The 72,089-nt window shown below is 43.5% G+C and overlaps 1 protein-coding gene and 1 long non-coding RNA gene across 4 annotated transcripts; both read right to left on the reverse strand.

Annotated features, from left to right (window-relative positions):
* Window positions 1–23,620: 23,620 nt before the first annotated feature.
* Window positions 23,621–27,872, reverse strand: FOXI2 (forkhead box I2). The gene is made up of 2 exons (XM_006121365.5): window positions 26,957–27,872; window positions 23,621–26,528 (listed from the first exon to the last, which is right to left on the reverse strand). The coding sequence occupies exons 1-2, from the start codon at window positions 27,552–27,554 to the stop codon at window positions 26,014–26,016; spliced, it is 1,113 nt and encodes a 370-aa protein (XP_006121427.3). The 5' UTR covers window positions 27,555–27,872; the 3' UTR covers window positions 23,621–26,013.
* A 32,208-nt stretch (window positions 27,873–60,080) lies between these two features.
* Window positions 60,081–70,397, reverse strand: LOC149524009 (uncharacterized). 3 transcript variants are annotated; one of them, XR_016350179.1, is made up of 4 exons: window positions 64,241–70,397; window positions 63,176–63,202; window positions 61,509–61,652; window positions 60,081–60,325 (listed from the first exon to the last, which is right to left on the reverse strand). It is a non-coding gene; the product is annotated as an uncharacterized LOC149524009 (long non-coding RNA). The 3 variants fall into 3 exon arrangements; XR_016350180.1 differs by lacking the exons at window positions 63,176–63,202; window positions 64,241–70,397 and adding an exon at window positions 62,443–63,052 and having other exon boundaries at window positions 60,085–60,325; XR_016350181.1 differs by lacking the exons at window positions 63,176–63,202; window positions 64,241–70,397 and adding an exon at window positions 62,295–62,435 and having other exon boundaries at window positions 60,085–60,325.
* Window positions 70,398–72,089: the final 1,692 nt, after the last annotated feature.

Raw genomic sequence — 72,089 nt, forward strand, 5'->3', positions numbered from 1 at the left:
GAGACGGTGGTAAGGAAACCGCCTCAGACTCACCCCAGACACTTGCTGAGGCAAGTGCCCTGGCAGGATGCATTGGAGCGCAGAACAGCTAGGGAGCAGGAAAGGGAGAGGAGAGGAGTCCAGAGGACGCTGGCACATGCACCTCAGGAAGAGGGGGATTGCTGCCGGCTTCCATGCAGCTGCACCCAGCAATGGCCCAATGGGAGGAGGGCAGGGCAAAGGCAGCTGGGGAAACGGAAGGGTGTGAAGAGGAAGGGATGGGCTATAAGAAGAGCCTTCCTGGCAAGGTGGGAGGAGGTGGGGGAGGAGTAAGAAGCTGGAGTGAGAAGGTAGCGTGGGAGTGGAATGGGGAGGGTTAGCCAGTGATGGTGTCCCGAAAACCCTTTGACCTTTGGGAGGAAGGGCAGGCAACAGGTGGGGGAGCTGACCCAGAGCGGGCAGTTGGGAATCTGCCTGTGGGATGGCGCATTGCGGCAGATGGCCCCGCCAGTCAGGTGTGAGAGGTGTGCTCACACACCATAGAGCGCTGGGTCAGGACCTGGTGAGAGGGTGGGCCCAGGTCCCCCTCAAACTCCTCATTGCCCGGCGGGGCATGGAATTAAAGGCGTGGAAGGGCAGTTGACCTCAGGCTACTTGGAGGCTGGGGCTGTGGGACCCCGCAGCGGCCCCCGTGAAAGGGTCCATTAGTACTGTTCTACATGTATGGTAGTTTTAACCAAAAATTCAAAATAAGGGATGCAACAGAAATAGTTGTGGCACTTGAAGTAGTGCGAGATTAAGCCCAGCATCATGTATAAAGTGTCCTATAACCTTGGCTGTATTATCCATCACTTCTGACACTGGTACTTACGTTAATGAGATAACAGTTTTGTGAAGAACGGAGATAAAATTTGGCCAATAGAATTATGACTGAGGTCCGGCTGGAGAGAAGCGCTGCCCTGCGTCTGCAGCCACAATAGAATAATTATCTCACTATACATCGAAATGTAGCTTGAAGCGGTCTTCAATAAGCCGGTGTATTTTTGTAAATTTAAGCAAGATTTGGCCCTCAGGCAGTTAGATATTCCTCTAACAATACAGTAGTGAAGCTGTATATAGATTTTGTAGGCCTACTTTTGTTTCAGTTCATTCAATAGAATTGCTCTCAATGATCAGAAGAAAATGAGCTAAATTCAAGGTCAAGTGGGATCCAATGGCTAGAAGAAATATGGTCTTATTTTTTAAACACACAAGTTATTTAATTCCATAAAAGAGTAACTGTTTTGTTGTCACATTGCCTTTGTAAGTGAAAAAAAATGCCATACTGCTGAAAAAGGCATTTTTGCATATAGCACTGATTTTTTTAAATGTCTCTATTCTTCAATTTCTTTTTTAATAGAGTGGCAACATAGGAAATCTTATGCAGCTCCACCACTGGAAGAACAGTTGTGCTGGTGTAAGACCTCAGGGTAGACATAGCCTTAGACTTTGTCCACATTTACAGGTTTAAAGAGTAGTCGCAAGCAGGGCTTTATCATGGCAGTGTGGCCATGGCAGGAGCACTGGGAGAGAGTTCTCTAGCAGTCTGTGTAAACCACCTCCGTGAGGGGAACAGCATACTGTGCTGGAAGCATGGCTCCCAGGACTTCAGCACTGTTCTCATTGGTGCTTTACAGCACTGTAAGGGTGCATCTACACTGCAGCCTTACCATGAAATAAGCTATATAATTTGCATGACACAGCACCAAATTTCAAAAATAAAGCACTATTGCAAAACATCCCTTTACCCTCATGGAACAAGGTTTACAGGGATGTCAGAATTGCGAGCCTGTTATATTTTGACATAACAAGTATGATCAAAAAACGCGGAATAGCTATTTCATGATACTTTTGGTATCCTGAAATAGCTCTTCAGAGTAGACGTAGTCTAACTGGATGTGTTTGGGGGATGTTTTTTATGCCCCTGAGTGACTGACTACAGGGTTTTTTCGAAAAGAGTGATCTTTTTTCGAAAAAACTTCACTTGCATCTAGACTGCTGCCACATTCTTTCGAAAGTAAATCGAAAGAATGCAGCAGTTTTTTTGACCGTGGAAAACCTCATTTTATGAGGAATATTTCCTTTTTTCAAAAGTGCTCTTTTGAAAAAAGGTGTTATTGAATGCAAACAGTGCTTTTTTGAAAGGGAGCATCCAGACTTCCTGGGTGCTGTCTTTCGAAAAAGTGGCTCTCTTTTTTGAAAATACTGGTTGTTGTCTAGATGATCTTTCAAAAGAAGCTTTTTTGAAAGATTCTTTCATAAAAGCCTCTTTCAAAAGAGGCTTGTAGTCTAGATCTAGCTAGTGAGAAAGATATAGGGCAGTAACCTGCTAGTTTAGAGAAGCCCTTAGTCTCTACTTCTCTCCACCCTCCCAGCTGATGTCTGTGGGGAGCATATGGGGTTCAACAACTGTGTTTCACAAATGACACAAACTCATAATCCATGTAGCTCCAATAATATAGCCAACCGAAGATGAGGAAGTCTGGGGCTTATTTCTCGCCCCTCCCCTCCCGCCCCACTTCAGTTACTAGTACTTCAGTTCAGGGCTAGTAATTAAATTATTAAAATACAAACTGTATGACAAAGAGAACTTACATTGATAAGTTCAACACTGTTCCACCTTCCTTGACAATGAAAACAGTGCAAAGTATTCAAGAATGAAAAAAATACTACCAGCTGCTACACTGTATTGTTTGAGCAGTGCTATGTAGTCATGTGTAACTAACAACTGTAACAAAACATGGAGGTAGATTACACATTTAAACTTCACTTTTTCATTTTCTCATGCTTGCATGCTTAACAGGGCACCCGAACAGTCTCTAAATACACATACATACATATTAATTTACTCAATAGCATGCAATATGCCCAAGTCCAATGTCTACAAAGGTGTGAGCAATGAATGACTGTTTCTAAAATGCTGTCAGGTATTTAGGTGGAAAAAAACATAAAAAAGGCTGATATTTAATTACTATAACAACAACAAAAAGTTCATTGTACTTGTAACAGGGTGCAAGCACCCCATGTGGCTGAGTGCACATGCCTGTGTAGCCACCAACCTGGTGGATTTGACCCTGGGACCTCAGTAGAGGAGCCTCAGTCCTTTGAGCAAGAAGCCATCTGACTTTCAGCCTGTGCTATAGACATCTCTTGTTCTTAGCTGTTGCTATGGTCTAGGTGCCACTGCATGGGACAGTTCTCCAGCCAAGTCACATACCCCATGTGCGATCAAGCACAAAACCCCTTCCGGGGCACACTTTAATAGGGGCACCCTTTGTATTGTGTCTGGGTCTGTACCCTCAGGCTACAGCTATACTGCTGGGTTTTTTTCGGAAGAAGCTATGCAAATCACGTTCGCATTTGTATATCTTCTTCCGATTCTTTTTGCAGAAGAGGTTTTTCTGATACTTGGCCCCGTGTAGCTGGGGCCAAATGTCAGAAAAAAACCCCCTCTTTTGCAAGATCCTGTAAACCTCAATTTATGAAGAATAAGAGGTTTTGAGAAAGAGGGTTTTCCCCTGACATTTGGCCCCATCTACACGGGGCCAAATATCAGCAAAATCTCTTCTGCAAAAAGAATCAGAAGAAGATATGCAAATGCAAGCACAATTTGCATATCTTCTTCTGGAAAAAAAAGCAGCAGTGTAGCCATAGCCTCAGTCTGTGAAGATGTATTCAGACAAAAACGTAGAGAAAAAATGTGGCACTTCAAAATGGGGCCATGGCAGCTACCATTCACCTATTTCTCTGTATTCTCTCAGTACACCAGCCACTCTTAAAAACAGAGGCAGCTCCTGAGCTGGTATAGATTGTCACTGACTTCCTTGGAGTGAAACAATTTACACCACTGAAGACTGTTCCATATGCTAGACAGAAATTGATAGTTATTCAGCAAAATGTACATGCTATCCAAATCACTGCCAATATCCCTACAGCTCACAGGCAGGCCAAACTAAGTTCTGACAGGATGAAAAAAGAGAACTGGAGAAGACCCAGACACAAACATGCCAGGCACAACAGGACTTCTATAATTTCTGTCTGAACCATGATCCTGCCAAATCTATGAGGGGGAAGGGCAGTAACAAGGAATTTAACACCTGTCAGTGACACATCAGGACTCATAAGTGACTTTTCTTCTACCATGTGCAGAGGGCAGTTTGGAGATGCTAATCCCAGGAGAGGGAGATATTAAGCGACATTTCCTCTAGAAATGGCTTAAGCCCTAAGAAAGTCAAGGCTTATTGCAGAGTGTTCATTTAGTCCTGGATGCTGTCAAAAGTTGTCCCCGGAGTTAAATAAAATTTTTGTCTCCTTCTTATGATTTTTCAGTATTTTGAGCTTTCACCCAAATGAAAGTAAAATACCCATTTGAGAAGTTGGATATGAAGCAATTACAAAAGGATTAATAGACTACACTGATGTTATTCCATATTAAAACATTTCTGAAAAAGTAACATGTTCAATATGTTCTAATATGAATAATTTAAAAACGTAAGTGGTGTGACAATTTTCTACAATGTTCTCTGTATATTTCAGAAGTATCTTAGTGATGGACTTTCAGTAACAACACTGTTGGGGTCACATCTTGCTTCCCTTACTCTCCTGAGCAGCCCAATCTAAGATAATGGACTTGGGAAACTGAGTCAAGACAGAATTGGCCTTTGGAAATATTTTGTATTCAAATAGCTCTGAAAACAGTTTGGAAATGTAGAGAGCCTCTGGGAATGGTAAAGTTAATTAACCCTGTATTAGCTTCAGAATGTACTTCTAAACCCTTGGAGGTGCTGGTAAAACTCAGAAGTAGAGTTGACTGTCCTTTTGAGACAAAAGGCCCACTCCTCTTCCTATTAACTTCACTGTCAGAGGACTGGATCCTGTCTTACATATTTTTTCTCTGTCTGCTTTTTCCAAATCAGCTGATGTTATTCCATTACATCACTAGTGATTATGGTGATTTTTTTTCTTTTACAGTAAAAGATATTATGGAAAGTTTCTCTGCCTCGTCTCTACTTTATTTTTTCTATTTCAGTTTCAGACAACCATTTTATTTATTCTCTTTGTTCCTGGGTCTCCAACTCTCAGACACATTGAAAAATACCAGAAATTTCCTTTTTGTGAAATACTGACTTAAAGGCTGCTTAATAAAGTTGCTTTGCCATGACAGCTGTGACCCAGAGAACTGACCTTTCTAGTGCAGACAGCATCTGTGTTGTGGACCCAGCAACAAGGGAAATTTATTTAAGCAACCTTAGTGCTATCACTAAAATATAAATGCATTGTCAATGGAATAAGTTATGGATTCCAATTTCTTACATTGTATAATCTCGCTAAGCAAAAGGCAGTAAGAATGAATATAATAATGACTGTTATTTCTTTATAACATGAATTAATGAGCCTCCACTGTCATCTTCAGTGAGAAATATAGTGTGTATGTGTGTATTATTTTCCAGCTCTCAGGAATGTGAGAAAATATCAGAAGCATGAAATATCTCACCCCCTTAGCAAACCCCTTTTTCGGTTATTTTACAGTCAGCAGGAGAAAAGGCTTGAAACTTATTCTGAAAATTGATGACTCCTGGTAAAAGATATAGTAATGATTTGGGTCACTGTGAATTATAAAAGACTTCAGAGCAAAGAGTACAATGATGAATCTCAGAACATAGTGCCATAAGTGTCAAACTGAATGATATGTAGTATATTTAGGTAACCTCTGACTCAGAGCATATATGTCTCTAAGGTTATACACTGATGATGAGAAGTGCAGATACTCAGTGGGGCATTCCTGATAGTACAGACACAGCACCAGATATTGGGGCAGTAATTTCTGAAGTCTCTAAACATACAAAGGTTTTGTGAAAGCCTACAGCAAAGGTTTTGTGAAAGCCTACAGTTCTACTCTTCACTTCATATTTCTAATGCCCAGTAAATTAAAGACCTCCCAAAATACTGGGTGGGCTAAATAATGTTTTTAAAAGTGCCATGAAAACTATGGAATTACACCTAACTTTTCCTCTGGTAACATTTTAATCTTAGTTGCACATCATACACTCATGATAATCCCAAAATGGAGGACTTCCTACTCCTCTTTTTATGCCATCATCAATACCTCCTATGCTGGAGCTCTGAGTGGGTGGGGATACATATAGGGACAGCTATGCTGGCTCTGTGCCTTTGTAGGATTTTCTCTCTCACAGGGAATCCTCAAATCGACACTTACACCAACTTTAAGTCTGATATATTCAAGTTTATCTTTAAAATGGCTGAAGAACCAAGAGAAGGACAAGTATTGTACAAATGAACAGGATGCAAGCATTGTACATACCATGGGTAAGGAGATCATGTTCCTCCCAGTGAGTTATTACAAAAAGGTTGTCCTCACCTTAGAGAAAATGTTAAAGTATTTATGACCAGATCCTCCCTCCTTTCTCACTGGCTACGTCTAGACTGTAGCCCTCTATCGATAGAGGGATGCAAATCAAGCACTTCGGAAGTGCAAATGAGCCCGGGATTTAAATATCCTGGGCTTCATTTGCATACTCACGTTCTCACGCTGTGCCGATCAGGCTGTGTCAAATGTGAAAGTAAAGTATAGCCACAGCTCTGCTGACAATGGAGAGCTTTTTCGACAGATCCTGTACTCCTCATTTTTTGAGAGTACAGGATCTGCTGAAAAAGCTCTCCGCTGTCGGCAGAACCACGGCTACACTTCACTTTCACGTTTGACACAGCCTGATCGGCACAGCATCGGAACGTGAGTATGCAAATGAAGCTCAGGATATTTAAATCCCAGGCTCATTTGCACGTCCGAAGTACTTGACATGCATCCCTCTGTCGGCAGAGGGATGCAGTCTAGACATAGCCACTGTGACATAAGGGATGAAGTCCCCAATTTGCATGTTTAACTGAGCTGGATCTGACTGAGTGATACAAAGTGTAGGTTTCCCATTTTTTAGAATAACCTCAGGCAGTTTGTTCTCTCTGGGACAGGTCTACAGTGAAGTCTTCTAGGGCTTTTGGCTCATGTTGATTTTTCACTCTACTGTCAGTCTCCCTTTTTCTGTTTCCCCAATAATTCATTACTCTAATCAAGACTCACAACACATGCTACGTCAAGTGACTGTTTTTTTTCCTGACTTTAACATATTTCACTTGCTGTTTAATCAGAAAACACATAGGCTCATCTCCCAGTTTTTCCTTCTCCTAATGTATTGATGATGGCTGATGATCCCTGAAATTTAGTTTTTGATGTTTGCCAGGATGACAGCTTGAGCCACCCAGTCCAAAACACAATGAACACCAACTACAGAGGGCACCAATAAAAAGTTCCACCTGTTTGAGAGGTCCTACCAAGTACAGAGATATTCCTGGCCTTTAAAATGGGCATTTCTGTTAGATATGGTAGAATATTTTACACTAGAGGACTTCATTATGGTGCTCGCTATAATCATCAGCATTCAACCTGTGACAGCTGCCATTTTCACAATCCAAGATGGCTACCATTACAGAGACAGTAAGGCCTTGCAACTCATTCTGTGTGGCCACCAGGAGCTTCTTTAAAGCTGTTCTATAGGTGTGTTTGAGTCTAATTTGCTATTGTCTACCTTTAAAGCTGTCTGTCGTTCCTTCCCCCAAAGCTAATTTCTAACATCATACACATATATTAAAATTAATGGCGGTTGCCTATCTCCTAGAGCAGACCTTGAAAGATCAAGTCCAGTCCTCTGCCTTCGCAGCAGGGCTAAGTACCATCCCTGACAAATTTTTGCCCCAAATGGATTGAACTCACAAACCTGGATTTAGTAGGCCAATGCTCAAACCACTGAGCTATCCCTCCCTGCATTGAGTGGATGTCACTGTTTAGTTTCCTAAAATATCTTTAAAATAATGTAGGATTAGCTGGGTGAGCACTTTCTAAAAGGGAAAGGAAGAGATGATCAGGTGAGAGGTCAAGAATTAAATGGACATGTAGATTGAGTTACACTGTCACTTCTAAGGAGGGTTGAGAATACTGCTGGGACTTTTGAGAAGACGCAAGGGCAAATTAGACACATCGCAATTGCAAATGAAGCGGGGATTTAAATCCCCCCAGCTTCATTTGCATAAAAATGGCGGCCGCTTTTTTCCAGCTCGGAGTTTTTCCAGAAAAAAGCGCCAGTCTAGACATGGATGTTTTGGAAAATAAAGCCTTTTCCGAAAGATCCCTTATTCCACTTAAAATAAGGAATAAGGGAATCTTTTGGAAAAGGCTTCATGTTTTGAAAGATCCCTGTCTAGTCTGGTGCTTTTTTCTGGCAAAGCTCTGAGCCGGAAAAAAGTGGCAGCCATTTTTATGCAAATGAAGCGGGGGGGATTTAAATCCCCGCTTCATTTGCAATTGCGATGCGTCTAATTTGCATCCCTTTTATGGAAAAGGGATGCCGTCTAGACACAGCCAAGAGGCCTTAAACTTCATTGAAATCAACCTAGCACCTTACACAAGCACTAAAATTTGCTTAAATGGTTTGTTTCATTTTCTTTGGGGTTAATATTCTTGATTGGATGATCTGAGTTGAGAGACTATTGCATTTTTAATCACATAAACATGACTTAATAGTTCATTAGCTTCTACCTTTTACTGTTGAATTAAAAACTCATCCACTAGCGGAGACACTGAACATTTTCTCATACAATTGTCTAAAGACTCAGCTTACACCAATATCCATTACAAGTGTGTGATCGAGCAGATTTCTTATTAAACTTCCCATTTAAAAAGTTTTTAAAGCTCTTCCCCCTCCCTCCCATTGAAGTGTTACCAGGCAAGTGATTTTCCTGATTTACTGCTGAGATGTTAGTTTAAAAAAATGTTGGTGTCTATTTAAAATGAAGCAACTAAAAATATGACAGTAAAATTCACCCCACCAAATACACAGCCTTGCTTCTGACATTGTATGGTAATTCTGCAGGAAAATTAACTCAATTCTTCATTCTGCTAGAAGACTGCAGAACTCAGACCACTCCTCCACCAGCTCATAGGCTGAAATGGTGGCTGTTATTCTGTTTGCAGGTGGTTTTTTTTTTATGTATAACTGCTGACCCAGAAGACCAGTCCCCAGTCCTGCAACAGCTCCTTCCATATTGTTTATTTAAATATGTACTATAGGACTTTGCTGTAGCTGGACTGGAGGGATAGCTCAGTGGTTTGAGCCTTGGCCTGCTAAACCCAGGGTTGTGAATTCAATCCTTGCAGAGTCCATTTGGGGCAAAAATTCATCAGGGATAGTACTTGGTCTTCCTGTGAAAGTAGGGAACTGGACTTCATGACCTTTCAAGGTCCCTTCCAGTTCTAGGAGATAGGCAATCTCCATTATTATATAAGGACATGATAATACTTCCAGTATCCTGAAATAGCTGTCCTGCGTCTTTTGAGCAAGCCCGTTATTTCGAAATATAATGGGTTCGCTATTCTGACGTCCCTGTAAACCTCATTACACGAGGAGTAAGGGACTTTTCAGAATAGCAGGTTATTTTGAAAGTTGGCTGTGTGTAAACATAAGCGATTTTGAAATTGACTCAAAATAAAGCTATACAATTTGTGTAGCTCAAATTGCATAGCTTATTTCAAGCTACAGGTGCCATGTAGATAGACCCCAAGTGTCTGAAGCCCAATAAACACCAAGAAGGAAAGGAAAAATATAGTAGCATATAGTAGGATAACAAGGAGAAAAGATTGACAATCTGCTCTATAAACTTTGATTCATAAACCACAAGTTTGTGCCCTGTGAGTAATTTACACTACACGTGTGTGAGGAGGAAGTTAACTGAAGTCTAAAACTTAATCTGAACTCAAACATTGGACTGGTTTAACTTAAATTGGTTTACTTTTTTGTTTGCTTAGGCATTTTTATTTTTGTTTAGGGGGTTTTATTTGGGTTTAATGCTGTTTTAATGAGATTAAGATAAACACTTTCATTTGGGTTAATACACATTTCACTAGTTTAATTTAGTTTAAAAGTACAACTTCAGTTAAACCGGTACCAATTTGTCTGTGAACAGAAATAAGAGTCAGACCTAGCAGGCAGGTAATGCTGAATAATGCAGCTAATGTTAAAGCTATACTGCAAATTTTAAAGCACTAAAACTAAAATAAAATTAAAGCAGGCATGAAGCACTTAAATTACAAACGAATCTATACTAAACTCATTTGACTTACTGAAGGTGTTTTGTTCAGCAGGAGTCAATATTTCTTTCATTTCCACCAAAATGATGACTGTTATTGGCCACTGTTTCCCAGAGGGTGGCAGCATGATTCTCTCATATCATGCCGTGATTCCCATAGAAACTTTTTTATGAGCAGAGTTTGTGAAATTATGTAATAGATCCGATTTACGGTTGTAGAGAGCCATTAGACTCAGATATCAGATATACATTTCATCTCTTTTACAGTGGTGTGAAATGAAGAGGCCATTCTTCATTGAACAGCAAGGATTTGCCCTAGCTGTCATCATATTGTAGAACTAAATATTTAACTGCCCCCTGAGATTAGGAATAGGCCTGGTTTCACTAGAACTGCACAAACAAATAGAAGTTTCATATGACTAAATTCAACATTCTATTTGTTCCATCATTTTCCCAGACAAAAGTGTGCTTTTTTAAAATAAAAGGATTCTAGACCGATATCCCCTCCCCCAAAAAAATTCAAAACTTGTTTCTCTATAAAAACATCTCCAAGACAAGAATGCAAGTAAACACCATAAACTGTGTAATTTCACTTTGTGTTTATTATCACAAATTCACAGTTGACCTGCAAAGAGAAATAAAAGAGGCTACTCCAGCAGAAACTTCTTCTGCTAACTGTTCAGTAACAGAGTGCAATCGTTTACTAATAAAGTATGGAACGTTAGCATTACTACATTGCTGCAACAGAAATAATTATATCATCATGAGATGATGAAATAATTATATCATCATGTTAGTGTCTGATGCATTAACATCACTAACAACAGCTAAAGAACCCATTTATTTCATTTATCTGATCCTGTCCTTTGTGGATTGTGATAAGGAAACATTAACATCAAATTCTTGCTGTAGCCAAAATTATATTTGCTCCATTCAAATGCACCTGGGTGGATAGGATTTGTCTACTTTAGGCATTTACAAAAATAGTAAATATTAAAACTATCTCTGACAATTTTAAAAGGATAACTTTTCACAAATGGTATAGGTATGCCCAAATCTCCTAAATATCAGATCTCCCACTGTAGTCTAGCACCCTATATTGGCAATAATGGATACTTGATGTGCCAAAGAACACGCATGCAACAAACAGACCAATGTTCAAAAAGGTCTTGATCATGCAAGCTGCTGAGAACTTTTGTGAGATGCTGAGCATCCTCAACTCCTACAGACTTCAATAAAAGTTGAAGGTGCTGAGCACTTCAAATAATTGAGCAGTAAATCAGAAGTCTTTTGCCACTCCCAAGGGTGAGCAACGTGGACATAAAATCTTGAAATTAGTTTTGGATGATCGAATTATCTGTCCCTTGAATTTGGGCTGCCTGGCAAGCTTTTTGGGAGGGAAGAAGGACTAAAGTTTAAGTAGATCATTTTAGCAGATAATAATGAGCAAACTAGTACCAAGCAAAATCTCTGCTATTCATGAGTAAATATAATATTAAAACTATGGAAGCAATAATATGTTCTTTTAATTATACAGGGCCCCTGGCATAAGGACGCTCAGCCTTTTTTTCATTTCAGTGGAGTTACAAGTCACGATTGTGGCCCTCAATACTGTATTGTTAGAAGAGATTAATGCATGTTTTATTACCACTGCTAAAACATTACTACTAAACCTGGACAGAACTCAGAAATTTCCTAGGAAATTTCAAAGAGTTTGATTCCCCCGCACCATTTCTCATATAATGACAATCTGTTTTGGCTTTATCAAAAAGGTTAATTTAACTAAAGTCATCACCATAGATCTGATCACCTTCCAGTAATGCATTAAGCAAGATGGCCAACATTTGTCACATGATTTTTCTCTCGCTTCCCAGGTGGGAGAAATGTGAGCAGTTAGGTGCTTTGTTTTGGATTTTACATTACACGTTGCATGTGTTTGTTGGAGAAGGCACGGTCATATACATGTGCCTTGCTGTTAGGACAGAGGAGATGCTGAGATTTGCAGTGGCTCTTAATTGCTGTGGAAGGGCATTCCACAGTCGTGGTTTGGCCCTGAGAAATTTCCATCTGCAGCACAGCTGAGCTTTATCATTATGGTTGCAAGTCCTATCGTGATAGAGGAGTGAAGTGGTTAAATATGGTTTCCATCTCACAGTTCTAATCAATATTTTAGATACCCTGGTCCAGGGTATGACACACTTTTATAATAAGGACTGAGACCTTCAACTTCATCCAAAATTGACTGGGAATCCAATGCAGAGAATAGAGGGCAAATTTGATGTGCTCATGGTAGCTAGGATTGCTAAGGATACCAGTGGTAGTGCTGTGCACCAGCTAGAACATCCTAAGTGCTGATGATTTCAGAGCCGGGAATATTTCACTGCTTATTCAAGAACAGAAGGTGTGACATGGGGCAGTGGTTGACTGGAACTGAGGTAGCCAGGGAATAAAATAGAATTATAAATATATTTTTCTACATTGTGTTTTAGTAATACATAAAGATGGGCATATTTTTAAAAAGAAGAATTATTGGTGCTGAAAGCAAGAAGAGCATGAAATAATCCCAGACTGCACTCCTGCAAATTTCTCCATACATTCAGAACCCCATTTAACTCAGAGCTGTACAGTATGCCCATGCATTGTAGGCGGGGCCATATTTTTAAATTTCCAAACACTAGTCTAATTTCACATTGTTTGTAGATAGATCCTACAGTAAATTCTATCATTATTCTCAACCATATAAATCCAAGTCTCATTCTGCTTCCCATAGGTATAGACTTCCCCTCTAGCTCGGGGGTGCTCCGCTCCCTCCTCTGCCCCAACCCCCACCTCCACTCCATCCCACTTCTTACCATCTCCTATCCTGAGTGTGCCCCATCCCCATTTCTCCCTCTTCCCCCAGAGCCTCATATGCGCTACCAAAAAGTTGTTGGCAGTGAGCAGGAGGCACTGGGATCAATGTTGCCTCTAATCTTTTCCATCCATGTGCAGAATACATTGTATGTGCACTGAGGCATTTCTGAATGTGTACCACCAGTACAAACAAAACCTAGCTGTGGGCGCTCTGCTAATCATCTTGGTAGCATTTGAATCTCCCCTGAGATGCTGCACAAGAGCAAAGCTTACAGGCAACACTAACTAGGAGGGAAGCAGCTGATCAACCGGGCTGCTGGGAGAGTGGAATTTGATGCCATTTGACACCTCTCTCTGATTCTTGGTTTTACATGTCAGCAACTTAAGTGAATGCTATTCCTTATTTACACTGGTGCCAGGTCAGAATTAAGTCCTACCATAAAACTTCATGACTGTCTACACTGGCGCGATCTCTCACAAAGGCGGCTGCTCTTGCACAAAACTTGCTGCCTGTCTACACTGGCCATGTGCTCTTGTGCAAGTAAACTGACATTCTAATGTATAAAATCAGGGCTTCTTGCACGAGAACTCTCCCGCTCAGGAGCGTTCTCATGCAAAAACTCTTTTGCAGAAGAGTTCTTCTGCAAAAACTCTTCCAGAAGAGAGTGTCTATACTGGCATGTGGTTTTGCGCAAGAGATGTGCTTTTGCACAAGAGCATCCATGCCAGTGTAGATGCTCTCTTGTGCAAGAAAGCTCTGATGGCCATTTTAACTATAGGGCTTTCTTGCGCAAGAAATTAATGTTGCCTGTCTATACTGGCCTCTTCTGGAAGAGCTCTTGTGCAAGAGGGCTTATTACTGAGCGGGAGCATTCCTTATGCTTCTTTGGGAGGTGGAATACAAAAATTGATGTGAGTGCTCTCCCATCAATTAAGTGTGTCTTCACCAGACTTGATAAAGTGACACTTGCTGCATCACTACTCGACCAGCAAGTGTAGACATATCCTGAGTGTGTCTATGCTACAACAACTCAACCAACCCCAATGCTACAGCTATGCCTCTGTAGTGCCACGGTGTAGACAGAATGAGCGAAGGGGTTTTTCTGTTCCTGAAGTTAATCAGCTCCTACAAGAGGAGGTAGGTGGGTCAACGTAATAACATGTTTCAGGGATGCGTGTGATTTTTCATGCCCCTCCACACTGTAGCTAGGTCAGCCTAAGGTTTAGGTATAAACCAGGCCTTACTCTATGTGTATTCCTATTGCTTCCCGTTTTGGAACTAGTCCAATGTATCTAACAGAATAAGGTCCAGACTCTGGCCTGAATTTAAACTAGTACCTAATTCTAAACATGTAGAAGTCTAAGTAACTCTGTGGGACTTAATTTAAGTACATGCTGTCCTTAGAGCTGGCTTAACACCAGGAGGCAGAATTTGACCCATAAGATTACATGACAAATGTTAAAAGGCAGTGATTGCTTTACTAAGCTCTCCTTCCTGAAACTATAGGTTTAAAACATGTTTTCTTGATCTGCTATCTTAACCCTCCTGAGATGTTTAATTGTCTTGTTACAGAAAAGAGAATAGTGAAAAGGGAATTTAAGGAAAGACACTGACTCCCTTAAGATTACACTGGAAACACAAAGGCAATGTCATTTTAAAAAGTGCAGAGTTTAACTTTGCTTGTTAGAATCTGAAACCTTTAATTAAAGTATTAAATCTACTCATTCTTAAAGCCATTTCCATCTCAATTGCAATCCAAACAAATCTGCCCCAAGGCTTATCATAGCAAAGAGGTTTCAGACCAAAAAAACCAAGGTTACTTCAAACCGGCCAGCGTTACTTTGTGTCAGGTGCTAAAGTTAATGTGTGCCTCAGGCAGACAAAGAGCATTAGACCATACAGCAATGAAAAGTCAAAATACATATGATAAATTACCATGTATGAAAATCCAATGCAAGCAAAAGCCTATACATTGTGGCAGAAAGAGTAATAACTATAGAATATATTGAGCAATCAATTCCTAAAGAGAATTGGAGAGTTGTGCTTAATAGTCAATTATACAATAAAGATATAGCTATATACACAGAAGTATTGTGTATATAGTTATATCTTTATTGTATATCTGTGTGCACACATGTTGCCCAACTATTGCAATACATACCTATATTACCAAATATTTCTTTTTTCAAACTTCTGATTCCTCTTTCCCCCCTCACATTCATAACTACTATTCTTGATAAAGGTTTGTCAGACGTCACAACTAAAAAGTGAATTAGATGAAAAGTTAGTAATTCTGGATACTAAAACTGTTTAAATTTTACAAAGAAAAAGGAACTTGGTTTAGCAGTCTTAGACAGATAGGGTGTGTCTAGACTACATGCCTCCTTCGACGGAGGCATGTAGATTAGCCAGATCGGAAGAGGGAAATGAAGCCGCGATTAAAATAATCGCGGCTTCATTTAAATTTAAATGGCTGCCCCGATCTGCCGATCAGCTGTTTGTCGGCAGATCGGGGGAGTCTGGACGCGATGCCCCGACAAAGAAGCCTTTCTTCATCGACACAGGTAAACCTGGTTTCACGAGGCTTACCTGTGTCGATGAAGAAAGGCTTCTTTGTCGGGGCATCGCGTCCAGACTCCCCCGATCTGCCGACAAACAGCTGATCGGCAGATCGGGGCAGCCATTTAAATTTAAATGAAGCCGCGATTATTTTAATCGCGGCTTCATTTCCCTCTTCCGATCTGGCTAATCTACATGCCTCCGTCGAAGGAGGCATGTAGTCTAGACACACCCATAGAGACATTCAGCTACATCTATCAATTAATGCTCCTGTATATGGTTTTATCAGTTTGAAGGACCCTAAAATTGAATGCAAATTATATGCACCGTGTTGGAAAGTGGTCTTTGTGTGAATGAGAATAAGGTCCAGTTCAGGATATGTAATATGTAAATATTATCGCAAATTTCATAACATTCTAGATACCTGGGGTGGATATAGGACAGGGCGAACGGGGCAGCCGCCCTGGGCCCTGCACTTCAGAAAGCCCCGTGCATGCACCGTGGCACCGCTGTGCATGCGCATGGCGTTACTGCGCATGCGCCGTGGCAAAGGGGGGGCCCCGTGGAATTATGCTGCCCGGGGCCCAGCAAAACGGTCATCTGCCCCGTAGATACCTCAATACAGTGCTTCATAAAGCACCTTAATTTGCACAAGCAATGCAGATGCAACCCTTGTATATCAAGGGATTCAGCTGCATTCTGATGTGGCAAGCTAGAAATTTTGGCAGTTCCATTTAAATTTTAGAAATTGATGTTTTAATTAATTAAATGAGCAAGTGAAATAGTACTGTCATTAGAGATGCTCCTGTGTTATTTGGATATTAAATCCAGCCTATGTGACATTATCTGCTCATTCAATTTTTAATTACGCCAAACTGAAAATGCCGAACTACATCACAGATGTTTTTAGGGGAAGCTAAGGATTATGATGCTTGGTAGGTGGAAAAGAAAGCATGATGTCGTTTAAGGTTGTGGAATCAACACATCTGTTAGCTGCATCTGCTAAATGATCAGCAGTGAAGCAGTTAATATTGATGTTTCAGCTGACACTTTTAGGTTTCAGTCTTAACACTATGCAAGCAAAGCCATCCCATCCACAGGAGAGTTCAGGGTGATGGCCCCAGACCTTGTACTTTGGGGGCCCCTGCGGTGCGTTTCAACCATCCTATGGATGGGATGGTCCCCCATGTTATCCCTAGGGTTCAGGGTAGCAGCAGGGGTTGGGCCCTTCCGCACTCATTGTGGTGTTGAGAGCCAGAGCTACCCAGCAGCCTGTTCTGCTCCACCATGCGGTTTATCTCCCAGCTTGCTGTGCTCCGCTTCAGGGTGGAATGGGAGGCATGCTGGTCCTGGCCCCTGCTCGCTCCCTCGAACCCTTCTCATCACTCACGGGAGCGGAGTGGGCCAGGCCATGGGGAAGCCGTGGGTAGCGAGCTGGTAGATAGGTGTCAGAGCAGAGTAGGCTGCCAGTCACTCCAGCTCTCACCACCACAGTGAATACAGAAGGGCCTGACCCTTGCTGCCACCCTGTGCCAGGACTCCTGGAAATCCAGCTAGCTTACATGGTGGTTGTATCTACATTGGTGCGATCTTGCGCAAAACTTACTGCCTGTCTACACTGGCCGCGAGTTCTTGTGCAAGAACACTGACATTCTAATGTATGAAAGCAGTGCTTCTTGCACAAGAACTATGATGCTCCCACTCAGGAATAAGCCCTCTTGCACAACTGTTCTTGTGCAAGAGGCCAGTGTAGACCCGCAACGTGAATTTCTTGCGCAAGAAAGCCCTATGGTTAAAATGGCTATCAGAGCTTTCTTGCGCAAGAGAGTGTCTACACTGGCATGGATGCTCTTGTGCAAAGGCATATCTCTTGCACAAAGGCACATGCCAGTGTAGACGCTCTCTTCTGGAAGAGTTTTTGCACAAGAACTCTTCCGCAAAAGAAGAGTGGGAGTGACAGAATAGGGTGGAGAGAGGTGGGTGTGGATGGTGGAAGGGCAGAGTTTGGAGGAATGGGTCAAGTAGGGCAGAAGCAGGGTGAGGCCTATGATGGGGGGTGGAGGTTGCCCCATGCCCTGTATCTGGGACATCTGGGGGGGCTTGTCCCTCCCTGAATCTCTACCTGCCAGAAGCTAGGACTGTATGACAAGGATGAATCACTTCATATTGCCCTGGTCTGCTCATTCCCTCTGAAGCAGCTGGAACTGGCTGTCAGAGATAGGATACTGAGCAAAATGGACCATTGGGCTGACCTAGTATGGCCTTAATTTACTTATGTTCTTAATTTACTCTGTCTACACTATAGTTGAAATCTGTTTGTTGTGATACTGACATGCTTTAACAAGATACATTTTATTCAATTGTGGACAGGCCTGTGCAGAGTAATAGCATAGTTCACCCTTCTCACAGCTGCCTACAGATTCAGAAAAGATAACAGTTCATGAGATCATTCATTTCTTCACAACCATAAGGGTCTTGAACAATATCCTTTTAAACTGAAACTTGTCTTCTGAACATAGTATGTTGGTACTGCAATTCTTCAAATACAGATTTTTCCCAAGACTACATGAGTCCCACTCTATGCATTAATCAGGTATATACTTCACTGATTATCTGCTACTGTTCAAAGACAATGGGCTCAATCTGCCCTCAGGTATAACCCAAAATGGAAGTATTTCAGGGCAGTATATGGAAAGGAAGGAAGACTCATATAAAGGTAGTGTGCTATGTTTGTAATACGCTATCATAGGGCAAGTACACTCTGTCCCCTTTTGGGGTGAGGGTTATTAACTTATTATTTCCCTGTGGCCAAGTCTGTGCAGACACCCTTTGTCTTGGGATAGCATTGCCTAAGGGCAAAAGTCATGACAACTGCCCTCTCCCTCAGGGCAGTGTGGCCCAACTGCCACTGTCACATATAACTGCCCAATCTTTCAGAGTTGCATGGCCCAATGACCACAGGCAGCAGGGCTGCGGGGCCTACTGGCCAGTCAGGGGAGTGAGCTACCACCTAGGATTGTATACAAGCTAAACAGGAGTCTCCCTACTCCACTGTGTTCCGTCTAAGGGCTCTAGCAATGGCAAGTGTGCTCTGGATCAGTGGATGATCCATCTAAAACATGCCAACACCCACTCAGCACAATTACTTCTTCCTCCTCCGCTACTTCTTATTCTGCCCTGGTACAGTGGACCTGGTGTCTCCAAAGTCTTTGGGCCCCTGGGCTTGCGTGGCTCAGCAGCTTCATCACTTGTGCATTTGCCTGCATGTTGGCATCTCTGGCTTCCACCACCTGGGGTCTCAACAGTTCTCAAACTGGAGTCCACAGCATTCATGCTGCCTCCTCAGCAGTCAGTCACACCTGAATGAGGCGGGTTTCACTCTTTTATACTAGTCTCCAGCCAGAGCATGCCCAGCAGGACCCAGGGGTGTGGCCTCTTCAGCCCAAAGGGCAGAGTTAACTCTTGCAGTACCAGTGCATTCCATCACACACTCTAACATGTTGTAACATCTCATACTAGAATATTGATGTTTAAAGCCATGTGACATCCCTTCCAGTCAGGGTTGCAGCACACTGAAGGGCAGTGAAAATTTCTTGAACCCTACATTCAGCACAGTGGATAAAAAGCTCTGTGTCTCCTACAGAGCCTGCCAGCATGGACAGCCTAGGGAGATGCAGAATGGATGCGTCCTCCTGGGGACTGGGTCATGTTTCCATTCATGTTCATAGTTGGAGAATTCTGCTGCTGGATTGGGCCTCCTTGAAGAAATAGAAGTGACTCCCCATTCAATGGACATCTTTTGCTCTCAACAAATGTTCCCATCTGAGCCTTTTTTCCTTCATCCAGAGAGGCAGAAAACATTATCACCAAGACCAGATTCAGCAGCCTATCAAGTGCAAGGGCCATGTACAATATGAATTTGAATTTCTTGAGGAAATCATAGTATTAAAATGTTCTATTTTCCACTTAATTTTGCACTAACATGTTTATCCCTTTCATTTCCCATTAATTCTAGTCCTATTGCCCCCAGGATCATGGCTAGTAAGTAGACAGCTGGATTAATGAGTCAGGTATACCTGTTCAGGAAGTGTAGTATAAATAATAGGAAACGTAAAGTAGCTTCCCATAGCTATTCCTGGCACAGTCCTGCATTCCTTGTGCACACAAAATTCCCATAGATGCACACTATTGGCAGGCAGTTTTTAAGATTGAGATTTCAAAATTGGGATTTGGTACTGACTAAAATCCAGTGTGAGGCCTGCATGCAATTGGTGCTCATTCTGCTGCGACTGTTTCTTGAAAAAGTCAAAGAGGAATGTCCTGTGCAACCCTGGGAAATGTTGCTGTGTCTGGGACCCTGAATGAATTGTGCACTAGGCTTCTGTGTGTGTGAAAATAGGGAAATAAATCTAGCAAATAAATTGCATTTGCCACTTGCCTATTTTCATATATAGTAAGCATCTTCTGTTTATCCACAATGCAGCAAAAATCTACTCAGGCATAGAGAATTATTGTATTTGTGAACCCTCTAGAGTTAAGACTAAAATGTATGAGTCCAAATTCAGTAGGTCCATTACAGATTAAGGTATTTAGTGCTGGTGTCTTTTTTTTTTTTTTAAACAAAGTAATTTCTTGTTTTTCAGTGTATCATAGACTTCCTCAAGGGATAAGAATTCTGCAGCAAAACCAAATGTATTCTTTGGAATCTGTCAGCTCTTCCATTTCTGTAAATTAATCCATTGGGCACCTTGCAGGTAAAGTCTGCATGAAATTGAAATCAAGATTATTATTCTGAGCCCAATGTCATTGTGCCCTCTCAAGCCCCAGGCCAAGGCATTTTATGAGGAGGAATAGTAATTAAATCATGCTTCATTGTTTTTGTGAGGGACTTCTAAACTGCCTTGGTTTAGGATCTGAGGCTGAATTCATATCATACACACACACAATCAGTGCACTGCTCTAGGGAGGTAACAGTAGCTTCCTAATCTTGTAATCTCAGTGTCCATATAATTGGTCCAGACTCACCAGTATACCCTGGCTCAAATCAAGCATCAACTCGTTTTGCATCAACTCGTTTTAGCTCCTTGAATATTCTCCCTGTGTAAGAGACTCCGGGAGTGGTGTAGAGAGCCTTCCCTTACCTACTCCATGCTTCAATGAATGAAAGGAAATATGATTGGGGTATCCAGCTGTTCCTACGTGGGCAGCTAACAAGATAAAACAGCCCTCAGACTCCTCTAATGTTCTCTGGGCAGTGATCCAGCTCCTGATCTGCCCTGCATCAGGGAAACAACACAGTGCCCAAACCTTTGTCACCCCCCCCCCCAAATTCTGCCCCCCGCAGTTTGGCAGGACTGGGTTTGTCCCATTGCCTTCAGATGCAAGGAGCTACTGGAGCTCAGCAAAATGTTTATAGTAGCTTGGCAATCCTGAAAGTCTCCGAAAAGTAACTCTGAGACTAAGGCTAGTTCTGGGCTTCAATAGGCATGGGGCAGGCTCCTGTCGCTAACTACGGGGGGCAGGTAGGCTGTCGTCTTTTGCACGGAGCTCATCTCTCTCAAGTAGGAGCCTCAATCAAAGCAACTAGGCAGGGGAAATACCCGTGGGTTGCTTATATACAACTGCCTATATTTATACGTTTCCACTAAAACCAGCAATTTGCCCCCGGCTGACAGAATTCTTCCCTAAACAGATGCGTTTATGTACATGAATTACAACTTCACCGCGCTGAGGTTAGACTGCTCTGTATTTACAAATACTGTAAACGTTTCTCCTGGTCTCTCTGAAATTGGAATTAGCCCACCGCGTATAAATAGATGGCTGGCTTTCCTAGACAGCTAACATGCTCCCACGGTCTCAGTAGGCTTTAGGGTCTGCACTCGCTGAAGTCAATGGTCAAATTCCTCCGATTTTAGTGGATGCAGGATCAGACTCACTGTCGACGATAAAATGACACTGTCCATAGTCGAAAATGGGTAGGCTCGCATAGCGGAGTGTGTTTTCAAGGGGGCTGTAAATGTCCCTGGTTACCCTAATGGAAGTTGCCCCAAGGTGACAATACCCCACTCGGTCAATACAGCTGGATCCGGATCCCGTAATCCTACAGCAGAAGAAAATGAGGTTTGAGTGACAGAATTTGTTTCCCAGCTCTGAGGTCACAGTGTCTTCAGTCTCTCTCAGGGGGAGTTCTTTGGCTCTGCCAACACGTATTGTCTAGCGGCTGCTCGCACGGAACTTGTTTGTGGGACTCATGTCAATTTCACTTTGCTCCTGACTGCAGATGGAAAGAATGCATTCAATTATAAACCAATTATAAGGTGTTTTACTTTATTTACTATCTTTGATTTCAGCACATCATGTTTCTTATTAAAAATCAGGCATTTAGATAGAAAGGAGACACAGCCTTACTCCATCTCCTGCCTATTATTTTCTGTGTTTTATGTGGTTTCTTTGTTCGTCCTAATGAAAACGCAGTTACTTTAACCAGCGTGTTTCAACTAAGAGCAGATTTTACAGCTTACTATACCTCTATTTATCCGTTTGCTGCCAGAAATTTAGCAACGGGAATTTGTCGGGCTACAAGTTTCTCTCTCCACTTAATTCAGAAAATTAATAATTTACTTACCGTGTTCACCAGCGTTTTATAAAGAAGTATCTAAGATTAAACGAACTGCAAACAAATAACTACACTTAGTGATACAGACAATTGTTACTGTTTTGAAACGCTATGAAACAGTATTTTGAAACATTGTTTTTCATTCTTTTCAGCTGTGAAATATACTTAGCGATTAGAACTGAAATGTTCTTTTTGATGGGCAGTTATAAATACAGGTAAAATACAGGGATTATTTTCCTCAATTTTTATGGTCAGTCGTGGAAATAGCAGTTATTCTCATATGAACCATTCGCAGCTGCTGCATTACATAAAATGTTATTTACAACACTGAAGTTCGACATTGGTCAAATGCTACAGTTACAGTTAAATCCCATTCTAGGCCTGTTTTAAAGTTGGATTCTCTTTTAAGACATATGTCTGGCTAGAGAAAGCCTTGCACATAAATCTTGCATATTTTAACCCCTCTTTTATGGAAATATACAATCCAATATAATCTTAAAGTCTTAGATTTAGTTGTAGTCCTGTTTGTGTGCTTTAAAACGCAAAATATTTTCCAGCATGATATCTATCAAGTGAGTCCAAGTAATATATCCAACTTTTTCTTTTATGAAACTTATTTTTTAACATGTACAAGGGTGAGGGTGGAGCCTTCAAACTCTTTTTAACAGATTATGTAATACGATAGTTATTTCAAACTCAAGGACCGTCAAAAACACACTCTAAAGAGTAAAAATGCACCAAGCTGTAATAAGTGAGTAGCATTAACCAAACCCATCTTGATTCCTATCAAATATTTAATAAAAAGTACAAACTTAACCTGAACTTTTGCCCAAACACTCCCCTTTCACTAATTAGAGCCATTGCACTGAGCCAACTTTATGTAATTGACAAGCAATCAAGTGATTTAGAAGTTTGAACTTTAGTAGCTAAAGTCTTCAATGTCAGATGTAGTTTTCTAGTTGTTTCGAGCTTCTTATATTGCATTATAAAACTCTGTATAACCTCGAAGTCTTTTCTCCAGTTAGCAGTAAAGATGTACTTAGAAAAGGACAAATTAGTACATGGTTTTCAAAGCGATAATGATCATTCTCTTTTAATAAATCTCCCGCAAGCACATCAGACTTGTTGCAGCACCAGGCATACCTAGGAGGAGAAACGTTTGTTAGCGTCAGTTTTTGACAACACTAGCCGGAATGGTAAACTAATATCCTAAAAAGTGTTCCTATCTCCATTTTAATGGTGAGGCAAGTGACAAAATCAATCTTTCTGAGACCAAATTTAAAAAGCGTGGATAAGATCTCGGGCCGAACTTTGGAAGTCTCCATAGTTGGGGAGAACAGAATTGTTCCCTAGATTTCTACCATACTCCCTTTACCCCCCCCCCCCCCCCGAGGAAAAGATCGTTGAAGAGGTTAGCATTCAGGAAACTAGTAATTAAAGAGCTCCTCAGCGGGGATCCGGATTAATTTTGGACGCTCGATTAAATCTGAAATTCTTCATATAAATTATTGTCAGCTCCGTGGGCCGACACAAAGATGATCTTTTGTGTTGGAAAAAAATAAAAGAGTTTGTTTATTTACAAACGGCCCTGGGGATTGGACGCTCAACACGCGAACCTGCTGATAGTACCAGTGTGAAAACAGGGGACTGAGTGTATGTCCTGTGTAGACTGCGGGCTCTGCTCATAACAATGTAGGCTCACCTTTTGCCTCGGTCAGCCAAGCTCTATTAAGCAGTCACTTAAAACACATTTTAACCGACACCAAAATGACAAGCTCAGCTTTGAAAATCTTTGTATAGTTAAGCCTTCGTTGGGTCTCCACTCCTCCGCAGTGTAGGCAGACCAGACGCACTTGTAGCCTGCGCTGAAATCCCAGCTGGGTCCGATTCTTTCAGTGCTACTATTTTAATGGCCGGTTCATTGTAAGGCAGTGCGCACAGTGGGAGTAGTATAGGTTACTACGGCAAGTAAAAAGAAGAAAGCCACATGGTGCTAATGCATCAAGTATTTTCACAGCGTAAAATACTAGTTGGTCCCACTTTGACACACCGGTTATCGTCCTAAAAATAGGCCTTTGTCAAGCTAGGCATAAAGATATACTTGATTTACTTAACACAGATCCTTCCCCAGAAGTCTCCTGACGACCGTCAGATCCATTGCAGGAGGTTGTGCTTTTTCCTTGTTGCAGGAGAATTCTACACCGCTGTCCCTCTTTGCCTAGCGCCTCCAGCCCTGGCAAACAGGTTGGCCAGCTAGACTAGCAACAGAGCTTTGCCTCTGGGCTCCTTAAAGTCCGCCGGCGCCTGGAAAGACATTTTTAAGCGTAAGGAACATCACTGTGATCGGAGTGGGGTGGTTTAATAAAGCAAACATGTAATGGCTAAAGCCACAAAGCCGGATCCCAGCTGGTATAAAGTGGTTGAGGATCTGTCCCAATTCCGATATACTTACAAGTCCTTTCTATGTTTGACAAGCCAATGTCATGTCCAGTTCCCTGAACAAAGGCCAAAACTGAATCAAAATCTCTCCCCCCGTAAAGACTGGATTAGAAATAGTGTCCCCAATAGCTGCGTTAAGGCGATATTTTCTCTCCTTTCAGGGGCCTTACTCTCCATTGTGTCTTTTCGAGAAAAAAAATCGGTGTAATCTGCAGATATTTGACGTTTCGATTCCGAACGAGCCTCCTACCAGCAGACCTGGGAATCTTTTCCAGCTATTTACTAGCACGCACGTTTGTTTGATACTTGATAGGACCGCGCGCTCTGTTGCTCTCCAATCACCATCCAATCCATCCTATCTGATCGAAAGTCTCTCTCGCCTCCACTGGGTTCAAAACAAACGTTAACTTCGATGACAGACACCGAACTATTCTAAGATCAGTTTCGGGCAATAGTACACTTTACTCGCCTTTGCATTAAAGCACAAGAGAACAACTGTGCAATTACATGGCTTCAGGTCTGTGTTAAATTCCCAATGAGAATTATTTGTAGTCATTATTTTAGTTTTAGAAGGCAGCCATTTGTTTAAACCAAATTACTGTTGTACTGTTAAAGACCGAGGAATAATAAAATTATATCATACATATAAGCTTGATGTAACAGAGATATTGGACATGCTATCGGTGCCTCTTTTGCGTCTTGCCAGCATAGTAGTGGGGGGCCTGGTGCTTCTCAGACTAAAACAAAATATACAATGTGTGCAGAACAACGACAGAGTGAAAAACCGAAGGCATTTTCTAATTGGAAAGTCCTGAAAGAACAAATAAATATCATTGTCATCTGTATGGAAAATCCATTTTAATTTAAAATAGTAGATGACAAAATGTTGTAATTCCATAACACGTAGAAAACAAAGACAATAATTTTGCATCAAGTTAGATTTAAAACAACCCACACACGAGTGGGGAGCTTTTTGTTATCTGGATTGCATAGATCAGCAACATATTACACTGAACTGTCACGTCTGGGCGCTCTCACCTCTATTAAAAAGATTCACTTTATTCTAAAAGCTGTATGGAACCATTACATATATTACAAAAATAGTCCTATCTCGTGTATTAGTGCATTTTGTTAAGGTCAATCGTCTAGCTCTGTATGCATAGTATCAATGTTGTAAACAAACTACCGAATGGGATTCTGGGTGTGAGGACACCTCAACCAGAGAGAGTCTATGGACATTTAGCGGGTGGGAGTTTTAAGGCACAGTGTCCAAGACCTAACAAGAAGCTATTTTGGGTACCATGGTATATACACAGTTCTAGGCCCAGAACGTGGCTTCTGTGAGTTTCCCCCAAGTTATTTCAGAGTCCGCTCAAACTTCTGTCCCGTCCCTGCTGTAAATCAGGTGGTTGACGCTGAAGTTGTTCAGGAAGTGCTGGCCGCTTGCACAGGAGTTCATTCGCGGATGGGCCGTGCCGCTGTTGGACGTGGGGCCCGCGCTCACAGCAGGCCCAGCTTGCCTTCCGTGTGACGCTTCGCCCGCCAGCCCTGCCGAGAGCGGCCTGGCGAAGCCATTGTTCCCACTGGCGAAGGCCTGCATGCTGGAGGCGAAGCTGGAGAAACAGGGGCTCCGTGCGGGCGCGGGGGAGGACTGGGGCCCGCTCCCGCAGCCGCCGGCAGAGTTCGGCGGGGCAGGGCAGCTTAGGACCAGCGGGCTGGCTGGGTCTGGCGACTTCAAGGCACCGCCGCTCTGGTCCTCCGCTTTGCCGGGCACTCCCGGGGCGCTGGTCCCAGGGGCCTCCGCCCTCCTTTTCCTCTTCCTGCGAAAGTTGCCGTTATCGAACATCTTCTCGCAGTTGGGGTCCAGGGTCCAGTAATTGCCTTTTCCTGCGGATAAATGAGCAGCACATGAGACGAGGCCCAACACAGCCGGGCCAGGCTTTGCCCCACCAGTAAGCGCCTGGGTGATGGGCCACCGGGAGGGGGAGGGGTGGGAGAACGCAACATTCCTGCACCCTTGGTCCGGGCTCCCTGTTTGTGCCTTCCCAGATGCAGCCGCTAGAGCCCTGCCCCGCGGCGAATGGTTAGCAGCCCTGGAACGAGAGACAAGCCTGGCGTTGCTCTTACACCCGAACGTGCCAGGGCCAGCGGTCAGCATCCCGGCTCTGTACTCGCGTTTATTGCAGCCAGTGCAGAGCAATACTCGCCTTTTCCCCTGGGCCCGGGAGCTGCAGCCAGCGCGCTGTGACTTTCCTCAGGACACGCATGCAACGCGCTGCCAACCCTCCTGAGGGGGAGAAAGGGAGTTTCCTTACCTGGATCGTCTTCATCCCGCGGCACTTTCTTAAAGCAGTCGTTGAGGGACAGGTTGTGCCGGATGGAGTTCTGCCAGCCTGCCTTGCTCTTCTTGTAGAAAGGGAAGTTTTCGGCCACGTACTGGTAAATTTGACTCAAGGTCAGCTTCTTCTCCGGCGCGTTTTGGATGGCCATCGCTATCAGGGCCGAGTACGAGTAGGGGGGCCTCACCAATTTAAAAAACTCCTGCTGGCTGGAGAGAGACAACCAGCTGAGATCGGTGCCCCCAAAGCCTGAGGCCGGGGCCAGGAACTGTCTCTGGCTGGTCCCGTAACCCGAGGGGATGAAGGAAGCCCCATTAGTCCCAGAGAGGTAAGGCGAGGAGCTGATGGCAGGTCCATTGAGCCAGAGGTAGGGGTTCGCGGCCGGGGGGCTGTATTCGCTCAGCCCATAGCCTCCGGGAGGAGCTGATGGCCTCTGTGGGTGGTGGTGGTGCAGGTTTTGCGGGTACACGCTCAGGTTGTCACAGTACACCGCCATGTCCAGCAAATCCTGTGCATTCGGATGCTGGAGAGGGGTCGACTGTGAATTTGTGGGCTGCTGCCCAAATGAGTTCATAATCCCCTGCGAGCGGTGGAGTTTGAAGGACTCCACACAGAGATCATCAGCCCAGGCTGTGTCGGACTGCTGAGCTCTCAGGCACTACGGAAAGACATCTAGATAATGGCCCGGGACGGACTCAGGCTGCAGGCAAACTCAAACCAGCGAGCAAACAGCAGAATCAGGCTGGAGCAAGGGGCAGCACCGCCCCGTCGCCACTCCACCTCCATCCAACCAACGGGCTGCCCCACCTACCCTGGGAACAGCCCCTCTGCGCCCTCTAAGCAACCCCCCATGCACCTCACCACTGCCCCCAGACCACCCTGCCCTCCTGACCGCCTTCTGCACCACTTCTCTTCTATACAGCCCCTCCCACGGTGTGCACCACCCACCCTGCTTTGCCCCACCCCCTGCACAACCTCTAGACCAACCCCCTCTACACCACTTCTATCCCGCCCGCACCCTCTCACCCCGGGGCTCTCAGTCAGCGGCCAGACCCCTGGGGGCAGGTTTCAGGAGGGCCGCCAAGCAGGGCCAGTGTGAGCCTTGAGCAGAAACTGAATCCCGCGCGGGGCTGCAGGCTGAGGCTCCCAGCCCTGCCACTTGGCGCTGAACTCCAAGCATGAGCAATTTAGCTTTCCCGGGACCCCTGTAGCATGGGGCCTGGCAAGTGCCCTGCTCGCTCCCCAGCCATGCTGGGCCGGGCTTTCATATGCAGACCCCCCGTTGTGGTAGCAGTGGTGGGCAGTGGAGTTTGTACAGCCTGTTGGGAGGGCTCAGAAAGAGAAAAGTCGAGAGCCCCTGTCCTGACCAGCTCACACCCTGCCCGGTCCAGTGCACATGCCACCCTGCCCCCGCTGCACTCGGCAGCTCCTGCCCCCGCTGCAGGCCCAGGGTGACGTGACCCGACCCTCTGCACTGCCCCTCTAGAAAGACCCCTGAAGTGACCACCCCTCCGCACAACCCCGGACACCCCTCTCCCGCGCTGCACACGTCACCTTCGTGCTCACAGCCGCCCCCACCAGCCACCCCCAGCGCACAACCCGCCTCGCACCGCCCCAGGCCCACACAGCCCGCCCCAGCGCACCCCGGCTCCCGCCGCCTTCGCTCGCTCCCCGCCCAGCCCGCTGCTGGCACCCAGCGCCCCGAGCGCGCCCCGAGCAAGCCAGCCGCGGGCGCCCCCGAGCCGAAGGGATGCACCCACCTGCCGGACCCCAGCCTGGCACCCTGCGCAGAGAGGGCGGCGCGGGCACGGCCGGGGGGCTGCAGAGCGGAGCAAGCCGGCGGGGCCTGTCACTTTATCCCAGTCCGCGAGCCAAGGCGAAGCAGCTGGCAGCCCCACTGCTCACGTTACAATCCCCGCTCTGAGTTCCGCCTGCCCGCGAGCCGCGCTCTGCCTGCCCGCGCCCCAGCAGCACCCAGCCCGCGGGACTCGGGGCTCGCCGGCACGAAGGGGCTGGTGCCGGGGCTGTTCCGAGTGCTCGCGCCCGAAGGAGCTGCTCAAGCGCAGCCCTTGCTTCGGCCCAGCCCAACCGAACGTTTTCAACAGGGACTGGATTTAAGCCAAAATGTTCCCTGGCCCCATATTCCCCACTCGTGTTTTCTAAACAAAGCAGGACGGAGGCTGCCCTCTCCCTGTGCTTTGCAGGCCAAACAACCCTTCAAAGGAGAGAGCGACAGTGTGGGCAGGTGCAATAGCGCTCCAAGGGCAGAGTTGCAAAGTCAGGCCATGCAGCCTTTGTGTACACGGCCCTTCCATGATTGCAGTCTGACTTCACCTGCACAGGTGCATGGGCGACCAGGGGAGGGGCAGGTTCAAGCTAGAGACATGTGTGCTCCTGCTGGCCTGATCTGACTCTCCTTGTGCATCTGAATTTCCCTTTGCACCAAGACCTTGGGGCCACTCAAGCACATTAGTCCTACAGACAAGACATTCCTAGCAGTTCTGAACATGATGGGGGCATGAAGAGGCTGCACAGCTATTTGTCACAAAGGCCCACAATGGGACAGTGCCGAGACATGAGTTTCCTGCACTTCCTAGCTTACTTCGACTAGTCCAGAGCTTGTTTTAAGCCCTGTTCACAGACTGAGGAGGCCACGACAGCCCTACATCTTCTTGTTGCAACCTGCTAGGGATGACACAATGGCCTGGCAATGGAATGGCTCAGCCAATGGCCAAGTCTACACAAACCTGAAAACACTCTGCCCTTGTTTGCAGGTATGCAGGAATGGATCTCTAGATAATTCAGTCTAGATGTTCAAAAATTGCCTCCTATTATGTGGGCACAATTAAAGGAGAGACCATTTAGAAACCTGGCTCCTTGATTACATCCTCAAGCCAGGCAGTTAGGATTTTAAAGCAGAGCAAATATATGCATATTTAACCGTGGGTGCTAACCTTTACCTACTATATTGAAGGCTGAATTGGTGCTTTGGTAAAGATCAGGGCCATCCTTTGAAAATAACCAGCTTACTGTGCCTGTCTCTGGTACAAATCATTGATATTGTAACCATCAAATGTTATAACAGCAAATATTCAATCTCTGGAAAATAAATTTGCAAGAAATTATTTATATTCTCGTTCATCCCTTTTCTATAGAATTGACATTTGGAATGAAACCTACCATTACGAAATATTCAGTAATATATATGAACTCATGACCCTTTACACCACAAGCAGTGAGTGACTCTTCCCATATGCTAGTCACTGTCAAATCCAGATCCCCATTTATACATCTGGCTGGAGAAACACTGTGGGAGACATTACCTAATGATTACCAGCCAAACACCCTGTCAAGGTTCAATTTACTGTGAGCCCTCCATATCAAAATTTAACCAGACCAAGTACCATTTAGTCTGCTGGGCCCTGGAAATAAATTATGTTTCCTGTTACCAATATATATGGTATCAAACGAATAAAACAGATTTTTCTTTTTGATATAATTAGCTGTGCCTGTCAGTGAAATTAAAAGCATATCTCACAGTCTGCGTTTTGGTTATGACAAGCCTCCAAAACTACTAGTGGTATGTCACAACCAAAAAGCATGTGTACATCACACATCTTTCACTTCACTGACATACATATATCACAAAATGCACAAACTTCCTCTTTTGGTTTGGTAAAACACTTTTTATTGTGTTGTGTTTTCTCCCATCTGTTGTTCCAGATCAGTGAAAAGAAAACTCTCATGCAGTCCATAAAACTAGTCATCCTTGAGATACTTCAGAATTTGATGGCAAATGGATTTTATTTCCGTGACTATCTTGGCTGTGGAAATGTTTTAGTGTTGGCCTTAGAAAAAAATGATACACTTCCTTCTTAAATAACATGGAACATAAAAAGACATGGTTATACATAGGCTAGATTGGGTTAGGTAGCTAAAGTACTTCAGGGGTGTCTCAAATCAATACAATGTTTTGGAGTGTTAATGTGCATAATCAGTATTTTAGATCAGAGAATATAATGTGTGGCAATGTATGCACATTCTGTCTCCCTTTGGGCTGGAGCTTGGGTATGGTATAGGATTGCCAATCCTCCTGGTTTCTCCAGGAATCTCATGGAATCAGGCTTGATTTCCTGGAGGGCTATTCCTGGAGGATTGGAGGCTGCTAAAAACCTGGCAGTGCAGCAGTGCTAAGGCAGGCTCCTTGTGGCCCTTGGGAAATTGTCTGGCATGTTCTTGTGGCCCTTGGGACCAGGACAGGGAGTCACCACATGCAACCCCTGCCCTGCATGGTGATTCTGCAACTTCTGTTGGCTGGGAACTGTGGCCAGTGAGAACTGCAGTGGTGGTTCCTGCAGGCATAGACAGTGTACAGACTTTCCTTGCCTCTCTTCTCCCCAGGGACATGCCAGTGACTTCTGGGAATGTTGTGGGTCCAGGGGAAGCCTGACTTAGACCCACTGTGCTACTAACAGGGAGCCCTTGAAGTAAGCACTGCTTGGCTGTAACCCAGACCCCTCACTTCATTCTGCACCCCAGCCCTGTGCCCCCTTGTGGAGCCCATGCCCTGCACCCTCTCCTGCATCCCAACCTCCTCCCCCATCCTGGAGCCCCCTTTTGCACCCAGAATTCCTCCCAGAACCCACACCCTGCAACCCACACCCCTGCTGCAGCCCAGTGAATCTGAGTGAGGATGGAAGCATGTGAGTGATGGAGGGAGTGGGGCAGGGCTTCAGGGAAGGGGCAGGGCCAGGTGTTCAGGTTTGTGTGGTTAGATAGTTGGCAACCCTAATGTGGTAACAATGCAGTTATAGTCTATCAGATTGTCCTGGGACTCAAGACAATGCAGTTCAGTGGACAGAGTCAACATGATAACCCTTGAGTGCAGGACTGCATGGCTTACTAGTCAAATCCATGGGTCACCACAAAAAGCCCACCCGATTCCACCAGGTGCCAGCCCAGGGCCCTAACAGTGGCAGCGTAGTCTGCACATGGGTCAATGGGGAACAACACACTGACCTTACATGGGTGGGAAACTTCACTCACTACCCCTTCTTGGACTACTTTCTATTATGCTCCCTGGATCTGTAATCAGGGCTGTCCCTAAAGAGGTGCATGACCTGGGACATAGACATCGAGTTTCTAATCTGCTGAGGGGTGTACCCCTGATTCCACCCCCACTTTACCTCTTCCCTTAAAGCCCTACCTTGACCTGCTTTTTTCCACCCCTGCTCCACCCCTGTCTGCTTCTTCCCACCTCACCCCTCCTCTTCCTTGCCCAGTTCCATTCCCTCCCCAAGTGTGCTGTTCCCTCACTGCTCCTCCTTCCCCACAGACCCTCTAGACACCGCAAAGCATCTGATCCATAGCATGTAGTAGGCACTGAAGGTGTGTCTAGATTACATCCCTTTCTTGAAAAAGGGATGTAAATTAGACACTTTGAAATTGCAAATGAAGCTGGGATTGAAATTTCCCGTGCTTCATTTGCATAATGTCAGCCGCAGTTTTTTTCAACATGGGGATTTTCGATAGAAAAATGGCAGTTTAGACGGGGATCTTTCAAAAATAAAACCTTTTCCCAAAAGATCCTGTATTCCTCAAAAAATGAGTTTTACAGGATCTTTTGAAAAAGGTTGTTTTTTTTTTGAAGGATCTCCAGCTAAACTGCCGTTTTTCTATCGAAAAGCCCCGTGTCTAAAAAAACCACGGCTGCCATTATGCAAATGAAGCATGGGAAATTTAAATCCCGGCTTCATTTGCAATTTCAAAGTGTGTAATTTACATCCCTTTTTCAAGAAAGGTGCTGATCAGTGAGGCCCAATGGTGGGCAGGAAGTGATGAAGGGAGAGGGAGGCTCTGGTACGGGGCCTGCCTCCTGCCTCAATTCCCCACCTGCCACCTCACAATTTTATCAAAGTGCAGGACCTGGGGCAGTTGCTCCCAATTCACTATATCCAAGGGACAGCTCTGGCAATCGTCCATATAATATCAGGGTCTCTAGACTCCTCAACACAGGTAACTCCCTGGAACTCATACTTCAGACAGTCAGCTGTAGGCAACAGGTCTCTGGTCTGGGTCTCAGATTCTCCAGTTTCCACAGGCAAGGGCTGTAACAGCTTCTGGGGTGAAGTCTCCAGAAAGCATCCTTCCTACTTGGCCTGCAGCCCAGATTGACCTAGGTGCTTCCTTTATAGTATGAATGCAGGTGAAGCATGCCCAGCAGGGTCTGACAGTTGGAAATTCCTCTGCCCATAGTGCAGGAGTAACCTTTTCTATCTAGTGTGGGATATGCACACCCTACCACAAGGTGTGATTATATAGAGCTCGTATGAATTTGAATTTTGCAGCCTGACCCTGAAGCTAGAACTACTCATTCCAATGTTGTTTATATTTTGCATTCCGTAAAAGAGAGACAAATCCAGACTTTTAAATGAATAGTGTTAAGAACATAAGAATTCCCATATTAGTTCTGGGCACTAGTCCATCTAGTCTAGTATTCTCTGTTTGATAGTGGCCAGTAACAGATGCTACAGAGATGTACAAAACCGTAGGGGACTGGAAGATAGGATGTGAATGGTTTATGTCCTGCAGCATGAAGTTTTATATCCATTATACATTTTTATTCTATCTAATGTAAATGTGTATATTCTCCATGAGAAATCATGCATTTTCCTCAGATGCCCCCTCGCCCACAAAACTATGCCAGTGGAAATTATGCTCTCATATCTAAAAGATGGGGTGTCTCATAAAGCAAAATTTAGTTGTTTTGGTGAATGCAATTTATTGCCTTTGAGACATAACATTTGTATCAATAGCAATAGGAGATATCACTAATAGCCACACATTCACTGGATTTGGCATAATGTGTGTATGAGGAACATGGGTGGATTGGGGCTCACCACCCAGGCCCACCAATGGGGGAGCTAAAAGGGAGCAATTGCCCTGGGGCCCAATGATTCTAAAGGGCCTGGGGCTCCCAGTCACTGTTGCCACAGTACTGGCAGTGTGGCTGGAAGCCCCAGGCCTTTTAGAATTGCCCTGGGAGTGGCATGTGACATGCTCACGTCAGTTTTGAGTGGCAGCAGGATCAGGGGGGATGCCAGACCATATGGGTGGTGCTGGAGGACTGGCTGCCCACCAGCCCTGCTCCTTCTGCCCGAGGCATCGGGGAGTGCAGAGCTGGGCCCATCCCCCTTTGCCCAGGGTCCTGGCAACCCTGTTGGCTCCCCTGCCTCCAGTTGCACAATGTCCAGCTCTGGGGCAATGCTGGTCCAAGATGTTGTGAAGATGGCTGATGAAGTGTGTGGAGCAGAAGGAATGGAGGTGAGGGTGAGTGGAGGTTGGCTGAGGTAGTGTCTGGGGGCAGAAGAAAAGTGGGAGCTGAGGCAGCAAGGAGGAGATTATCACTTTATTCACTCTCTAGGTTCCTGCTGCGTACCAGAAAGAAATCCAAGAATTTTGCTTCTATCGCCTCCTGATTTTCACTGAGGGGCCTGCCACCCTGAAACTTGCTTCCTTATCTTGTTTGGTAGAAGAACTTGATCTGCTGACCTTCAAAATACTGTTCAAGGGCCACCTGTTTTCCTAAATATTTGAGAAAGCACCAGGCTATGTCTACACTGCAGAGTTTTTGCTCAAAACCAGCCGTTTTTGGGCAAAAACTTGTGGAGTGTCCACACTACAAGCACGTTCTTGTGCAAGAAAAAGTACAGTAAAGCGTAAAAACACAGGGCTTTTTCCCCATGAGGAATAAGCCTTTTTGCACAAGAGCTCTTGCACAAAAAGGCACGTGTGGACAGGCAACAGGGGTTTCTTGCACAAGAAACCCCTATGGCTAAAATGGCCATTAGAGCTTTCTCGTGCAAGAGTGTGTCCATATTGCCATGGATGCTCTTGTGCAAAAGCACATGGCAGTGTGGACACGCTCTTGCGCAAGAACTTTTTGTGCAAGAACTCTTGCACAAAAAGTTCTTGCGCAAGAACCCTGCAGTATAGACATAGCCTTAGGGTTTAGGAAACTATATAAAGGTTTTGGGGGTGAGACTTGATAGAATTTCGTGGTGGAGCATTTGTGGGGTGAAACTGGGTGAAGTCAGGTTGACTGTGCTGGTTCACTTATTGTGAAATTATTTTCCTGGAGAAGCTCCTAGAGTACATGAACAGACACATTTTCAAACCATCAATGGATAAATTCATGCCAGTAAGAAGGTGAGAGAACACTGAAGGCAATATATACCCATGCATTTTTTGTCATATTTTAAAACCAATTATATTAACATCACAAATGTAACAAGAGCAATGTCCTCTCCATTTTGGAGGAATTATTCCAGAGAGCACATTGGCTTCAAACATTATACTGTTAAATTATAAGGTATTTAATAAATATTTTATCATTTAATGCTCATCACTGGGCTAGAAATAATCAAACCAGAACAAAAAAGTAAGTGGTCCTGTAGTACCTAAGTCCTGGTCTACACTAGGGAGTTATTTTGAAATACCCCCCCCTTACATCAAAATAATAATCAGAGTGTCCACACTTCCAAGCACGTTATTTTGAAATAACAAGCTTGTTATTTCAAAATCAATACTCCTGCTTTCTTCAGGGAACAAGCTTATTTTTAAATAGTTATTTTGGGCATTAATATTTCAAATTTAGTTATTTTGAAATAATTTTCTAGTGTAGACATGCCCTTAGACACTAAACAAAAAATATGTGCCTCTTGCTCCACTCATCTGAAGAAATGTATTGTGCCCACGCAAGCTAATGATACTACAGGCTGAAACTCTCTTAACCAGGATTCTTTGGTCCTGCAACATACATGGTCTGGCATGGATGTTGCAGGACAATAGAGTCCAGGTGGAGGGCCAGTGGCAAGGGTCCCTGTCGGGCTAGCAGGGCAGTGGGCTGCCTACAGCGAGCTGACTGCAGAGCCGTCTAACATGTGGCAGCAAATTTGCCCAGCGAGGTTGGGAGACACACATGTGGCCGCTCTTCTGAGACTTTCAAACATGAAACCTGAACAGCTGACTTTTTCTAAGAAGCAGTGAATTTGTTGATATAATAAGTCTGTGGAGGGTGTATGTTTTATTTTGTGTTATTTTGTCAATGAAAAATGCAGGGGATGAAAATGTAATTTCCAGAGCTGAACCTGGGTACATGCATGATGTCAGACCTAAAGGCAGATTAGCCACTAAAATGCAGGGAGAGAAAGTTGCTGCCACCTGCTAGAGCACTGACTGCATATTTTCATGGCCAGTCTCTGGGAAGACTGAGGAGCACTGAACACATTGTAGATTTTCAAGCATATATGTCTTGTGGGAAAAGACTTGATATTGACATTCACAGTGTAGCTCATACTCCTCCTCTGGGAACAAAATCAGCTAATTTAAGCTACCAATAGGAAGGGGATTTGTGCTGTTTGGAAGACATGCCTTTTGCTACTGGGAGTGTCCAACTGTCTTGCAAGTGGTGCAGAGACAGCCAGTCAGTAGCAGGCAACTACTGATGACAGTTGATCTGGACACACCTGCAATGAGGATAAACACAGAGGCAGTTTAAAGCCATGTTAAACTTAACATTGCGGAGTGGGACTACCCACTCTTTCATGCAGACTCTCACATACCAGTCATGTTCAATAGCAGGAGTTACAGGGCTCCCATCAGATAACCCATAACTAGGGGTTGGCTCTTTTCAGTCTGCTCCTGGGTTTCAACTCCATCATCTGAGTCCCACAAAGAGGACAGAAGGCACTAACGGATATAGCACGTATACTTGCTTGATTCATGAAGGCCATAAAGTCTCCACCGTCCTGTGAGTACAAGGCCCCAGCAAAATGCAAGGTCTTTTACTTGTTGGAACTATTCTTTTTAACTGGACTGAAAACCACATGTGAATTGCAACAAGCTAACCTCCTTATCCCTAACTGTGCCTCCAGAATGCTGCAAGAAAGGTTTAAAACTCTGGGGCCCAATGCCAATTTGTCTCCTATGGGACGAAAACATCCTTCCTGACCCCAGAAGGGGTGATCAGTCAGGCCCACAAAATCTGCAAAATTGCGCTGAAGGTCCCAGTACAGGGTGGTGCATGGAATTTATGAAACAGAGAAGACAGGACTGGGGTTTAAATAAATAACAAGGGGACAATGATTTAGTTAGGGTTGGTCCTGCTTTGGGCAGGGGGGAGGACTGATGACCTCCTGAGGTCTCTTGCAGCTCTATGATTCTATGAATGAGGGACCAATCAACTTCTTGCCTCCATTTGCTAGCCAATGAGTGCTAGAGCCCCTAAAGGAGGAGGGACTACAGATGTGTCCTCCCCACATGTTCTCCTCCCCCTGGTATAGGAGCTGTCCCAATCACCACCAGTCCCACCAACTTTCCCACCCAGTAAAGGAGCTAGGCAGCCCTGTCAAGCACCTACCATTTGTAGAACAGGAGAGTTCAGTGGAAGTTTAGTGGTGTAAAAAATAAACCAGGTTGGCATCGGGGCCGGATTAAGGTTACTAGGAGCCTAAAGTTAGTGGGAGGAAAGGGCTTAAATATGAATTACATATTGGAAAAAAATATGAAGTCATCAAACACTTACCTAATAACAAGTTTATTCTACTCTCACTACACTCAAGTCTTCAAACATTTTTCCCTCTCGCTTTAGCTGTTGCAAAATCATGAATGATGGATGCCATACTGTCCTTCCCTTAGGCTTCCTTCCTCTGAGGTAGCGGAGTTCTTATCTGCGAGGATGAACATACCACACTAATACCAACCCTGGTACCTTCCCTTGCAACAAACCCCGTTGCCAGCTTTGTCCACAATTCACTCTGCTGATACCATTATTGGACCTAACCAAGTGAGTTATAAGATCAAGAACACATATTGCTGTGCATCTAGAAATATAATTTTTGCTATCATGTGCCAAAAGTGTCCGTCTGCTATGTACATTGGAGAAACGTCTCAGACACTTCGCCAAAGGATCAATGCCCACAAAACAGATATTAGACAGGATCACAAAGAAAAAACAGTCTCTTGCCATTTCAACCAGAAAGGACATTGTCTCAATGACTTGATTACCTGCATCCTGCTTCAAAGGCCTTTTAACACTGCACTTGAAAGAGAATCCTCTGAACTGTCATTCATGCTTAAATTCGACACTTTACGCCCGAGTTTGAATAAAGAATCTAATTACCTTACCCATTACAAAGATAGCTTCCCCAATTATCACCTTTAATATCATTAGCTCACAGACATTCACCTCCCCTCCCAATCCCCCTTCTGTTCTGAAATTTGATTTGTTCTTTTCATATGTGTTCATTTTTTTTTTAAATTGTATCCTTTGGTATATATGGTTGTGACAATTTTCTTCCACTATTTGATCTGAGGAAGTGGGTCTGGTCCACAAAAGCTCATCACCTAATAAACCATCTTGTTAGTCTTTAAAGTGCTACATAGTCCTGTTTTTTGATTCAGCTACACCAGACTAACATGACTACATTTCTATCACCCTTCAGGACTGGTGTGTATTTACTAGGCTGGTGTAGAATGAAGTCTCTAGCTGACTGCAGACCTTAACCTTGCTTCTTTTTTCCCCTTAAAATGGTCAGAAGTTAGGGGAGAAAAGTGAATGAGATTCTACTTATCCAGGAGTGAAAATATTTGTTCTTCTGGACCATGGCCTGAAGTCAATAATAAGGCTACAAACATATATCTGTCAACCGGAATTGGTCTTTGTATTCTTATTCCCTTCTTGAATTACAGTCATTCCATGCTTACCCTGCATTTTCCACTTGGGAAAGGAGTTAGTCTGAGTTGGGCCAGAAAGATGAGGATTAGCTTCAGGTTTTATTTGGCTTTAAGTTTTTGGAATGAAACTCAAAAGAAATCAAAGGTGAGGTACTTTTTGTTGAATTGTTGGATTGAATTGTTAAAGACCCAGAAAATTGACAGAAGCCTGTCTTAACCTATTTAGTCAGTCTATCATAGTCTGCTAAGAATAAATTTTAAAATCCTTGAGGGAGAGCCTGGGGAGGGAAAAACCTACAACACAGCGTGTTGAGCTCCCTCCAATGCTTTTGCAGCCTCTTAAAAAATACAAAGATGCAAAAAAAATACAAAAAAATTCAGCTGTGGAACTAGGCTGAGCATAAGGAAAGATCTTGGTTGCTTGTGCATCCCAGTATGGAAAAAATACATCAACGAGAAAAACTGGATTTATTTGATTTTTAGCACAGTTTGGTACAGTTTTGAACACAGCTCATCATAAATCTGAAGCCCCTCAATGGAAGGTATTGTAAAAGTTAAAGAACTGATGTCTAGAATGGGGTGTTTTGTTTTCCAAATGTGTGGAAGTTCATTCCTTATACATGGGAAGGGGGAAGAGACAATAGTTCTGACTGGAGCTGGATAGAGCATATGCAGGTTCTTTTCAAGCTTCCCACCCTACCACTCTGGTACGTGCTGCCTCTTCCCATGACACCCACAGGCACTCACCAATTGCCCAGAAATGGACTCAGCACACATATAAGATGATAGTGACGGGCAATAGGACCTAGCACGCAGCATCCTGGAGCTGCCAGCCAGGCTTGGGGGACACAGGCACAGCAAGGGAGCCTTGTCCCTCCCTGACAGCTAAGCAGAGCCCTGGAGAGATTGCGGGTTGGGGGAACAGTGGGGGAGGTAAGTCTAGGTTGGATATTAGGAAAAACTATTTCACTAGGAGGGTGGTGAAGCACTGGAATGGGTTACCTAGAGAGGTGGTGGAATCTCCATCCCTAGAGGTTTTTAAGTCTCAGCTTGACAGAGCCCTGTCTGGGATGATTTAGTTGGGGTTGGTCCTGCTTTGGGCCAGGGGGCTGGACTAGATGATCTCCTGAGGTGTCTTCCAGCCTTATGATTCTATGAACCCTTTGGGAGGCAAGGTCTACTCAGACTACATCCACAGCTGGCACAGGTTTCCCTAGTAAACAGATTTTTGTGTCCTGTTAACTGGATACTTGGCCATGTATTTCTGCAGTGCAGGGAGACACAGAACAGAGGGAACAGAAGCAACCGGCTGCTGCGGGCAGCTGTCGAAGCTCCTTCTAAGCCACAGGGGGCTGCTTTGACTTTCCTGCTGGCAGAAACGCTCCAGGCTCCAGCAGAGCTACTCTGTGCTTCAGAATTAGTCCTCTTTTTCTGCTTCTGTAGCCATGGATACTTTCTTCTGGAAGGCATGGAACTTAAGGGTTTTGTACCTGTGTGACAAATGTGGAGTTGCAGCTTATCTTTGTTCTAAAATGGAAGCAATGAGTCTTAGCTTTGCCTCAGAGGATGTGTAGGTGTTTACAACCCTTATCGCTGCACTGAATTGTGCCTTTAGCCTTTCTGTCTTGATTTCTCCATCACTAAAATGGGGACAATAAACAGAGTCTTTCAAATCTATGAAAATCCATTTTATAGCAGCACATATCCGCAGCTACATATACAAATGCAGATATCCATGGACATGTTTGCAGATTGCAGATTAGATGCAGATACAAGTTTTGTATCCATGCAAGGCTATAACAATAAAACCTCTTGTGCAGTTGTGAGGCTCAATTAGATAATGTTTCAGTAATATTATCTATATGAAACCTAAAAGATAAAGCTACTGCCACATACTTTGGGAGATGAAAGTTTGTCAGAACCGGTGATATGGTCTGTCTGTGTAAGGGATAAAGTGAAAAATGAAGGGCAAGAAAAACATAAAAAACATAATTGTCTGCCGAACTAAATGAGATATTCAGTGATTCAGTATTTGTTTTTGGGGCAAACTTAAGTCTTGGCTGATTCTATCTTTTCTATAACTAAGAATTCAGAAACCCACCAGCTAAGCAAAAGCGTTTATTTTATTATTTAAAAAAATCATACACAGACAGCTCATTAAAAGTATTTTTTCTAGAAATACCAATTCTGAAAGAGACAGAAATAATAGAATTTTTTTAAAGATGACCCCCCCCCCATACACACACGCACGTAAACCAAAACCAAATCTCAAATCTGAGTCCCTTAGGATTGGACAGGTGGCTGGGAGTGTTTGGAAGTGAATCCCTGAATCTGAATCTAACAGCCCTTTTGTTTTGATTTAGGGTTATTTTTTACTTCAGGTTCGGAGGAGGCTAAATTTAATGAGGTTTTAACCAAAAGTGATAGAAATCACACAATACCAGCTTAGTCCTGGCATTTGGAGCCCAAATCTCTAGGCAACTGCCCAGATTTCAGCATTGTAAACTCTGACCATCAAACTCATCCATAGGACTGTAATCCGAGCCACATGCCTTATTCTAAATGCAATTATATTCTGTTTCCTTGGCTCAGCTCCACTTTTCTAATTAGTCTCTAACCTGCCCAAAATACTCAATGTTACTATTATGGAACTTGGCCGATTTGTCCCATTTTCATGTTTTCTTATAAGATGCTACACATAAAAGAATCACAAACTTAAAAAAAAAGTGCCTGTAATATGATTGCAAAAGAGTCATTTTATCCTGGCTGTTGTAATTTTGGTAGCTTTGTGCTCAAAGTGGTTAAAATGTCATGGCAACCCAGCAGCATCATTTCTGACTCTACATCCCGTGTTTAGTGATCAAATGCCAGAAAGCTGATAGAAATGTGCATAGGCACAAGAAAACCCTCACGTAAAAAGTGGCAAATAGTGCAAGTATTCTTTTAGTAGTTTACCATTGTAACATCACTGTTTCACTACATGTGCTGACACCTGAACTTAGACCAATCATAGTGTTTCCAAATTCAGTTCAGATAGTGTGCATAGGTGTGCCTTCAACTTAAAAGAATTTTTGTTTTCTTAATTGTTTGACTGTAATGCCATCTAGTGGAAATTGTACCAGCTGAAAATATCTCACCTCAATAGCTAGAATCATACATTTTTCATCATTATTTAATATATAGGAACAATTAAGAGTCAGTTATATGTGTGTGTGGTAATATTTACAAGGAGGAAGAGATATGGGATAGAAAGAAGAAGCATTTGCCCTGCAACCTTTGCCAAATGGTACCATCTATTCCTACCTGAAGTATTGTTACCAAACTGAACACATGTAAATGTGATGAAACAGAAGTGCCTTCAAATTCTGTTTCCTATATTGTGTATGTGCTTTGTTATATCTCCTTTAAGGAGATGTATCAGTAGAGTTCGCATATATGAAAGGTAGTGGGCAAGATGGTTTATACATATTTTCTGGTATATTTTATAAAGGATTACTAGGCATTTACACAAAACAAAACAAAAACCCACCACCAAACCACAGCATAGAAAAAGCTACCATTAGAGGACCCAGATAAGTGAGTTTGGCAGCCTTTAAGACACCAGGTAAGGTACATTTATTTTGCTAATTATTTGGTTATTTGTTTCATGTTTCATGTTGTTTCCTAACTAGTGATGCATCACGAGAAGCAGCTGTGTCAGTAAACTGTAGCTTTGTGCTAATTGATGCAGGTAAGTAATGTATTTTATTTCTTTTTGTGTTAAAGTGTCTAGATGTCATGTTGACTATACTTCAAGTGAATAAACAGATGACCAGGTGAAATAATTTGTCTGGAGCTCTTCAAATGCAGTAAAGCATAGATAGATAGGCCTTGAAAGGCCATTTGTGTCTTCCACATATAACTTTCATTTTGTGTGTGAGTCTGTCTGTCTGTCTGTTTCTCTCTCTCTCTTTTTAGACAAGTCAGAAGTACCAAGAGTTAAGATTTCAGAGCCAAACCATTAGAACAATCTCAAGTAAACATGTGGGAGGCAGGACCAGCAGCCTCCTTGATACTGAGACCAGTATTAACAAACAAGTGGAAAATACAGCACTAATATTCCAAGTGACCTGGACATTTATAAACATTTGATGGCACAGATATAGGAAGTGTCCTACAGACAGGTTCAGCCAGTGTCTGAACTCAAAATAATGGGCTCAAAAATCAGCGAGAGAAAATAAACTAATTCCAAAATATTCCAGCCTACAAGGTAGGGGTGAGCAATATTTTTGATGGGGCCACACTGAGATTTTGGAAAGTGATCAAGGGCCTCAATTCTCTATGGAAGGGGTCTAAGGTTTGGGATGGAGGTTGTGTAAAGAAGAGAGCTCGGGGCTGGGAACTGGGGCGCAGGAGTGAATTTTGATCTCGGGGAAGCGTGTACCAGGGAGTGCAGGGTCTGTGAGGGAATTGTGACCTGGGGTGGAATGTGTGTGCAGAGGATTTGGATGGTGACTGAGGGCAGAAAGGGGTAGCAACCTGGGGCAGGGAGTTGGGAAATGGGAGGGGATGGGGTGCTGGAGACAGGGGCTGGTTGGAACTCACTTACCTTAGGTGGCTCCTGGACAGCAGCCTAACAGCATCTCTGAGGCAGGCTCCCTCTTGAAGCAGCCCCAGGCTGCTCAAGGAGGATCCCTCCGTGCACTGCTCAGGGACACATGACCCTGGAGGGGCGAGAGACTTTATGCGCTTCCTGCCCCCAGGCCAATCATCAGAGCTGGGAGAGAGGCCTGGGGGCAGTGGAGTTTGTGAACTCTCTCTCCCCCCACCAGGCCTGTGTGGCACCTAGAGGGAACCCCCAGCCATTTTGAACAGCTGGCAGCTCCTTCTATGCACCACGTGCCCCTGGCGGTGGTGGTGCATGCGAAGTCTCTCCCACCCTGCCTCCCTGCCAGCGATGCGCCTCACTGTTCAAAATGGCTGCCTTCTCCCTCTAGGCATCATGGGCCTGTGGTGGGGGGATAGGGAGGAGCTGCCAGCCACTCTGAACAGCCTTGAGGTCTCGGCAGGGTGGGTTGGATCAAATGGCTTGGCAGGCCTAATTCGGCCTGTCGTCTGTATCTTGCCCATTCCTGCTATAGGACAGACATATCACAGCCCAACAATATTAAAGCTTTGCATTTTTTGAAAGTTTCATAGCAAACCCTGTTTGTTATTCTGACATAATTAGAGTTCCAGTCTCTGGGTGAGTGCCACTATTCTCACATACTTCATGTTTATAGTTGATGCCATTCTGTGGTTCATGGAAATCTTAGTCTTTTCTGACATACACCAACTAGATTGCAGGACAGTATCACTTGGTTAAGGACAAATGTACTCATGACCTGAAGTAAAAGAGCTGACAACATGCTGGAGAAAAGAATTTCAAGCTAGAATGCTTCTATGCCACTGTCTTTCCCAGCTGTAGTTTTGGTCTCTTGATGTAAATTTGAGCAGCCTTCTAAATTATGGCAGAGGTCCCATTCATTCACATAGCTACGTAAAGCTCAGGGCTGAGCAAAGGAGAACTTAAAGCACCTCATCCTCTGACTTGTGCTGTATAGCCATATGCCAAGTTTTGGACCACTGGCTAAGAACAATATTTCCACCCTTGGCAGTCTTATCCCTAGATACGCTAGCTTCACACAAAGTAACGTACACATTGCTCCCCTTATTCTAGCCCTTTAAATTCTCTGGTGGGGCTTGTGTCTTGAGGAAATACTTTTGGGTGTATTTTTGCTTAGGCACTGAAGTGACGACCACACAACTCTCAACAGACTTAGTGGCTAAAGAATACAGGAAAGCAAAACCAAAAATGGCAGAGGGACACGCAGTGGTAACTCTCTCAATAAGGAGATCTAAAACTGGAACCTCTCCATCTTTTAATGTCTGTAGAGAACTTGTTAAAGATATAGAACTCAGCTAATTACAATATTATAATTAGCTGGGTGGCCTAACAACCGCAGAGGGAGCATTCATTGCACAGCATCTGCTGCAGTAGCAGAAGATGCATCTCCAAGGGAAGAGATAGCGAGGTGCTGTTGCAATACATCATGCTTTGCACCTGAGAAGTGGATCAATGACCAGATGTTTCACATTTCAGCTAAGTACATTTAAAAAACACAGGACCTTATTGTTTCATCAGCCTTTAGGGTATATTCTCAACTTGCTGCACAAGGTATTTGCCACACAGCTCTCATGAATGTTAATGGGACTTGTTCACAGTGACTCTTTCACATCAGTTGCAAATATATGCCTCGGAGGCTTACAGGTCAAATGATATTTTAACCCAGTTTCAAAGAAAAGTTTTGCAAGATAGTTGCTGACGTTTAAATGGAAGGTATACGAGAGAGATAAATGGGGAAGACACGATGGTTAATTTGAATGACTCATGCTAGACTTTTTTTCCACTTATTCATATGAAATAAATGTTGCTTATTGGAATGATAATGATTTGAGATATCTTCAGTAAATACACTTTTTCACCAAAATAAAATTAATATTTTAAATAAAGTTATAGAAACTAAAATAAAGACATACTAAAAAATAACAAACATGGAATGAATTTTAAGTAGTAATGTTCGAAGTTTTAAAAAATTAGCAATCAAACTCAACTAATGTGAAGCACAATAATTCAAATATTATTATAGCGTGGCAATTTTACTTAACACTATGCTACTGTTTTGGAAAGACAAATTTTGACTCACCGTGGTTGCTAATCCAGGTCTTTAAGAGATCAAATCAAGACTGTGCCAGTTAGTATTTATGACTGTCTATGGTACTTAACTAAATTATTGCTAAAGCTAGAAATTCAAATAATTCAAATAGCTCAAGTTCAATCATTTCCAGTGGTAAGCTCCCTGAACCTCCTCTTATTTTAATGGCTATTGAGCTGCTCAGCTGCTTGCAGAACTCTTATTGTAACTTAAAATGATTTTCCATAAGTGTTAAGAACAAACAAAAAATATATATAGCCAAGTTCCTACCTGCACAGACTCACTAAGATAAAATATATTCCAACCCCCAAATATACAGTCTGAATGCTCTTAACTTCTTTTTACATTTTTTCTGAAATTAAACACAGATTTTTGCTCTTACACTTTTTTTTCCATTGTAACCAAGGTTACAGACTAAGACAAATTTTTTAGGATTCAAACCCTCGATCCTGCCTTGATTTTATATCCTATAAGTAATTCCACTGGCTTGCTAGTATTTCCAAGATGCAAGTAATAAAAACAAATTATGATATTCAGCAATATTTAATCTATAAACAGTACCTTATTCATTTCAGTATCTGACTTTGACAGTACAAACAATTCTTTTCCAGCAGGAAGTGTTAAAAATGGTTTGAAATTTGTACGTGACTTGTAGTGCGCAGCCACTTGTGCCCAACATAACGCAATCTGGATGCACACATGAATTTTGTATATAAAACATTCAGGTATCATACCCTTTATGACATGAAAATATAATTTGCATGGGAGAATAATGCCATTTATCAATACATGTGATTTTGCATGCTTATTTAAACACAGATTTTCAAAGCCTATATCAAAATTTGACTCTTACTATTTGAATCAATTGCTCAATTTCCTGCTAGTATGTATACCAGGAAATATTCTGATAATGATTTTTTCCCCATTTAAGATATTTACAATTTCCAAAGCAGTCATGGGATGGATTTTCCCCCTGAAATGTCCTAGAGCTTTCTGACTGTTTTAACAAAGACAAAAAGGAAAAAGCACTCTTCTTCCCTTCCCTGAAAAAACAATAATTTAAAATCAGAAGGTATGATAATACCACTCTCCATGCATGGATCTCTGCCCTCCTTTGCGGAAGAGGACTTTGCAATTGCAGCCCTCCTTTGCCCAGACCTTCCAAAGTGTACTCTGTAGTTCTGGAGATGGGGAAGAGGTTGACCAAAGGGTGAGCCAAGGAAGGAGCTTGTAGCGCTGATGCAAAGTAGCCATAACGGACTGGGGAATGGGTCATTAATTTAAAATATTTCATTTATACCTCTCTTAGGGTATGTCTACACTACAGCGCTAATTTGAACTAACTTAGTTCGAATTAGTTAATTCGAACTGAGCTAATTCGAACTAGCACATCTAGAACTAAAAACTAGTTCGAATTAGCGTTTTGCTAATTCGAACTAGCGCGTCCACACTGATTGGACGCAGGGGTGCATTTAAGGGCAGCTGAAACCGGTTCTGGCAGGGCATCAGGTCAGTAATTGCTTTGTGTGTCTGCTGTCTGAGGCTATCTGAGGCTCGTGCTTAAAGGGACCCCCCTGGACAGCCGGTTCTCAGCTTTTCCGCTTGCTTGCCTACCTCGCCGAGGGACAGCAAAGCGTTTTTCTCTGCGCCCATCTGTGTTGGTGCTTCCCTTTGGAGACGCCGCCGCAGGTGGCAACATGGAGCCAGAACTCGCCCTGCACTTTCTGGTGCAGCTTATGGACTTGCTGCTGCAAGCCTGCCAGCAATGGCTGGGAGGCTGTCTGGTTCCACCTGGTGCACGTCAGCCCCCTGCCTCTCTGCCTGGCCACCTTGGGGGCCATGGTGCAGCTGCGGTGGCGCCCGGGCGCCGGCGTGCCCCGCCGCATCTGGCGTCTGGACACCAGCAGCGACTGGTGGGACCGCATCGTCCTGGAGCGCTGGGGGACTCAGAACTTCAGGATGAAGAGGGACACCTTCCTGGAGCTCTGCGAGTGGCTCGCCCCTGCTCTGCACAGAAGGGACACTCGCATGAGGCCCGCCATCCCCCTCCAGAAGTGTGTGGCCATCGCCCTCTGGAAGCTCTCCACGCCGGACAGCTACCGATCTGTCAGGAACCAGTTCGGCGTGGGGAGATCCACCGTCGGAGTGGTGCTCATGCAGGTATGGCACTCGCCGGCCACTGGGCTGGGGGCGAGGGGGACTGCAAGGAGGGGATGGGCCACCCCAGGGAAAACGGGGGGACAGGAGAGGGGGAGGAGGCAAAAGTGCCCCACAGCGGAGGGGCCGGTCTCTCCCGGCCATACTACACGCCGCCCGGGGGGGTTGCTCCCGGGAGTGGGGTGCGGGGCACTGCCAGGGCATGAGCACTCCCAGCCTCCCGGGCGCCCCACTGATTCGCGCTTTGCTGTGTCTCTCCGCAGGTGGTCAAGGCCATCAACCGGGTGCTGCTCTGCAGGGTGGTCCAGCTCGCCGACCCGGATGCCGTCATGCGGGGGTTCAGTGCACTCGGCTTCCCCAACTGCGGGGGGGCCATCGACAGGACGCACATCCCCATCCGTGCCCTGGAACACCAGGCCTCCCAGTATGTCAACCACAAGGGGTACTTCTGCGTCCTCCTGCAGGCCATGTGTGACCACCGGGGACAGTTCACGGACATTAATGTGGGCTGGTCCAGCAAGGCACACGACGCCAGGGTGTACCGGAACTCCTCTGTGTGCCAGAGGCTGCACGCCGGGATCTTCTTCCCCGACCACCACATAAGGGTCGGGGACGTGGACATGCCTGTGTGCCTGGTGGGGGATGCGGCCTATCCCCTACAGCCCTGGCTCATGAAGCCCTACATGGGGCACCTCGATCCCTCCTGCCAGGCCTTCAATGCGAGGCTGACCAGGGCCCGCATCGTGATTGAGGGGGCCTTCGGGTGACTGAAAGCCCGATTTAGGTGCCTCCTCACCCAACTCGACCTTGCCGAGCACAACATCCCTCCCGTGGTGGCAGCATGTTGTGCGCTACACAATTTGTGCAAGAGGAAGGGGGAGGCTTTCCTGCCAGCCTGGATGGCTGAGGCTGACTGCATGGCTGGCCAGACGCTCAGCCCCGCACTGCCGCTGTCCGGGAAGCCCAGCGGGGGGCCGTCCGGATCCGGGAAGCCCTGCGGGAGAGCTTCCATGTGGAGGAGGAGGACTGAACTCTCCCTGCATGCCCCACTGGGGCCACCTTCCACCCTCCCCCCCTTCCGCTTTCCCCTCCCTAACCTCCCTTCCTAATGTCAAATAAAGACACCTCTTTTGGCAAAAAAACCCTCTCTTTATTTTACATAACTGGGGTGGGGGGAGGGAGGAGTGAGGGTGGGAGAGGGAAACCTGGGAGGAGGGAGCTGGAAGGGGGTGGAAGGGGAGGAAGGGAAGGAAAGCTCAGGCTTGGGGGTCCGGCTGGCTCTCCCGTCTCGCAACACTGCGGGTGCGGGGGCCTCGGGAGGGGAATGAGTGTGGAGGGTGGGGCAGGAGGGACGGGGGGCGTGGAAGAAGCAGGAGAGGGAGCAAGGGCAGCAGAGGGAGCAGGGGCAGCAGGGGTGGGAGGAGGAGCGAGAGTTGGGGCAGCCGCAGGAGCCGGAGGAGGAGGCAGGAACTGGTCCACTAGGGTCTGGAAGTGGCCTCTGAGGGCACGGCCCTGCTCCTCCAGTGCATCCACACTCCGCTGGCGCAGCCGAAGGTCCTCCCGGACCCAGTGCTCCTGGTTGCGGAGCAGCAGCTCCATGAACCGGAGGTGCCGCTGCTGGTAGTCCTCCTCATTCCTGGCACACCTGCTGGCCCGGGCGTGGGTGGCTGTTGCAGGTGGGGTGGTGCGCCCTGCAGTCCCAGGTGCTGCGGCTGTGGTGAAACAAGAGCAGCGGTCAGTTCTCCCTGGGGACAAGGTGGGTGAAACCCAGCCCCCCTCTGCAAGGCCAAGGCCCCTGCGTGACACCCAGCTGCTGCTCCATGGTGGGCAAGGCCCAGGCGCACGGTCCCTGGGCTCCCTCTCCCCCCACTCTCCCGTACACATAAGGGGAGCATGATGGTACTCACATGTGGAGTCCTCCCTGGCCTCGGACGACACAGGAGATATGGTCTGTGGGGTTCCTTGGGGGTCCTGGGTCTTGGGCAGGCTCCCGGCTCTCGACATCCTCCGGCTCCTCCTCCTTGACCACCCGGGGGGCATGGATGGTGTGAGCCCCCAGGATGCGGTCCAGGACCTGAAAGTGGGGGCAGGCCTCCGGGTTGGCCCCTGGCAGGCAGGCTCAGGAGTAGGACTGCTGCAGGTCCTTTATTTTACAGCGGACCTGCTCCCGGGTCCGCTGGTGGCCTCTGGCGGCCAGGCTGTCAGCCATGCGGCCGTACACAGCTGCATTCCTGTGGCTAGTGCGGAGATCGTGGACATTGGAGGCTTCCCCACAAACCTCGATGAGGTCCACGATCTCCGCACTTGACCAAGCAGGCGCCCGCCTCTTGCGGCCCCGGGCAGGCTCCTGGGAGCCGCCAGGCTGGTCCCGGGAAGAGGCGGAGGGCTGGGTGGCATCAGGTGGCTGGCTCATGTTGTGCCAGATGCAGGGTCTGCTGGCTGGGTGCTGGCAGGCTTGCAACTGGCACAAATTGTGTAGCCAGCCCGTGACCCTTTAAGGGCTCCAGGGCTGGGAGGGGGGCAGACAAGTTTCCCTGGTGTTGGCCAGAGTGGCCACCAGGGCAAGCTGGGGAGGGCTAGCCTCCCACTAGTTCGAATTAAGTGGCTACACAGCCTTTAATTCGAACTAGCTAATTCAAACTAGGCGTCAGTCCTCGTAGAATGAGGTTTACCTAGTTCGAATTAAGCGCTCCACTAGTTCGAATTAAGTTCAAACTAGCGGAGCACTAGTGTAGCGCCTATCAAAGTTAATTCAAACTAACGTCTGTTAGTTTGAATTAACTTTGTAGTATAGACATACCCTTAGTTATTAATATCTTTTATTAACTATAATTTGAATTGTTGACCATACCCATTTTCTTACACCTTGCTAGCAGTAAGATAGAGCATGTCAGATATAAAGACTGAATCAAAATTGTAGAACTGAGTGGGTATAGCAATTATACACAGTGTGTCTGACTATACTTTGCACAGTCTCATATTAGGGATGATGTAGAGTGGTCAGCTGAGGGGGGCTAGACAGAAGATGATGGCTCAGCCTCTTCCTGCTCCTGCCTATCCCTTCTGACAGGACAGGGGGGAAGGTTGCAGTTCACCCTTGGGAGTTCACAGTGGGAAGAGTCCTCGTATGGAGTAGGTAAGGTGCAGGCAAAGTGCAGAAAGCTTGCCTAAAGGCTAATCAAAACCTTGCCTATCATCACTATAAGCCTGTATCCATGGTTATTTTTTCCATTGATTCATCTCACTTGGTTCATCTTTCTTCAATTAGTTTGGTTGTAAACCTAACACAGTAATTGGTTCTGTGTTCCCTAATTTTTCCATTTTTGTCATCCACATTTCTAGAGTAGGCATTTATTTTTGCAATCATAGCACTGACATACATTTATTACCTGCATAATTTAAAAAAAGAGTCTATTTAACTTCAATACATCCTTACATCTCCCTAAAATCATCATAAATAGGCTTTTGGGGGATACGTCATTTCTGCAGAACACTGTGGTAACTCCATAATTAACATCAAGTTAATATGAAGAAACAGACAGATTTGTTTCTTGGTTGTATCAAAACTCATCTAATACAAGGTTCCTAATTTTATAAAGTTTAACTATGAGCAGCCAACAAATGACAAAGATCAGTAAAACAAATCACATAATTTCAACACATGAAACCGATTAAAGTGTTTTTATGAGGCAATAATTGTAACTAGATCTTCTGGCCTGTGTATAGTCTCTATAGTTATCAAGTCTCAACATTAAATCAAGATCTCCTAAAATCAACAGACTCAAAGATTGTTTTACAAGGTTAAATAACAAGGGAATAATTTGTGCTAGAGCAAAATATGTTCCCAGCCAAGTATCTGTGACAGACTGCTAGAAAGTGCCATAATTCTCAGACACTAGAGTGTCATCAAAGGAGGAAATGAAAAGAAAAACAATCCCTCTAGTGAAGTGGAGAGTTTTTGGAAAGGCTTACTTGGATAATGCTGCTGCAGGGCAAAGAAAAAGAGCAAATGAATTGACACCTCTCTGCCTCAAGGGAGCAGGTGAAACAACTTACTGAGCACTTTACTAACCAGTTGAAGACTCACATGAACAGCAAAGGACATCTTTCACAAAGGGATGCAGCTATAGTGATACAAAAAGCATCTCTCACAAAACGTAACTCTATCTCCCATATGTCACTATAATTGATGAAACTTTTGGTCTTGAGACTTCATGGTTTTTAACATTTTGGATAGTTCCAACACTCAGCCATTCTGACTGTGATCCTTTTACTCAGTGATGGGGTATAGATTTGTGTCACTTCTTTGGGCTACAAGGCACCACTTTTCAACTATTAATCACAGACAGAGGCTAGGAATCCCAGAATTTTCATTAAGATATAGGTGAGAGGTTCATAATTCAACATAGTTACCACTCTGTTTGTAGCACTGCCTGCCTTCAGGGATTTCATTTCTCCTCCTTAAATATGATCTTATTTTAAACCTGTGAAATTTATCAGATAATCTTATTCCTAAGGCCAGTAGATCTTAGATTTAGCTGCAAGAACAATGAATTAGTTATAATATAAAATGACTCTATAGTAGGCATTAGGGACAACAGTGCCTGTAGCAACAAACATATTGAACCTTGCATAAAAATGCCTATCCACTGAAATTAGTATTGTTAATGCTTTAGTAAATAACATTCTCATTTCTAAATGTTAAGAGTTTAATCTTTGTTCAAGAAAACCAGGACAAAAATGTTTCATTAAAATGTTTGGATGTAATCTATTTTTTTAAATAATATTCTTGATGTTTACCAAAGACTTTCATATAAATGACTCTGTACTTAAACTTTCATATACATGACTGTTTATACATATAAACAGAATCATTAAGTGAAAATGTGTATGTGTATAAACACAAACACACACACAATGGCTGACCATTGCCTGACAACAAGAAGCAGAGACACGCTGACTGACCTAGGACTCTCAAGCTTTTGTTGTTTTTCTTCTTTCTTGTCCCCATATGCAGATGTCAGAGCTTGATATTCAGGTTCTGTAACCAGAGAACAGTGGGAAGCTAGGTGTAATCAACCACCCTCCAGATGCCAGGTTGGGCACATGAGATATTAACTGCAACACTACCCTATGGTCACAGCATGGAGAGAAAATCAGGCCAACCTCGTTTATGATTGTGGCAGAAAGTAGCCTGTTGAGCCTGGTCCAGACTCTATGATCAAGTGGGAAAAAAGCAGCAAGGCACTCCTGAATTTACTTAGTGTGTTAGACATACTTTGCTATAAGAACAGGCATACTGGGTCAGACCAATGGTCTGCCAGGATCCTCTCTCTGACACCTGCCAGTGCCAGATGACTCAGAAGGAATGAAGAGAACTGGGCATTTTGAGTGATCCATCAGCTGTTGCCTCTGGCATTTGGAGGTATAGGGATGCCAGGTGTAAGGAGCTGCATCCCTGCACATCTTGCTTAAAAGCCGTTAATAGACAGTCCTCTGTGAACTTGTGTAAATATTGAATTCAGTTATACTTTTGTCCTTTACAACAGCCAATGGTAACAAGTTCTACAGGCTGACTGTGCATTGTGTGAAGAAGTGTTTTATTTTGTTTATTTTAAACCCGACGCCATCAGGAGTTATAGTATATCACAAAGTGATGCAGTTGCAAAAAAAGCTAGTATTTCAATGTGAATTAACAGGGAGTTTTGCATATAAGACATGGGAGATAATTGTTCAACTCTACTTGGCTTTGGGGAGGCCTCAACTGGAGTATTGTGTTAGGACAGATGTGGAAAAATTGGAGATGTTCACCTTTGAACTAACATATGATGAAAGGGTTAAAAACTTGACCTGTGAGGAAAGGTTAAACAAGCTGGGGCATGTTTAGTCTGTAGAAAAGAAAACTGAGTGGGGGAAGTCTTCCAATATGTTAACAGCTGTTATAAAGAAGATGATGATTCATTGTTCTCCATGCCCATTAAAGGGAGGAGGAGTATTAATTGGCTTAATCTTCAGCAAGGAAGATATAGGTTAGATATTAGGAGAAACTTTCTAACTGAAAGAACAGTGAAGCACTGGAATAGGCTTCCAAAGGAGGTTGTGGAAACCCCATCATTTTGACACCTGTCAAAGATGGTCGAGATATACTTAATCCTTCCACAGTGTGAGACTTCTCCAGGTCCCTGCAAGCCCTACATATCTACGAATCTAAGTAAGGATCTTTGTGATATAGAGAATAATAAACATTGCTCATAATTATATAGGTAAAACCGGCACTGTGCCCATGATTTTAAATTTTTGCAGCCAATTTCCATTTAGTTCTTTGCCCAGAAACAGTTTTTTTTTTAAATCACTTATTCTATATTCTCATAAGGATTCATAGACTTTCAGCCAGATTCTGGGCTGCAGCAGAGGAATGACTCACAAGGGAAGGAAAAAATGGCATTGAAGTTACGGAACCATAAGCTATTCAAGGGAGCTCTGGCCACTCTCCCTGTACTACTATAGAGATGAGCATGGCAAAAGAAACATCTACAGCTATCCATCAGCCAGTATTTTCTCATTCTGGAGGAATCAGTGGCTGAGGAAATTGCTTAGGGCAGCTTTCCAAAGATCTGGACCTTTGCAGGCTGTAATGTAAAATGCAGACTACTATGATTAAAAGCGATGGAACTAATATCCTTTGTACTGTGAAGAATGCTGGAAAGCACTTTTCAATGGGTTTCATTGAAAATTGCAACTAAAGAGAGATAATTGAAAATGTAGCTTCAACAGAAATGGTTTTCAAGTGCCAGTTCCTTTTCCAACAGTGAGGCAAACATTTTGCCAATAGCTGCCTGTCCAAAAAAGCTGACTTGACACATTCTGTGGGAAACTTCCATTCCATTGAAAGTTTCATTGGGAACCAGGTAGGCAGGCAGGCAGGATGGTTGGCTCTGACAAACAATTGACCAATGGACAGGAAACTGCTCAGCTCCCCAGACTCTCCACCTGGTGGTCTAACTGCCTTGTGCCACCTCCTAGGCACACTGCCAGGTGTCTCCCCAGGATCAGAACAAAACAAAATGCCCACAGCCTGAAATTTCCTGAAAATAAAAAGTTCCATTTGACAGACAGTTCTATTTTAGAACTTAAAGTACACAGAAATGCAAGCCCATCTGAATCGGAACACCTCAAGCCAGATTCTCTGATCTGTTAATGCTGCTTTATGCTGATCTGGGATAAAAAGCTTGCTTAACTGGCCATAGAGGATTCTTCTTCCATAAGGGAATCTTCCTATGGCATAGTGACTTCTGTACCATCTCCATTTTTATCTCCCAGATCCCAGTGTAGAGGGTGTGTCCATCCAATCCAATAGCAGTAATCATTCAGACTTTCTGTATGACTTTGGGCAAGTCACTTGGACTCTGTGTGCCTCAGTCTCCCACATGTAACAATGGGTATAATAATACTTCCCTGCTCACTGGAGAGTTGTGAGGCTAAATACAATAAAAACAGTGAAGCACTTTGAGATCTAATGATGAAATAGCACTATGTTAGAGCTATGTATTATCATTTGAAAAACAGTGTAAAAATCTTCAGTACCTCAACATACACAGTATTATTATGATTTCACCCTCTTCCAGTTGCTGCTACTACGTTCTGCCTCTGTTTAAATTAAAAGTTCTCCCTTGCCTTGCAATGTAAATAGTCAATTATACCTGAACACAGTGAAAGGAGAGTTCTGCTATGGTAGCAGTTTGAATCTGCTTTGCACAAGTATAAGTGGCTATACATGGTAATGGAGGATTAGGGGATGTCCACGCTGCAATTAGACTGATCCATGCCAGATGACTCAGGCTTACGGGCTTAGTCTAAGAAGCTGGTTAATTTCTGGGTAGACTTTGGGCTCAGGCTGCCACGCTTTTCAGGATCCCAACCCTTTAACCCAAGCCCTATGAGTGTGAGCCTGATGGCTTGGACCAGCTGTAGGTTTTTAACTGCAGTGTAGACAAATCTTGAGGCACCTGATGTTGAAATCTCGAGGACCCTCCCAGTCCTAGTATTCTATGATTCTATGAAATGTGCCGAATGCTGTATAAGAGATAAGGCAATCATCCCTAGTGTGGCAACCCAGATAAGCTTTTACAGTTATCAGGAGAAGGAAGGTCATGATGGACATTCCTCTAGACTTTAAAATGTCTAACTGCTGATCATCTTGAACTCTGTGAAGTCAGGCATAAATTAGACCAGCTCTGATGCTGCTCTAATTTACACAAAGGGTCAGATGATTTCCTGGCTGGTATCAGGATTAAGGAAATTTAAAAGTAGCATAAAACCACCTTTTCCCTACTCCATAGTGCTATGCCAACTACAGGTTGATTGAACAGGAGAATATAGAAAAGAATATAGAAACAATTATGCTAAGTAGTGGATTACAGCATATATACCTGATAAACTAGGGGTGGGGGAATAGTATCACTACTCAATATAGGTTTAGGTTTTTTAAAAAGAAAATCCTATTTTAGAAAAATCGTTTGATGCAATACAAAATCTGCAGTCAATATTTGCATTTCCCCAGCTAGAGATTTCTCTGCCAGATTCTGATCTTGCAAGCTGCACTGTACTAGGTTGAACACAGTAATACATCGTTCAGACTAATATCTTATCCTTCAACTGTTCATTACGCTAAGTATTACATAACTTCCAATATCCCAATAAAGGGAATAAAATTAATCTAAATGATTTCTGACTTTGTCTCTAGGCATCTCATTAGATATTTCAGTACTAAGATAATACAATCTAATTTAAGATGGCCCTTTAATTTGATGCCTTTTGTAATTTTCAATGCCTTATAAGATAACAAAAATCAACTTGAAACTCTCTTCATTTGTGCAATGAGCACATGCATTCACTGTGCAAAAGAGTAGATCTATACACTAGTGTATTTTAGAATTATTCCTTTTAGAATATATTTGACAGTATAGGGATATAACTGTAGCAAACTACAAGACTCATTGTGCACTGAGGCATTTTTCAGGGAGGTTCCTGCCCAGAAAATATGTTTACATGAGGGAGAATACACTCTTCATATTACAAAAAAGCCTTATCTCTTGTTTCCTAGTTCCTAATAGGCCTTTTCTTTTAGGAGGGCACCATTTTTCTCCTATGAACAAAGTTAACTCCATACTCCACCAACTCCATACTCCTAGTACATGTAAAAGAAAATTGTTATGCTGCATCAGTGAATAATATTTTCCTCATAGGGAAGCTGTCAGAAGCAAGTGCTAGGTGCCTAAAACAGAAGCAGAGCAGGGCTGTGATTCAGGAGATCACATTCAAAATTCTAGTCCTTGTTCTGCCACACAGTTGCTATCTGACTTTTTGCAAGTCTTGGGGCCAAATTCAAAGGTCAATGAGGTCTTAGGGCACATCTACACCACAGCATTATTTCGAAATAACTCATGTTATTTCAAAACAACAAGGTGAGCATCCACATGGCAAGTCTATTATTTCAAAATTATTTTGAAATAACAGGCTTCTTCTGGAACAATAAACTCTCATTTCATGAGGAATAATACCTATTTCGAAATAGCAGAAGTGTGGATGTTCCACTGCTACTATTTCTCCCCAGGCCATTCAAACTAATTAGCCCCCGATGCTTCCTGGAGTTCTAAATTGAGGTAGTGCATCCACATTAGGGGAACCTGCCTTAGACTAATTTTGAGGCTCCCCTGTAGTTATTATTCCAAAATAGCTTATTTCAAAATACTCTTGTAGTATAGACATACCCTCAGACTGCTTTTGAATATAATAAAGTTTGCATTAGGCCCTTAACTTCCTTTTGCTTCAGTTTCCCCATCTGTAAAATGATGGCATACTAACTTACCTCAGTGGTAAATTGACTTAATTCCTATTTTAAAGTTGCTTCAGGGTCTTGAACGGAAGGTGCTATAGAAGACCACTGTTATTGTTATTTTTGTCATATTTATTATGATATTAAGCAGAAACCTAAGCACATCAGTTTCTTTGGAGAACAAATCTTGGAACACAAAGGAACTTTAAATGCCCCAAAAGCTATGATAGTATTTTCTTCAGCTTTCATTTTGAGGGAAAGGTCTTGTGCACCAGTTTTTCTCATCATTTCAACCAAGTAAAGCTCCATTTTCCATATTTGCACTCAGACAAGTTAGACATGTATGAAACAGTTTATAATTTCTGTTTTTCAATACTCCACTCCTCATCTCTTCTCAATAGGAAAAAAATAATACAATGCTCACAAATTAGTTTTGATTCATATCCCTAAGATATAAAGTTGTCTGTGTGGCCAGAGAACAGACATAGCAGTGTGAACTTTCAGTATACAAAATAACATTCACTGTAATATAAAATATTTGACAAGCAATCTTCTTCTCTTACATAATATACTGTAAACAATGAAAAATAGAGGGCCAGATTCATTAATGTCTAACATCACAGAAATCACTTGAGTTACACTAGAAATGTGTTGATATGACATGAAAACAAAACATTACAAGAATCAGTGAGTTATAGTTGATGTACATAAATAAGATCATTTACAGATAATGTTAATTCTGCTAACATTAATTGGGAAAGGTTGAGGTACTATATATGAAGTAGTGGAAACAGAAATGATGTATGTAAACTAGATTTGTTTCTTTGTAGCTAGTTCTTTTTCTTACTAATGACAAGTCAGATTAAAAACAACCAAGCCACTCATGTTAAACAGGGTAGCAAGTCTGTCACCATATTGGCAGAAAATCTATTTTAATGCTAGCATTCCTGACTAGGGCTGGAAAAGCACCTTCAATTTATGCAGTGTATATTGGCTGACTTTATTTCCAATAAAAGTCACCCAACAGCCTGTAATGATATTGAATATCTTCCTGGAACTTTACTACCATAAATGGTGCCATCTTTTGAGTTGTATATCATCAGTGTGCCTTGCTCAGATTATTACACTAATATATCATTAGCAGAACAGCTTGCTTTCATGATGAATTAGTATAAAGCAGCTGGAGAGCCATAGCTCACTTGGATAATGTACAGTGCTCTCACTCTGCTGTATAAATGTAACATAGTGCTTCATCGCAAGGCGCCACTGTGCAAAAATAATCCTCAGAAAGTGGAGCATCCCAAGGAAGACCAGGCCCAGGAGTTTACAAAGGGCTGTTTCTTAGCAACCAATGTTGGGAACCACATCAAAATATAATTTATACCCCAGCCAAGAGACCCTAAGATGATGAATCTTGATTTGCATAGGAAATCCAGTAGTTGTAACTGAACCCTGAGTTAAGATAACTTGCCCTGAAGGACGTGTGACATAGAAAAAAAACTCAGAGGAAATTACAGAGCAAGGTAATAAATATTTTATCCTTTTTAGCTTGCAGTGTGAACTTAGGCTAAAGTATTAGTGAACAGGAGCTGTGTCATTGGGATTTATAAGGTGAACTGATCTTCTTTAGTGGTAGAGATGTAGCCGTGTTAGTCTGGGGTAGCTGAAGCAAAATGCAGGACAATGTAGCACTTTAAAGACTAACAAGATGGTTTATTAGATGATGAGCTTTCGTGGGCCAGACCCACTTCCTCAGATCAAATAATGGAAGAAAACAGTCACAACCATATATACCAAAGGATACAATTAAAAAAAATGAACACACATGAAAAGGACAAATCACATTACAGAACAGAAGGGGGATGTGGGGGGGGGGGAGGGGGGGAAGGAAGGTGAATGCCAGTGAGTTAATGATATTAGAGGTGGGGAAGGGGAAATGTCTGTGAGTTAATAGTATTAGAGGTGATAATTGGGGAAGCTATCTTTGTAATGTGTAAGATAGTTGGGGTCTTTATTTCTCCGCACCGGACTTAATAAAGACCCCAACTATCTTACACATTACAAAGATAGCTTCCCCAATTATCACCTCTAATACTATTAACTCACAGACATTTCCCCTTCCCCACCTCTAATATCATTAACTCACTGGCATTCACCTTCCTTCCCTCCCCCTCCACATCCCCCTTCTGTTCTGTAATGTGATTTGTCCTTTTCATGTGTGTTCATTTTTTTTAAATTGTATCCTTTGGTATATATGGTTGTGACTGTTTTCTTCCATTATTTGATCTTCTTTGTCTTCTTTTTTCCTTATGTCTAGGATCCAAAGGAAAATATGGATAGGCTGCAGATTCTCAGGTAGGAAGATATGACTGATGATGTTTATTCCTTTTTCCTGACATGTCTAGTAGGGGTAACGCTGGAACTTTTACAGTGCTGTGGAGGAAAGAGATGGGGGCCATCTAACACAAGAACATAAGAACTGTTTTTAATGTTTTCAGTCAGCACCATTTTGTTCCCAGAATGTATTCCGTATTTGGACAAATATTTTTGAAAATGGATTCAACACCGCTTGGTGCTTCCTTGCTTGTTGTTTTTGCCCTCCTTAGCTTCTATTCCAATTTCTTTTACCTTCCACTCACTCCTCTGAGAGCATCCAAGAGGTCACACAGCTCTGTCCTATTATTTTCAAAACTCTTGGCTAGATCAACAGGAGCAAAGGCATCACTGAGCTGATCTTAGCTCTTTGGAACACATAGTGAATAAAAGTCTGGAGGCAATGTAGTACAACTAAACTCAAGTTTACTAGAAAACCTTAAACAACATAAGCAAGCAATTCAATGATTTGCATAACCAGAACAAATGTTGGCCAGGTTTTCTCCGCTCCTGTGAAAGATACAGATAAGGGTTGAAGTCATTAGGGATTTTACATTGTAAATAGGTTTCACACTTGTGAGGCCTGAGTCACTACATATTTGTATGGACTCTAGCCTGCCATACAGCAACAGTGGCCCTTTCATGGATTGATAACTAGTTAAAAAACAGGAAACAAAGGGTAGGAATAAATGGCAAGTTTTCCAAGTGGAGAGAAGTAACTAATGGGGTCCCCCAAGGGTCTGTCCCAGGGCCAATCCTATTCAACTTTCTTATAAATGATCTAGAGAAAGGCGTAAACAGTGAGATGGCACAATTTTCAGATGATACCAGACTGCTAAGATAGTTACGACCAAAGCAGTCTGTGAAGAGATCAAAAAGATCTCACCAAACTAAGTGATTGGGCAACAAAATTGCAAATGAATTTTAATGTTGGTAAATGCAAAGTAATGCACATTGGAAAAAAACAATCCCAACTACACCTACAAAATTATGGGGTCTAATTTAGCTACAACTACTTAAGAGAGAGATCTTGGAGTCATTACCAATAGTTCTCTGAAAATATCCACTCAGTGTGCAGCAGCAGTCAAAAAGCAAATAGAACATTAGGAATCATTTAAACAGGGATAGAGAATAAGACAGAAAATATCTTAATGCCTCTATATAAAACCATGGTACGCCCACATCTTGAATACTGCGTGCAGATGTGGTCGTCTCATCTCAGAAAATATATATTGGCATTGGAAAAGGTTAAGAAAAGGGCAACAAAAATGATTAGAGGTTTGGAACGGGTCCCATATGAAGAGACATTAAAAAGACTTGGACTTCTCAGCTTAGAAAAGAGGAAAGTAAGGGGGGGATATGCCAGAGGTCTATAAAATCATGACTGGTGTGGAAAAAGTGAATAAGGAAAAGTTATTTACTTATTCCCACAATATAAGAACTAGGGGTCACCAAATGAAATTAACAGGCATCAGGTTTAAAACAAAAGGAAGTTTTTCTTCACTCAGCACATAGTCATCCTCTGGAACTCCTTGCCAGAGGAGGTGGTAAAGGCTAGGACTTTAAAAGGGTTCAAAAAAGAGCTAGATAGATTCATGGAGGTTAGGGCCATCAATAGCTATTAGCCAGGATGGGTAGGAATGGTGTTCCTAGCCTCACTTTCTCTGAAGGTGGGTGACAGGGGAGGGATTACCTGTTGTGATCCCTCTCTCTGGGACATCTGGTATTGGCCACTGTCGGCAGACAGAATGCTGGGCTGGCTGGACTGTTGGTCGGGCCCAGTATGGCTGTTCTTATGTTGACCTCCAGTAGCTGCAGGAGAATCATTTCTGAGATTCTGGAGAAAAAAAAAGAACTTTAGAGAATCTAAAAAGCCCTGAAAATGCAACTATACAGAAATATCCACTATGCTAGACTTCATTGTCACCTTGCCCACCACCGACACATATACTTTGAAATGGGAAAACTCCAAGTTAGCCATCGAGGAGTAAGAAGAATGGGTCTTATTCTGCATCCAAAGAACGCATCCGCTTTTCCGAATTTTTTTTTGGAAAAGCAGACACATTCTTTTGTCATCCCTGTAAACCTCATTTTATGAGGAAGAAGGGATGTGCCAAAAGAAGAGGTTTTTCCAAAATTTGGCACTGTGTGTGTAGATGTGCCAAATTTTGGAAAAGCCTCTTCCGAAAGAAAAGCGGAAAAAGATATGCAAATTGTGGTTCACAATTTGTGTGGCTTTTTCCGACTTTTCTTTGTTGTGTAGACACACCCAGGATGGGCAGGAATGGGGGTCCTTAGGCTCTGTTTGTCAGAGGCTGGGCATGGAGGACAGGGGATGGATCACTTGATGACTTCCTATTCTGTTCATTCCCTCTGGGGCACCTGGCGTTGACCACTGTTGGAAGACAGGACACTGGGCTAGATGGACCTTTGCTCTGACTCAGTATGGCTGTGACAAGTTAAGACTCAGGTACATTACCTTTCTTTTACAGACCAATACTGCAGTCCCTGCTGAAGGTGCTCAGTAGCCCATCCCCAAGCTTGGCTGTTCTGTCTCTTCCCTCTCGCATGATTAATGTGCACTATTGTTTGCTGCCCTTTGTTTATCTGACTCTTCTGTTTCTTACCTTTTCCTGTCAGTCACCCTCTAGTTTGGCTGGTTGTGCTCACTGCAACCCCTGGCACGGCCAGCTATAATTTCTGCAGCACGGTTGCCCTTCTGCTTGTTTGGCTCTGTTGCCTGAGGCTGCCACTTAAATTAAAGTCTGATCTCAATGCTGCAACTCATGCTGAGTATTGACTCTAGTCCCAAGGTCGATGTTGTTGAAAGAATGTAATATAACTGTAATCCCCTACCCTGTCCCAGATTCCTTTAACTGGGACAGAGAGAAGGTGCTCTTGCTGTTTGCTGCCTAGGGCAGGAAGAAACCACAACACCCTGAGCAAAAAGATCTGCCTCCTCAACTCCAGGGTAAAGGGCAAGAAGGAGCAGATGCACTTTGCTATCTGGGGTGAGAGAATAATTTCAGCCACTTGGGAGTGTTGTGGATCATCTGCTTTTAAAAAAATAATTCATTGTATGATGTAGCTGTCACATATAGGCCAGTGTATTTGCAGAGTAGAGGCGAATTTTGTGAGTTAAGGAGGAAGAGGAGCTTTATTAGAGAGCCACAAGAAAAGAGAGAAAATTTATTTGGCTTGAATTATTCTAAAAAGGGGGAAATAGTTAGAAATTAAACAACACCTATGGCTCTCCCTTCCCTACAAAAAACAGTTATGAGTTAAAGACCTTTACATAAAGTAAATTGATCTGGATCAAAGGACAAAAGAGCAAGTAAGCATATCCAAACTCTTGATTACCTTTTTTCACAGGGTCCCCAAGTGCTACTGTAATCCAAAATAGCAAAAATTAAAGATACAAGAATTAATAAAATAGATAGTAATAGCAATAGAAAATCCTGGTTAGTTCATGGTTTTAGCAAGTAACAAATTAGTGGAAATCTTTTGAGATGTAAATTTTCATAAGACTGAGTGTAGTTTATGGATTTAGTCTGCACCTACAAAATATGTGCCTGCAAATCTGTTGCCTTCATCTAAATTGTAGACACAAATCTTTGTAGTAATGTTTCAATAACCTGATTTAGGGAGCAAACTGGGTAATGAGACATATACTTATTGAGATATATGTACTCAGTTTGTGAGTGCAAAAAGTGCAGATGGGCCTTTTGCATCCCCAAATTTTGAAACTGCATTTTTCACATTAAAAATTGCATCTGCAAATAGGAAGGCTGGCCCTCAGCCTAGAAGAAACTTTGCCATAATGTGGAAACAACTGCAGATTTTAAAAGTGAATAATTAGAAATATAGGTTATTAGAAGATTTACCCAGTGTTGTTCGGGTCCTTAATTTTTATTTTTTTTGAAAATAAAATGAAAATGTACATGAGGGGTTCAGTAGGCGGGCTGCCTTGTGGAGGAAGGACTCCCCCCACCCATTGCAGTATCTTGCAGCCAGGTGAGAAGTACCTCTCCTTGACTGAAGCAGCTCCAGTGGGCATAGTTGGGTAGGGGTGCACGTCTCCTGAATGGGGCAGGTCCAGGTTAAGCTGGGCAGGGGCCATGGAAGGACCACCCGTCCCCTGGCAGCGGCAACTCTGGGGCAGCGCGGGGTTGGATGGCATGGCTGGGGGGGAGGAACCCCCTCTTCTAGCAACAGCATGGAGCAGTTGTTGCTGGGAGAGGAGCAGAGATGCTCCCTCCCATGGCCCCAGCACAGAGCTGCCATAGCTGGGAGGGCACAACCCTCTTCTGGCCCAGAACAGAGCTGCTGTAGTCCCTGAGCCCACCCTGGACTGTGACGCGATGTGGTCACAGATGACCCCTCGGGGGTGAGTCCTGGGGCACTGACACAGCCACTGCCACTCACCTTCCTGCTCTCTGGGGCTTCTCACTGCCAGTTCCTGCTGGGCCAGCTCTGCTGGTCTCCCTCAGCCAAGGCCCCGAGCTGAGATGCCTGCCCCTACCAGAAAGCAGTAGAGACGCTGAACCTCTTTAGCTCCAAGGAGAGTGAAGTTTAGGGCCCTGCTTCCTGAGATACCACTCCCCAAATGGGATCAAATCCCAAAGAATTAGGTAAGCCACCTTTAACAATGGAAGGGAGAATGTACACACTGGTTGCCTCCCCAGGTAACTGTTACTTACACTGGGGCTGATAGTGATTTTATTAAGTACAAGTAATAGGATTTAAGTAGTAATAAGTGAGAACAGGCAAAAGAAACAAAAACACTTGGCTAATTGTACACTGAAACCTTAGTACAAACGTACTCAAACTCACCCTATAACCTCTTTTTCAGCTGCCCCTCCAAACCAGGGCTGCCTCCCCTACCCTGGGGTCTTCTGCTCCTTTTCTTCAGGTGCAGCCAGCCAAAAGACCAAGGCCTCTGCTTTCCTATTCTTTTTGTTAAGGACTTGAGGCAACTCCCTACCAACCACTGCTCAGACTTAAGGACAAAAGAGATTGTTTAACAGTTGAGTGTAACACCCTCCGTGTCTCTCATTCACACATTTGAAACCCACAAAGTATTTTCCATACCATATGTCTAATTTTACACACACAAATGATACATACATCAAAGTAAGATAAGCAGAACCAGTGGATCGTTACATGAAGATTGATAGGTTACACAAAGTAATTCGTTCAAAGCACCTTTGAGTTACATATATTCATGTCCATAAGTACATTTCATAAAGCATGGTGGGGAGAGTCTATCACAGAGCTGCTGTAGTCCCTGAGCCCAGCCTGGACCCTCTTTCAACAGTCACTCAGTTATGTCAATTTTGAGGACTGTTCTTGATGTGGTGATTCTGTCTCTTTTCTGGTTGGTATTATGAAAAGCAATCCTATTCCAGACGCATCCCATTTTCGAGGCACAGCCAAACTCTTATGTTGCTTTAAGTTAAGATAAGAGTAAGCTAAATACTGAATTTGGTGGTCCTAGCTCCTACTGTTTAGGAGTAGTTCTTGAAAAAACAGAAAAACACACAAAGGGTGCGTCTACACTGCACTGTTATTTCGAGATAGCTATTTTGTTATTTCAAAATAACAATGTGAGCGTCTACATAGCCATTTCGTTATTTTGAAATAATATTGAAATAACGGACAGCTTATTCCAAAATCTGTAAACCTCATTCTACGAGGAATAACACCTATTCCAAAATAGCTATTTCGAAATAAGATGTGAGTAGACGCTCCACTGCTGCTATTTTGAAAGAGTCCCTCACCAGGGCTATTCTAAGTTATTCCTCCCTAGTACCTCCTAGGGCTCTAAACTGAGATTGCACATCTACATTAGGGAAGCCTCCCTTGGACTAATTTTGAGGGTTCCCTGCAGTGTAGATGTGCTATTTTGAAATAAGCCATTTCAGAACAGCTATTCTGGAATATCTTATTTCAAAATAGCCATGCAGTGTAGACGTCTCCAAAAAGACAGACAAACTCTTTCAAATATATATAGTAGATGTAGAGAAAATATCCCTAATGGAAAAGTCATACAGAATTTCATATGGTTCAAACCTGTAATAGGGGTCACAATAAACTATCTAGAAATCTCTGTTATGTAGTATAACAGAGAATGCCACTCTTTCTTTGGATTTTTTAACCACCCTATAACACTATATCCTAAAGGAATTGTTTTCTATCAAAATCTATAGGATAGTCCAATAAATTATAGAAAAAATTGTTTTAAATTATGTAGTATTTGCATTACAGAGGTGCTTAGAGACTTCATTCAAGATCAGGACCCCAGTGTGCAAGACCCTGTACCAACACATAGCTAAGAGGCAGTCCATGTCCCAAAGAACATATAGTCTAAATAGACAAGGTGAAACTGAGAAAGGAAACAGAGAAGGTCATTGGTCAGAGCTAGGAATGAAAGTCATGTGTCTAGTCTAAGGATCACATTCTTTTTTTCAATTAAATTCTACAGGAGTTTTTAAAAGGCAGATTTTACACAAACTCTTGGTTAATAAAATTTACAGGGCCAAATCTTTGTGCCCTAGAAATCATGCAGTTTCATAAGGGAAGTGTGTAAAGAATTTTCCTCCTCTTTGACCTCTGTTCCTATTCAAAGAGACACAGACACTTTCACTGTTTACTTATTAGCCATGTGCCAGGGCAATAGAAACTTGGAGGTTAGATAGAACTGGGCAGGAAGTAGTTTTCCCATCCTGCTAAAATGTTTGAGACTTTAGATTTTTTTTTCCTGCTCCACCTTTGATGAAACCAAGACGCTCAACCAGGGCTAATGAAAGACGTCACCAGGCCCTGGGGAAGCCAGCTCCACGCTCTCCAGAAGGTGCTGGCCTCATAGGGAAGGGGTGTGATTAGGCTAGCCTCTACCAGCCAGCCCTTCAGTGTTGCCTGCAGAGCACAGGGTGCTTGTTATGCAGATAAGAAGCACATGGGATCTTTTTCAGGGGGAAAGGCAATGCATCACATTTATTGATAATATAACATGGAAAGCAGCATATGCATTCACACACACACATACAGACACACACGTCCTGCAAATGATCTTATAATTATTAGTCTATTGTGGCTCAAGTAAATCTACTGGCCATTTATATTGAACATGAGTGAGGATCTGGGTACTATCAATCATAATTCATGTCTATGAGGCTTGGCTTTGCAGGACGGAACCCAGAGTCCCTTGGCAAGGACACTCCATTTTTATACTTGGTAAGATCCTATTTGAATCTATAGGTTTTTGCAATGTCATGCAGCAATCCGTGATGTGTAAATCTTGGGGTTTTCCCCGCAGTTATCCTTTGATATTTATAGTCAGGTTTCCCATCATTATCTCTTGTTTGTCTTCTCCCCTTTTGGGAGATTCCCTCCAATTTCTCTCACTGCATCCTCAGCTGCTGGGAGCAGTATCGTGAGTATCTCTGTGAGCTCTCCCTGCTATGGAATGCCAAAGCAGCAAAGTAGCCTGGGCCCCACCTCCTGCAGCAGCAGTCTGCCTGCCGCTGTATTCCTAGTGCAGGGAAGAACAAGAGCAGTCCAATGATTTTTTTCTTTGTTCCCCAAACAGAGCAGTTCAATCAGCTGTCAGATATTCCCCAGAGCTTTGAAAGGGGAGGGACACAAGGTTGCAGGGCAGTGGAGATCAAAATGCTGGGCACAGCCATCAGAGAAGGCATTGTGGGATACTGGCAGAAACCAGTTCTGTGGACAAAATCAACAGCAGTGTCTACACTGGCTCTTTGTCGACAATAAAGAAAGAGGGAAAGAAAAAAAGTCTCTCAAAGGGGTGGAAGTTTTTTTGTTACCAAATTGGGTGTTTTTCCCAACAAAAGTTATATTGCAGCATGAATGCTCTTACTGTTTTGTCAGCAAAAGGTATTTTTGGCAACAAAACTTGGTAGTGTAGACATTCACAACTCCAACACAATTAATATACAAAGAGACATACAATGATGCCTACTTAGCTCTGTTCTTTGAACAGTGTGTGGGGGGAAACAAATCAAACCTTTTCAGGGAGGGAAAGCCATATAGCATCCTGCCCAGAATAACCTTCCCTTACCCCCTCAGAGCTCTGAAAGTCAAGCACCTGCATTTGCAAGATTCTTTCTGCTAGCTGTAAGCCCTTTCATTTGGAACAATTTAGCACAATCCTTCTTTTCTGTATTCCCACAAAATTACGAACATTGGTAGTAATATTTTAGCTACCCCTGCATTTAATACAAACATAGCTGGTGTTGGGTGACAAATTTAATTGGTTACAATGAGCAAAATACTACTCCATCTGCTGAATATCTAACAAATATAAGCAAAACAGGAGTAAACTCTTTTTACATAAACACCCAAGTTTTCTCTCTCATTCCAGTTAGCTGCAATGGAAGTTCACAACTTGCTTACAGATACAATTCTGGTGAAAAGTTTCAGTTTTAATGTTTTGTCAGAAAGTTTCCAACAAGTTCACAATGAAGGGATTAAATAATGTAATCTCAGGATTGTGTTTTGTCAATATTGTCCCTGTTACCAGGTCCGGCACGGCGTCCCTCGTCTCCTGGCGCCCAGAGCATGCGTGGCCCCACCCCCAGGCATGCGGCGCATGCGTGGCACCACCCCCGGGCATGTGGCGCATGCGTGGCCCCACTCCCGAGCACACAGAGCATGCGTGGTGCCACCCCCGCCCGGCCAGACAGTCCCTGGTGGTAGTCCAGTCAGCCCGTAGCTTGGGCCGGCTCTGCTGTTACAGTCTCATATATAGGTTCTTAGCAGTGATTAGAATTTAGTTTATACAGTGTAATTATTTTGCATAATCAATCTTTCTATGTAGCTAATAAAAACAAGTGGGATATATATTTTGGTTAAAAGAGGTTGGGAGTTTATTAAAATTATAAATTATGGATTTGACTAATGCAGAATAATAAGATTGAGCTATATCGTGTATTCATTAGCGTAATCATTCTATTTTTTCCTAATATTCTGTAGTTATTAGAAATTTTGTGCCCTATTAACCTTCTTTGAACTTCTTCCACAGCTTCTCATTGCTTTAAAAATGAATAACTTACAGAGAATCCTAGTGCAAACACCAGTCTATGAGCGCTGCAGCAAGTTAAGTTACAAATTGCAATCAATAAAGCAAACATCATGGAGAGAACATAATGATCCCTTCTCCTCTACTTACTAGGACCCCCTCCCCCAAGCTAAAAGAAAGCAAACACTTCTAGAGCAAGATAAACATCTAAAAATTATATTTACACCCATCCTAATTCTACATGTTTAAAGAAGAGTAAGAGATTTAAAGTCAGACTGGTTTTAATAATAAATCCCTATTTTACAGAATCTCACATGGAATGGATCCAAAATACCCTTTAAAATAATGGGCTAATTTCAGCCCAGCTTTCCCAGGCAAATGTGCTTTTGGAGGTACCATGCACAGTATAATCTAACGAGGAAAAATTTCAACAGCAGGAAGCGTATATTTGATGGCGGTCAGAGAGACATAGGGATGAATGCAATGAGGTGCTGTGCAGAAAGGAGGGCATCCAAGAGTAACTAAGGCCTGTGTTGACATGGCACATTGCTTTACCAATCAGTCTCATGCCAATAAAAGAATATTCCCAGCCATCTACCCAATACCTGGCTTATTACCAATCTTTAAACTGCATCCAGTGTGAGGGAGGGGAATGGATCAGCGCTGATGTCACACTACCCATCATTTCCCAACCCTGAGGGAAGCTAATGATCCAAGGAGTGCAACAAATTTGGTGATGAATCTTGGTCATGTGCTAACTGCGGTATGTTTCATGTATGCTAAGAAGAAGACTGCATCCAATGGTATTCCAGAAAATGCCTGGAAAAACAGGCCCTGTTGCCTACTCTGAAGGTAAGATCATTAGATCAGACAGATTGAGGTGGCTTAAGAGAATGGTATACCCAACCACATCCCCATGCAATATCTTTGCTGGTTTATGAACTCATTGTGCTTGCAACTTACAGCTTCTACATTACTTCCACAGCATTCCATTCTGATTTATGAAAAGTTACAGTGGATTCAGTATTGGGCATCAGCTCCAGCTGCTTTGCACTGGTCAGGCGGTACAAGAAACTGGGAAGTGACTCTAGAGGTGCAGAAGAGGAATACCGGGGAATGTTCAGGTAGCACAAAGTCCATATAACTGACTATCCCCCTGCAAAATTGGAGCACAGTGAGTTGACAGAAAACAGACCCTTGCCACATCCCCAACCATTTAAAGCAAACTGTTAGTTACTTTATATTTTCTAAGGGGTTGGTTTTGCCCTCAACTAGCCAAGTACCAAAAAGGTAGTTTAGAGCCACCTTTTCACACCCTGGGGACTGATATCATTATATTGTTTTAAAGATGATTCTCAGTCAGAAATTAAACAATCAACTCATTGCCAAGCCTCTGCCATTGTCTGCAAATATTGTTAAACATTCAGAATTGCATCTTAAAAATACAGTGGCTTCTACTGAGCATGATCATCAGGGTTCGAAATCAAGACTTTTAGCACCAAAGCACACACCACTCATGACAGTGCTTGAGGTGGACCTCTCTGACCCCCCCACCTAAATTTTAATTTCTGTATTGCTATAACCCCCTCATTTCCCCATCCTATCACTTGGGGTGGCCCTCCCTGCACCCCCTCTGCCTGCAGGCATTAGTTGCCTATGCCTTGAGCTAAAAGAGTAATTCCCTTTAACTTTCAGCAGTTTTCTGCCATTTTCTAGGTGTACTTATTACTAGAATGGGGACAGGACAAATAATTTACAAGTGTGTTTCATAAACACAGCTGGGTGCCGTGCTTATTACCATGAGTGGTTTTGGTGATATCCGAGTAGTAATGTTATTTTCCCTAAGGGAGGTAACAATATTGATTTTGAAGATTTAGCACTGTTAATAAACTTAAACATTTCAAGCACACAGTCAGCTCTACATTCTTTTTCCAAACTAAAGCAGAATAGACAATTATGAGATACAGTTATTGTTTTTTTACAAAGTGTACCTAGCAAAATCCTGACTGATGGTCTTCTTGGAAAACACTACAAAAATATTATATTAGCCGGTGTTCACTACCATACCCTGCAGTACTAAGATGTAGTATAGTAGTCACCTGTGAAAATGGAGCTCCATCACTCTTGCTGTTTCAGTTATAACTGTGTAGAATATAAATTTAAATACTTAAAGGTTTATAACGTGCTCATATAAATCACATCATTGTTAACCTTGGACTATAGTCTGAGTCTAGAACTGGTTTTATTTGCTTTACAAAATGTAATTCGTATCTGATTTTTTAAAAATCTTATTTACAGGATAACAAAGGCTCAGTGTTGATCATTTTATTCTGCTTATCTAAACAAATGTTAAATAAATTTTCGCAGGCCATTGTTAGGTAAACTAAGCACGTATTGTATTTAAATAAATAGGTAAATTAATGAATTTTTAAAAATAAGCAACTGTGCATGCAAAGTTACTTAAAAATCATGCTGCTTAATTCTCATTTTATATGCAGTCTGTGGTAGTATTTGAGTGTGTCTGTATCATATCAATGGTCTTATATTTATAAATAACTAGGCCAAATTCTGCTTTGTGGTAGTACTTCAACCTGGCAGATCCGACCATCTGAAGATTCTTCCAGCATAGGTGAATTGTCTAGTATCTTAAGGCTAGATCCTTCCTGTGACGGTGAGTCGGGGATCCTCCGATCCTGCAGCCCGGTAGCAGCAAGAACAGATTCCACCAGCCTGTAGAACTGAAAGGGTTTGTTGCTTTTCCAGGATACAGCACGCATAGATGTGATGTGTCAACAGGAGTGTGGGCCAGGATGCCTCAGATCCCTTGAGATGGGGTCCTTGGGCCCCTAGATTCCAGCCCCCTCCTTAGTCTGTCTCCTTCATGGTTCCAGCCCAAGACTGCCTCTTTCCCCGCATACTCACTTCCTTAGTTCCCTCGCTGCCCTCAACCGGTCAGACCGGTTGGGTATCTTTCTATGTGACCTAGGCAGCCCACCTGCTGGGCAGCGCTCCGGACACCGGCCAGCAGGGGTCACCCGCAGCCCACAACCCAAGCACAGCAACCAGCAAGGTACTGACACTACATCTCAGTTCCTCACACCTAGTTGCTAGCACCTGGGCATAGCTAGTGTACCCCTGAAACTGGCAGATACACAGCTGTTGGAAAACTTCATGGGAGGTGTTGGTGGCTGGTGTAAAATTTATTCTGGGGACCAACCAAGCATTTGGGAA

This window comes from Pelodiscus sinensis, chromosome 8, assembly GCF_052426305.1.
Source record: "Pelodiscus sinensis isolate ZL-2025 chromosome 8, ASM5242630v1, whole genome shotgun sequence".
Classification (NCBI taxonomy): domain Eukaryota; kingdom Metazoa; phylum Chordata; order Testudines; family Trionychidae; genus Pelodiscus; species Pelodiscus sinensis.

Coding starts and splice junctions, on each gene's coding strand:
- FOXI2 (XM_006121365.5), bottom strand. CDS start 27,554: ATGAACTCATTTGGGCAGCAGCCCACAAATTCACAGTCGACCCCTCTC. Junction 26,529..26,956: donor GCGGGATGAAGACGATCCAG/GTAAGGAAACTC, acceptor ATTTATCCGCAG/GAAAAGGCAATTACTGGACC.